At 44.8% G+C, this 72,089-nt stretch overlaps 1 protein-coding gene across 1 annotated transcript; it reads left to right on the top strand.

Annotated features, from left to right (window-relative positions):
• The first annotated feature begins 39,164 nt into the window (after positions 1-39,164).
• Positions 39,165-41,864, top strand: SOX3 (SRY-box transcription factor 3). The gene has a single exon (XM_005614947.4). It carries the CDS (start codon positions 39,165-39,167, stop codon positions 40,506-40,508), a length of 1,344 nt encoding a protein of 447 aa, XP_005615004.3. The 3' UTR covers positions 40,509-41,864.
• The last annotated feature ends 30,225 nt before the right edge of the window (positions 41,865-72,089 follow it).

The following is a 72,089-nucleotide window of genomic DNA, read 5'->3' as shown; positions in this document are numbered from 1 at the left end:
TCAACTAGGAACTCTTTGTACATCCATGCAGGAAGTATGCAGCTACTGCTCCGTACTCCCTTCCACACTCACCGGCCCCTTACACTAAGCTTGTGTGTATGTGTTTCATGGAGGCCGGGGGGGGGGGGGGGGGGAGGGGAGGTATGTATATTACCATTGAATCAGACCCCCACTTATTTGTAATAAACACTTGGCAGATCGAAAGAAAAATTATCAAAAGCTATTTATTAAGCTCCCAACCTCCTTGGGGTGCCGTGTTGGGCACTGTAATTACAGGAAACATTTTCGACTCTGCTTCTTTTCTGACTGCCTGGCTGGGAGGCCCAGTGAGTGGGCCACGGTAACCACTCTTCATTTTCCCGGGCCATCGTAACCCTAATGAGATCCATTCTGATTGCAATTAGAACAGTGCGCAGCAGGTGAAGCCATATGGAACGTGATCATCTTGAAGCAGGAGCTGAAAATGGGCTTTTGTCTACCCAGCTCTGCACACGCATTTTCTAAAATCAGGTCCCACCTGGTCCTGACACAGCTCCATAAAGAATGGGAGCTGTCTGAGGGCCGAAGCTTCAATCCACGCCCACGTTACAAATAGGAAAAAAACTGCTGAGTGCCTACTGTGTGCCAGGCACTGTGTTGGGCTTTTTATCACATCATCTCATCAACCTCTCAGTGAACCAACCATCACAAGCTACACTCTACTGAAAGGAAGGCCCAGAGAGGTCATCAGGCCTGCCTTAAGTTGCACATGAGAGCACCAGGATGACCATGACAGCACCAAATCTTCACTCTAACACTTCAGTGTCTTCTGATTTAAGAGGAAATTGTCATTGAAATCTTAAGCTTTCTGCATTTTTTTCATTGCTTGAGTTGGATAAACAGATTGTCATAAAAGATTCCTTTTCCCAGGGTCCCTAAGCGCTTGTTGCAGCATATTATGTGATAACACATGTTATTAGTAGGGGCTGCCAATGACGAGATGCAAGCCTCCACAGCCCACCTGCCCTTGGCATCTTCCATTCAGAGAAGCAGGGGAGGTAGGGGACAAGAGCAGATGGGTTGGAAATCAAAGTCTAGAATCATGCATACCACTGTGAGTCTTCAACTGCTCACCAGGACTACTGCCCGATATAGGCTGGATAAACTGAGCTATGAAAAACTTTTTCAAGTTGCACATAGTGATTTATTTACTGGAACCACAGTACCTCTTACTTTCTCTCCTCCTCCCTCTTTTCCCTGCTCCCCCCAACATCTCGCCCCAACATGGCTAATGGAGCCAATAAGATAGATAAAGGAAACTTAGAGTCTCCAGTTCAGGGTCACATTGGTCTATTAAAGCCTAACAAAGAGTAAAGCTTTATGCTGAAGAAAACAGGTTTACCTTGAATTTGTGAATTGAGAGGCTTTTCAAGGTGCTAGAGAAAACCTTTAATATTAAGCAAACCTAATATTCCATAGGCTGCAGTAAAACAGTAATTCTAGGTGGCCACGTGGCCTAGCATACTAACCCTCAGAAGAATGTGCACTATGCAAAGAAAGCAACTTAGGTTCTAATTAGAGAATTTAATTCTTGGGTATAAACACCAATAAATGATGAAATTGTGCATTTGTGTGCAAATATGTAAAGTGCTTGATGGGAAGATGAATTATTTTTTTTAAATAGAACAATTTACTCTTCTCAAGACCTATGTGAATTCCTATAATCAAGGGATTTAGGTCTCCCTATGCCTCCTGACAGCATGTAACCACTTGCCCAGTGTTCCACCTGAGCAGCCTCCTCTCCAGACCACTGTCTCCACATGCAGGCTCACCCCTGCTCGAAGCTCTGAACCAATGTCACAGCTCCTAGTCATGGTGGCCTTAAGGCACCCTATTTAATATTTGGGGAACTTAGGATCAGGTCAGCTTTTGCTGCCAGGCCTGCTGACCTTGTGCCCTTATGCCAGGAACTGGCCGTCCATCTTACTGTCAACGCTAGACCCCAGGTTTCTGCCGTACATCCCATATCTGGAGCTCTATTCAGAAACTCTGGCCCTTAGTCTCAATCTTGACCTACTCAGAACTTCAGTCTGGAAGCCAGGAGAACAAGGCAGGGCCCCAATGGTCTCCTCCTTCAGGGAGAGATACCTGTCCTCAAACCCAAGCCGAGAGCCTGGGCCCTGTATGTTGGCAGCCTGCCTTCCTGAAGCTGTCACCGTGCTTCTCTGATGCCATGCTCTGCATGGCTCACGGCAATCCCCTCACCTCCATTACACTCATTGCCTCATTCACAGCAGGTAGGCAGGCTTGGTTAAATGGCAGAAAACTCTTCTAAGCCTGGTCTGGACACTTGCCTCTCCTGAATCTCAACTTCCAATAGAATTACCCAGCAGGGCCGCTGCCATGCCCAGTCACATGGCTATGGGCACAGGGGGAGAACCTGCAGCTCCAGAGACTGAAATATTGGGGGAGAATACATTGTACTTTTCCCAGCATCAGTAGAACCACTGCAACAAAATGGTTTCTGAAGGCAAAATAATGCTTGGAGGGGGTGCAATATTCCACAGGCCAACTGTTTTAATTTAATAGCCCTTCCTCTCTGTGTTCATGAGCTGTTAAGACCAGGGAGACCAACTCGGACCAGAGGTCAAGGCAGCAATTGCCTAGCCATCATTACCATTGCTGCTGAGAAAAGAAAACAAAACCACTCAAACACGCTTGGCTTTTTTTTTCCCCCTAAAAACATGTTTTCCTCTATAAAAATAAGAATGATCATTATAATAACATGAAATTCCAAAGACCAGAAAGAAAAAAAATACCTATCGTCCTAACACCCAAAGCCAAGAATAGTCTATGTTTCTCTCCTTTTGCTGTCTTCAGCAGCTGAAACTTGTTTCAAAGTGAGAAAATTTGGAAGATCTTAATTCCCAGTGAACAACTGACTCATTTTCCTTGTCCAGGTATCTGTCAGGTATTGTGAGAGCACTGTCCTTCACAAGGGATCCAGCCAGCTGATTCAAGAGGGGTGAATTTAACAGCTGTCCCTGCCCTGTCCCTACTCTACCTCTGGACACCCCAACATCTGGGACAAAGAACAAGGGCATAGCCATGCCTTCAAAACACCATCATTTGCTATGTACTTACTGATCGAGAACTTTCAAGAAGCTTTTAGGTTAATTCAAGAAAGGTAGTGCACCCCCACCTTGATGACTGAACATTGCTGAACACTGATGAAGTAAAAACACCAGTGGACAGAGAACCAGGCTCAACTGAGAGCTGAGCTACACAGAGTTATACGACGTATAGCTCTGTCACTATAATTGTAGACAGAGCCTTTGAACCTTTACCTTCTGGGCTAGAGATTCCTCATTTTCAAGCTGGAGGATTTCCAACTTTCTCTAGAGAACAGTCCAGTTCCAGAACTTCTTTGAATTCCAAAGGTCTCACAAGAGTTGTGTTTACATTTGTGTTGGGGGTTGAGAGGAGAGGTCAGGAGTGACAACTGAAAATCAAGATCTGTGTTCTGAGGTGTAAACTTCCAGCCTCCGACTTTCTGCAGCATATCATGACCCAGTCTGAGGGACCAAAGCTTTCATTATCCCAACACAGGAAACCCAGTGGCCCAGTTTCTGCGTGAGGTCAGAAAATACAGGAAACCTGGGGAACAGATTGAATTCCATCCCTGAGAGACACTGACGCCTCTTTTCAAAAATGCCTGAGACCATGGACATATAATAATAGCTAATATTTGTTTGGCACTGACAATGTTCCAGGCACTGAGCTATGAAACGCGATCTCAAGGATCAACCAACAATTTAAAAGTTGAACAACCGGAAAACGGTGAAATAAGGGATGGGATATCACTAATCAATTTAAAATGCTTTCGAATAATAGCTAATGAAATAGGAACATTTTCCCATTACAATGTTAACTGAAGAAAGCAGGATTCAGAAATATACAAATGGTGCAATCCAAACTATTTTTAAAATCAACACATGGATAGAAGAAAGATCAGAAAGAGACATACCAACAATGTTAAGAGGAGGCAGGAGTAGCTACATAACTGGTAAGACCCAGTGCAAAATGAAGATGTGCGACCTCTTGTTCAAAACCTAAGAATGTCAAGACCGCAACAGCAGAGCATTAAACCAAGTGTGGGGTCTTCCTAAGCACTGAGCCCTGTGTGACTGTGTAGGTCGCATGTCCAGGAAGCTGCTCCTGGTGCCAGTTAGTTATTTCTGGGTGTTAATATTATCAGGGATTGTTTCCTTTATTGTATTTGCCTGTACTCTCCAAATTCTACTAAATGAACATACATTATTTTTAGAAAATATAATGACTGATTTTTAAAAGAACCAACAAAAGTTAACAGATAATTACCTACAATTATAAAGTAATAGAATTTGGAACACCAGCCAGACTATGCCACAGACAGGCAAGGATTGAATCTGGAATGCAGGGAGAAGTGGAAATCTGGGCAGAGGAGACAAAGTCAGAAGCTGCCCCAGATGATATGGAGAGGGGAGAGAAGCCCTGCACCTGGGACTGAAGAGATGAGGCCCTGGCTGGCTGCAAAAAAGGTCCCTGCCCCCATCCAGGCAGGGGTGAATGATCAACCTAGTATACAGGCAAAAAAGATGGTTCCACAGTAAGCGAGAGTCACAGTGGTGGCGGCAATGATACAGCCTTATAGAGTGGCAAGGCAATAGCCCGTGTAGGGTGGTTGCAGCAAGAGACTGCACCACAAAAAATTTAAAAGTTAAATCTGGTGGTCTGCTAAGGACCAAAAAGTACCCAAGCATGGAAGTGAACCCAAGAGTTTCACCAATCTAGGTGGTGGAGGCAAGGCCCAGAATGATTCTACATTCATCTTCAGTATCTCTTTGTACCCTCAGCCTGGTATAAGTGTACACATAGATTTCACTAATTTATTTAAACTAATTATTTATTGTCTGTCTCTGCCCAACTAGAGTGTAAGCTCTGCAAGGACTAGGATTTTTAACTGTTTTGTTCACTAATGTACCCTAGTCCCTATGAACACACCCAGCACATAGCAGACACTCAAAAAATATTTGTTGAATGAAGTAATTACAAGTTTGTTCCAATTCTTACCTCCTTGTATGTAAAGTAGAGAAAAGGGTTAGTAACAGATAGGATAGGCCAAGTCGTGAGAACAATCAGGATGGAAAAAATGTCCTGGTTTTTGAAATCCAAAGGGAACAAGTGGGATTCCTCCTTAATTATTCAGTACCTTAATTATTCATTGTTCATCCCAGAGGGGACAGGAAAAAATACAACAGGGTCGGGTGTGAACAACATACCTATCCAAATCTTATTAAGATAAATCAATTCTTGGGAATTCCCCAGAAGACAGACAGTCTTTCCTCTTAGTGTCACAAGGTGACCCCAGACACAACACAATTGCAGGATCACTCTGAAACCGTATTAAAAATTCCTGACACCACATCTTCTGTGAACAGGTGGAAGAGAAAAAAAGCAAAGCAATTACTGAGACACCACGAGCTGAGAAAGGGTTAAATATGGGCCCGGGAATGAAAACAGCCCACCTCCTTCTCCATCCTAGATCTGGCTCTCAGGCTGTGCCTGTGTACCATGGAGGAGAGGATGCTCCCCCGCTCACACAATGGCTCCCAACACCAAGAGGCCTCTTCTCTACATCTCTCACCTAATCCCAAGCACTTGAAGGAGGTAAATGTAGCCACAACATGCTTTTGTCCCCGCTTCTTTTTGGGCCATCCCTCTCAACAGCATAATAAACAGGAAATGTCTCCAATGTTCCAACACCATCAGCTGTGGGTGCTTTTCTGAATCTATCATTTCAGGTCTTTTCTGAATCAACAGAGAAATGCGTGCACATTCCCCACCCCCCCCCCCTTCCATTTTCTTTGCTGAAGCAGCATTAAAGAATGCAGTTATGCCCAGTCAAAAAATAGCAGCTTGGAAGAATGTTTTTAGCCCCTGTAGAGAAACTGACTGTCTTCTACAGTGGCCCCAAACCCAGGGTCTGACTGAGGGCTGAGCTGAGACTCCTACTTACCAAAGAGCAGGAGAAAGAGGAGAATGCCATTTTCTTTGACCATGGTTTGCAATTGTGAATTCTAGGCTGCAATGGGAGACATTCTAAAAGGCCCAGCTACTCACCATCCTGGTCTGGAATTAGGTCAGAAAGATGACATTTGCGAGAGTATCTTGGTTTAGGGCAGAATTGTGGGGTGCACGCATGAGAAAGGGCATGCATCAGCTATAAAGTCACAAGACCTGGCTCTGCCACAGAAATCTTGGGTGATATGTAACACCTGCAGGAGAAATGAAGTACATCTGAGCCCAGTGGGTAGCCAACCTAGAGAGTTTGTTTTTAAAGACAAAGTACAATTTTACCTAAGATAGCATTCCTGAACTAGTAGTAGGGCAAACTACCTGCCACCAATGAATATGAAAAGTTGAACCCAAAGGTGGAAAATAGCCAGGCTTTCCTACTGCAGATGGGTGAAAACCTAGGCTTAAATAATCTACATCAGCCAAAATAAAGTTGGTAGCTCCAGCTTCAATCACACCAAGAGAGTTTGTTCTATGAACGCTGCTAACAATATACCAGTAGTGTTTGTGCTTGTAAACATTCTACTAGCTGGATGACCCCAGCCAAGTTAATAAGCTCTCTGTGCCTTGGTTTTCTCACCTGCAAAATGGAGGTAATAATGCCTAACTAAAGAGATGATATAAAAACTAGCAATAATGTGTATAAAGCACTTAGGACATCATAGATATGATAGTAGTAATGCTATAGTTATTATGTGATAGAAGAAGTGATCTAGACAGGACTTTTCACTCACACTCCACCCTTGCCCTTAACTACTGCCAGTTTATGGAGTATTTGGAAGAAGGTAAAACATAAGAAGATTCAAATCATCACCATTCTATAATGATGAAACACTATGGAAACAGGTGTAAGCAAAAGTTATAAAAGAACTTCCAGAACCTATATTTGAAGTGCAGTTGACCTGAAGATTATGGTAAGCAAAGAGATAGAAAAAACAGTGAGAATGGATACAGGCTCATGAGCTGCCCATAATAATGGCAGCAAATTTTGAAAAGCATAGTGTAAAACTTGATCATGACTTAATATGGCTTCTCTGAAGATGTGGAAGAAATGAGGGGGGACAAAGATCACCGGTTCTCTAGCAACGAGGTTACTCAGTGATATGCAGACCCCTGTGCCTGCTTCTACCATTGAACAGGTGAATCCCACGAAAACTTCCCTCATGCTCTCCTTCCTCCTTAGAACCTACTGCACCTCCTGGCCTGTGCTTCTCAGAGTATTTCTGACACTACCTCCTGGTTCTTTTGTGAGGATACATTTGGTGGCCCACAATCGTAAGGTCTTAAGAGCAGGATTTGATCTTATATATCTTTATATTATATGATCAACACAGGAAAAGTCCCTGGTACTGCGGAGGATGCTCAGCAAATGTGTTAATGTAATGAACAGCAGAAGGGCCATGCCGTCCCGGTCTCTGATCATAACAGCATTAACCCCAACTTTCTGGCCTGTTCTTAAAATTATTTCCCCTTCTTCCTCCCATTGCGGTCCCCACCTTGCCAAGCAAGGGGCCCACCAACAAAGTAGGCCAAAAAATAGGTTGAATGAATGAAAGGCACACACCCAAGGTTCATGCCATCATGCTCTTTCATCACCATACGGAACCTAGTTCTTTAGCTTACTCATGAGAGGTGAGGTTCCCCATTGCAAACAATTCACAGGGGGTAAAAAATGTGCCCCTTTCTTTGTACATCAGGAGTAAAGATCAAGTCTCATGCCCTGAGAAACTTTGAAAATGGCATTATTACCAACTAATAGTGAGACAGTCTACAGTATTAGTACAGATTAACGAAGTTTATCATAAAAGCCACACTGGATTGCAATATGATGCAAGGAAAACCATCATCAGTAGGGCCTGTGAGGTCAGTAGTTCCCGACAAGATGGTATGCATGGCGTGGAAGGTAAAGTTCAATGAGGTGGGGAAGGGAAGATATTTGAAGATGGGGAAAATAAAGACCTTAGAGCTATTTTTAAAAAAAATAAGGCAGCTGAGGAAAGGAAGGAGTCAAAAACTTTTTAAAAAACTCAGTGTGTATGTGTGTATTTCTGACTAGACTGTCAGCTCTTTGAGGACAGGAACAAGGTCTGCTTCCTCTCAGCATCCCAGTCCCTGGTACATGCTGGGTGCCTAACAGATGTTCATGGAACGCTAAATAATATTACAAAGTATGGGTGAGGAAGAGAGAGTTTGGCAAAGATAAAAAGGAATTTTCATGGGAGCCCTGAAGAAGGCAGGAGAAAACTAACCCCCAGCAGGAGTGGGGGTTAATGTAGAGTTATACATGTCCTCTTTTCACTTAAATGCTTTAAGTTTTAGCCCAAATCCCCACTTTGAGAATAAGGTACTTCCTTTTGTACCTGTGAGCAGACGAAGTGGTTAAGGTACCAGCTGGTCCTCTCCCTGGGGGTCAGTCCCTTTTCCCAACAAAGCACTGTGGACCTGAGATCCTCCCTCATCTAAACATCAGTAACAAGATATTACGGCCAGATTTCTGCACGTTTCACTCTGGTTCAGCAAAGCACACAGCAGCCTTTCCCATTTGCAGAGCCATTAGGACATCTACAGCTACGTCTCTCTCTTTCACTGCTGGCTGAAATGCTGGCATTGTAGTCAGTTCCTATAGAATCAATGACCAAACTTCATTTAATCATAAAATAACCCTGTGAAGTAGATATTATTTTTTCCATTTATAAATGAGAAAACTGGGGCTCAGTAAAGAGTCCTGATCAAGATCATATAGCTCATAAGGAGCAGGTCTGGGACTAGGACTCAAGCCACCAGAATTCACTCAGCCATCTTTCTCAGGAATCCATAGACTGTTAGCTTCCATAGGGTGACCAAGCCATCCCAGTTTTCTCAGGACTGAGGGGTTTCCCAGGATGTAGGATTTCTGGTGCTAAAACCAGGACAGTGTTAGCCAAATAGGGATGAATAGTGACCCTAGCAGGGACTGTGTTGATCTTGTTCACTGTTGTATACCCATGGTACACTGTAGTGACCTAATAAATAGTTGCTTAGTGAATGAAATAAAGAATGAATGAATGATTTTATGCTGGCCCCAGGAGACTTTTAAGTGCTCCAATTCCTTTATGAAAGGCCATTCAAGGTGTCTTCTTAGTCCCCTTCCTGCCTCATCAAACAGAAAGGGAGGATCATAGAGTTACTGCGCATGAGACTTCCACTGTGAAAAATGAAGACTAGAGAGATGCCTTAACAAGCAACTGAAATTGAGTTCTGCTTGTCTTTGTTGCTTTAGAGGAGGAGAATAATGAATGGTAAAGTTGATTCTTATTTTCAAATAAATTAAACATTCAGAAATGTGTGTTTATTGCCTACTTTTAATAGCATGTTTCTTTCTTAAGCCAGACTCCAAGCCATCCTCCTGTCCAAGTTTTCTGTCATGCCTTATTGTCTAGTCTGTTCAGCTATTTTAAAAAATGTTGAATATCAACAATGGCTTTCAGGCAGGCATTGTCAACTTTTGTATGAAGCAATCTTGGTTGAATGAGAAGATCCCAGAGCTTATAGTCCCGTCTACTGTGCTGCCCCGGGCTGGGTTTGAATGTGTGTGACTGATAACAGGACACATTTCTACCTTCGTTATTACATTCCTGCTCCATAATTCATTGGCCACTCTCTTTTTAGGAAAGATCTTTATGGCAAAGCGGGCAGGACAGTAGGTAAGTGCTCTTAGGAGAAAAGCAAGTCCAGCTGCCCCCTGCGGCTGCCAGGCTGGGTGTGGGCTCCCCAGGGACTGGGACCTCTGGACCTTGTCATTCGAACCTGGCTCCCTGGCTTGCCCAGCCAGGTCCACAGGCCTCCAAAGCCTTGTGGTAGCCCTCACAGAGGGCATGCTTTTCAACAATATGCAGTGACAGCTCATCAACCTGCCTGCTGTGTTAAGGGTTAAGGCTCTGGGAGAACGGTTAGTCTACATGGGGTTGGGCCCACTTTGACTTGTGTTGCCTTTTGCCAGGCTAGAATGAAAAATGAATATGCTGGTTTGGAATTGCCTTTCTTTCCCAATCCTGGTTTTTGCTCCTCCTGAGGGGTTTTTAGGAGCTGCCAGCATATAATTTCCTGCATTTGCAGAGGGCTCCTAAACTCGGAAAGGGCCTTTTTTCTCTGCCCTCAGGTAAACAAGGGTCCCAGCAGGGGTCAGGCCACTGACTCCAGATAACTTTTATTTAGGATTTCTTCTACTTCAACTGAAAAAATGTATTGAGTTTGCTGAACTGCTCTGTATTCCATATCAAGATAAGTCACATGAGATTGCATATCTTAGCATTAAACACCCCAAAGGACAATTCCTGGGGAAAGTTTTCTATTGCTCTGGGGAATGTCATGGTTAATTCAGCTTCTGTGACCTGCCTGCCTCCCGGCTGGCTGGCTCAAAAAAGATAAGACAGAGTCCTCCCTGAATCCAAAGACAGCATAAAGGAGGAGCCACCGAGACTGAGTTTCTCTAGGCAAGTAAGCATGGCAATATGTAATTTGAGAGACAAGAAACTAGCTTCTCACCAGTTGGAAGAAGGGAAATGAGGTAGGGAATAAGAGAGAGCATACTTCTTACAAACTGCTTCTTTGTGAACGAAGCAACGTCCTGAAATCTAAGGGGAATATTGCTGGGAAGGGGGGAAAATGCCATAGTATGTTAAGTTGGCCACAGAGCCATCAGACTCCCAGAGTTTGTTCACTCATCTGCTGTGGTCCCTTTGTCCCAAACTCAGAACCCTTGGCAGGGTCTCCCTGTGCATGTGCTTCCCTGTGGACACAGTATAAAGTCCATCAAAGGGCTCTGCAATCAAATCCAACGTCAGAGGAGCGACCACTCAAGGTAACAACACACAGCACTTTGGTTGGCAAGTAAAGGAGGGGATCTCTGACCAACATGTGAAGTACATTAGACATCTGAACTCCTTCCCATTTCATAAAAGTGATTTCTATAATGAATTATCAAAGATTTACTTATTCTCTTTACAATTTAATACAGCTTGAGGAAAGGCAAATATGCAAATAAACGACCACACCTGCCACACTGCAGCACCTCATTATTTTATTCCTTAAAAGAAATTATTTTTGCTTTTGAAAATCAATCCATAACTACCATTTGTGCAGTCATTGACCAAAATGTGACAGCAGTTTATGACAATATCGAGTTGAGCTATAAGTAAAACCCAAAAAGTTGAACAAAAGATCTAAATTTGAATGTTTCCGTTTGAACAAAGCAATAAAAACAAAATACTCTCTCCTCAGCGCCCCCCCCCCCTTTTTTTTCTCAATGGTAGAAAGTAAAATAAAATTGCGTGAAAGAATTGGCCAATACGCTATTGATTGGAATCAAATCTAATTGCTTTGGAAGAAGGAAAAATTCACTACTTAAAATGAAGCATTTTCAAAACTGTGACCTATACCTCACAGATCCTATGCACCCAATGAGCAGGCTGAGAAACCGAGGGCTCTGCACAGCTCAGACTCCTCAGGCTTCTCCACCTTGACATGTGGCCTCACTGAGAAACAAGTAAAGGGGCTAAGAGAGGAAGATGGCAGAGGGGAGATTAAGTTGACTAGAGACAGATAGATGAGCAAACAAATGGATGGATGGCAGCCTGGCTGGCTTTTAAATTTCTTCCTTTCCTACGTTTAGGTTTACCATCCCTCTTTAGTGTGAGCGGGTTTGGAGGTTTCATGGCAGGAGGTTGTTGGATTTTGCATTTACGTGTGCTAGCATCACTATTCAAGAAGTCAAATATGCTAGGTTAAAGAGACTTCCCCTTTTTTGTTGTTTCAAAAAGGACAATATTTTAAGAATATATGTGTGAGGGATTAGCTGGAGAATTAGTAGAACTGCTGTGAAGAAAGCAAGCCACAAAAGTTAATGATGGCCAAAGTATGTGCTGAAAAATCAGAAAATGAAGATTACTACTGTTCCGTTTTACTAGTAAAATATAGTCATATGTACGGTAAGTTTAAAAGGATGCAGGCATTTACATTACTTTTCTAGTATGTCACTGATTTTTAAACTTGAAGTACTTTATATGAGGCAACGATTTGGCCAGACTAAAATCCTCACCAGATAAAAAGAACAATAGGTGAGGATTTTAGCCTTGCTCTGCCACCAACTGTGTGCTATATGACCTTGGGCAAAGTGCTTCTCTTTTCTGAGCTTCCGTTTCTGCCCTTATTTTGAGGCAGTCCTACCAGATAAGTTCCTTCCAGTGTTCACAGTCCATGATTCTGTTTCAACCAGTGTAGAAATGGGGGGCCATGGTCAGTGGGAAAGCTTCTTTAAGGGGTGCAGAACAGAATACATTGAGAGATGTTGGCAGTAAGGGGGGGTAGAGAGCCAGAAGGATAAGATTGTAGCAAAAATGACATTTAAGTTTTCTGGATCCATACCAGCCATTCAGGTTAAAATGACAGGACTTCTAGAGTAAAAAAAGGATGCAGCAAGACATACTGCACACTCTAGGCCAAACTAGGAGGGTGAGTGGTAGGATAATAATCAGAGAAGTTCATTCTCTAAGGAATAAGGGTTGCTGTCCTCTAGTCTAGCCAAGAATGCTACTTTATCTGAATTATGAAAGACTGCCGAGTACCAACTATTGTACTAAGTGATGATTGTCACATATATGTAATTAATATGTACTCATTATTAACAAGACATTATGTGAAACAAAAATGGAATAAGTCATATTCCTCATGCTTAGCATCACAATCCAATAGATTAGATTCAAAGAAGGAGGGAGCTGATCATATTCTGGATGGGGAAGACTACCCTGTTTCTAAAGCAGATTCCTGAGGCTTGGTGCTGAGCTATGCAGTGAGAGGTGTGTGCAAATGGCCTAGACCGCCATACCAAGGGATGAACAAAGGAAAATGAGGAGAGCTCCTGCTAGGGAAGTCAGACAAGGGCCAGGAAAAAGGAACAAAGAAGAAGCCAAAGCAGAAGTCTGGAGAGCCCATAGGAAGGACCCAGAGTCCACAGTAGATATGAGAACCCAAGGGGAAGGAAAAATATTCTCTGTGGAAGACACTTAACATGGAAGTGGGACTTGCAACTACAGAGGCAAGAGGAAAGGGAACAGCGGAGCCCAGATTAAGCAGTGTGAGCGGGCCTCAACAAGACACTCCTGGAGGCCAGGGACTAAGTCATATGCTTCTCTGTCTCCCCATCACTGCACCCCACTCCTGGCATGTAAAGCTGACAAACTGGTAGAGGTAGCAGACAGAAACCACTACATTTGGGAGGAAAAAAGATCCAGGATGTTTTTAAAGGTGAATTGCTAAAAGTTCACCTTCTATGAAAACTGAAAAGAAGTTACATTCCTTAGGCTACAAACAAATGGAAAGTAGTCATTAGTGCCTGACTTCTATAAGGAAAGAGCATGCTTACGGGGATGGAGCTGGTGTGAGACACATCCCCTGCTATTCCAAGTGTGGTCCAAGGACCAGCAGTAGGAGTATCACCTGGGAGCTTGTCAGACATTCAGAATCTCCAGCCCTGCCCCAGACCCACAGAATCTGAATCTGCATTTGAACAAGATCCCCAGGAGATTCACATGCACATTAAAGTTTGAGAAGCAGTGCACTAAATAGGGGTCAGCAAACTTTTTCTGTTAAGGGCCAGATACTAAACAGGCTTCCTGGGTCACACTCAGTTTCTGTAGCTGCTTCTGCTGCTTCCTCTTCTTCCTCTTCCTCTTCTCCTTCTCCTCCTCTTCCTTTTCTTCCTCCCCCTCATCTTCCTCTTCCTCCCCCTCCTCCACCCCATCCTCTTCCTCCTCCTTCTTAAAAATGTAAAATCCATTTTTGGTTCACAAGGACTGATGAGATTAAGCCCACAGGCCTTGGTTTCCCCCCCCAACACACAGGGCTGAGCTCGGCGAGGGTGGTATCATTGACAGAAAGCATAGCACGTAGAGTCAAAATCCCCGCAGCTAAGCGTGAGCTTGCACAAGTGTCTTAACCTCCCTATGCCACGCTTTCCTCATGTGTAAAATAGGGCTACCAGGCGGGACCTCTCAGAGCCATTGAGATATGATAATGTACGCTAAAGCACTGTAGAAGCTATAAGACTGTTACCTGATTATTTTTGTCTCATTCAAAGTGAAGGAAGAGCTGGCTGTCCTAGAGGGAGCGCAGTGAGTTGGACTAAAGCTGTGCTCCCCGACCCAAATCGCCACCCACAGAGGGAGGAGATGGCTTGGCAAGCTTGAGACTCAAAAAGCAAATGCAAAAACAAACAAACAACAAAAACAAACCTGAAGCTCATTTCAAATCATCAGCCTATGAAATCTCTAGCTACATTTTTGCCTTTGTATCATCTGTTTCTCTTCCGACACATTCTAAACTTCTTCTGAACTGGCATTCCACTTGGATGCACCTACATCCAACTAATTCAACTTGGGCCTCACATCCCCATGATCCTGTAGACCAGAGAATATTCCGTGTCTTTTTTTTTAGAGCTCACCATATACTTTTCACTTGTGCTAAATATAGTATTTTATAGATGAGGAAACAAATTCAAAGAAGTAACTAGCCCAAGGTCACACAGCTTTAGCAGAGCGGAGATTCAGGCCCTGCAGTCTGATTCCAAAGCCCACGTTCTTAACTGCAAAGACATACAACTAAAGAAGAAATGAACGTCAGGGCATAGAGATACTAAATAAATATGGGATTGCGGTTTAGGGCTGTCTTTGTCAATGCCATGATACCCTCTGTGTGACCGCGAGTGGTCAGAAAGGACGTCTAGCATTTCTGAAATACAACGTGCAGAGGTGACAAAAGGCAGGATGTATTTCTAAAAAGGAAAAGGTGCATGTATAAGGCAGCTCACCTTTCTGCATACGTGGCATAAACGTTTCAAGGCCTAGATGGCAGATTTGCTCTGTACTATATCCACCTCCCCTAGTCTAGGGCACCCATGTTTTGTTAGCGAGACACTGAGAGGTGGAAAGGGTACACATATCACGGGGTATTTGCGGCAGCACAGAGCACCATGAGGAATGGAGTCAATGCACACAAGACCCTGCGAGCCATATCACCCTCTCTCTGTGGTTGGTCAAGGTTACTATTTTGCCTTTTTGACATACTATCAATTACGCTGCCAACAGAGATACTGGACCTTTAGTTTTCTTATAAAATAAGAAACTGAGTTTAATTAAACCATCAGTAACTTGGACCTAATTATTTCAGACAGTATTTAATTAATGTTTCATGGGTACCTAATGTAATTAAGGTTCCTTTAATAAGACCTTCTGTGACATTAAAATATATGACCTTTATCTTCCTTATCTACCACATTCTGACAACTCAGATTTGTCATTTTCACTAAAAGGTATAGTTTGATTAAATAGAACAGACCATAAAATTAATCTGGCAAATTATACTTGTTTGTTTCCTTTTTCCTCCCCCCTTAAGACCTAATAAGTTAAGTCTTTTAATTAGCAGCACAGATATACGTGTTCATGCTACCATTTTACTTTTAATTTGCCAAAGTGTTTCTTTTGTACATGAATTTTTGCGACCAACGCAGATAACAACTATCCTTTATTAATCATGGTGAAGGGTTCAATCTTTAAGATATGAAAAATAATGAGCTGTTCTTTAACAATGACTAGTAATTGTTTTAAGATGTCCTGCCGTTAATAAAAGGGTTTAATTCCTGGTACTAATAAGCCATCCTAAATATGAAAATCGCTATGGGCAGTGCGAACAAACACAAACTGTATCCTAAAATCGAAGCTGACTCAAAAGGTGCTTATGACCTTCTCCCTCAAAGTCCAAAAGATCTTCATTATCCCAAGACCAAAATTCAAAAGGTCACCCGTGACCTTCTCCCCAAGAGCTGCAAACATGCGAAACCTGATTGGGAGAGGGGGAGTTAGCCTCATATTGGCTAAGGATATAATTTGCTAAGAAATTATCTTGTTCAACAAAAGTGGGGAAAGATAGGCCAAGAGAAACATAATTCGAGCGGGAATCCTTAATTCTTTTCCCACTTTCATGACCCGCAAAGACTGGACTCCCTTCTATTTTAGCAACAAAGAGAACAGACTATTGCTTCTTCTGAAAGACAAGATCTGCCTTCACCTTCAAGGAGAAAAGCCAGAGCTGGGAAAGGAAAAAGAAACAGCTTCTCCCTGAGGCAAGGCTAGTTGGTTGCAAAGGCGTGGGCAGCGGGAGGAAGCCAAGGCAAAGGGTGAGGACCCACAGAGGCTTGCAGAGAGTCTGGGGTACACTTCCCCTAAGTCTGCTGAGTAGAATTCTCAGCACATAGGATGGAGGCTGTCGCCGATCTAGACACTGCTGTCCCATAGAACTTTCTGCAATGATGGCAATGTTCTATACGTGCACTGTTCAATATGCTAACTATATGGCGATTGAGCACTTGAAATGTGGCTAGTGTAACTGAGGAACTGATTTGTCAATTTCATTTAATTTGAAGTAATCAAAATTTAAATTTAAATAGTCACATGTGACTAGTGGCTACCTTAATGGACAGGACAATTCAAGACAATCTTCCCCCGCAGTCCCACTTCACTCTCAGAAGAGGAGAATGCTCAGAGCAGATAGCCAGCCTAGTGGGAGCCTCCTTTGCTAGGCACTGCAATATCTGGAGACCAGCCCACGAATTCCCAGTTACTCCTCTGAGTGTGAAGCCAGACTTCACTGCCTCACGTGGACACTGCTTCCAGTTCATACTAATCACTTCCTTCCACAGCAGCTCTGCGATAACGTCCCTATGGAATAATTCGCCCACAGGCTGCCACTGCCATTTCTCACTGGCCCAACAACTGACAAAACTACTTTGCCATGTGACGTAGAAAGGTGAAAGCAGAGAAACAGGAACTCCTATAGGCCATTTTCCTGAAGAAAAAAATATATATACATATATAATATAAATATATATATAAATATATATATATATATATATGTGAGAAAGGATGGCATTTGGGAACACAGGGCCAAGATTCTGAAAGTCTTTTTGCTGTATTAACCAGCTTTGAGGTAAGACCAACCTAAAGCAGAATTCGAATACCTCCACTTCCTGGCTGTGTGATCCTGAGCAAGTCATTTCACTCGCTGAGCTTTCACACCCTCCTCTGTAAAAGAGAAGGACAGCACAGGTCTTGCAGAGTAGCTGTGAAGACCCAAGAAGGAATGTAGAAGGAAATGTTTTAGAAAACCCTAAAGCACTATGTCAATATTACGTGTGGTTATTCCATTGTTAATCAGTTTAACACTATGCCCAGTGCAACATGTGAAAATAGTTCCTTTTGCTTTTTTTCCCAGATCCTAGATGGAAACCTAGAACAGTGGGAGTGAGCACTGGAGAATATTGGCCCTGATACTATTGTTGGGCTCACAGGTACCTAAGGAGTGAGCCCTCTGGGCTTTGACTTCACAGTCTACACTCAGAGAGCAATAGGCTACATAGAAACTCTGCCTGCTTAAGAAAAGAGACTACAGAAAAGTCACAGTAAATCCCAAAGGAAAAAAAAATATATACATATATATACATATACTTTTATTAGCCAGCCCTGGTGGTCTAGTGGTTAAGATTCAGCACCATGGCCCAGGTTCATTTCCCGGTCAGGGAACCGCACCACCCGTCTGTTGGTTGTCACACTGTGGCAGCTGCGTGTTGCTGTGGTGCTGAAAGCTACGCCACTGGTATTTCAAATACCAGCAGGGTCACCCATGGTGGACAGGTTTCAGCAGAGATCCAGATTAAGACAGACTAGGAAAAGGAATCTGGGCACCTACTTCCGGAAAACGGGCCAAGAAAACCCTATGACTAGCAGCAGAGCATTGTCTGACAAAGCACCAGAAGGTGAGAGGATGGTGCAAAAAGACAAAGACGGGGCAGGGCTCCCCTCTGCTGTACACAGGGTCACTAAGAGTCAGAATTGACCCCATGGCACTAACAACAATAGTTTTATTAAATACTTATTGAGTGGATGTTGTCCAAACAGAGTCAGCTAAATGAGATCAAGACTTTTACAAATTAGGGGCTGGCCCTGTGGCCGAGTGGTTAAGTTTCCGCGCTCTGCTCCGGCAGCCCAGGGTTTTGCCGGTTCAGATCCTGGGCACGGACACGGCACCACTTATCAAGCCATGCTGAGGTAGCGTCCCACATGCCACAACTAGAAGGACCCACAACTAAAAATATACAACTACGTACCGGGGGCTTCGGGGAGAAAAAGGAAAAATAAAATCTTAAAAAAAAAAAGACTTTACAAATTAATACCTAGCTCAAACTTTAATTAGTGATAACAACCCAAAGAGTGGCTAGGAGAGCACATGGGAGTTTGCCGGGGTACTGGGGATGTCCCACATCCTGATCTGGGTGGTGGCTACATGGGTGTATACATATTCAAAAATCGATCCTTCTCTTCACTTAAGATCTAGGCATCTTACTGAATATAAATTATATCTTAATAACTTTTTTAAAATTTCAATTAGTAATTCTTAAAAAGGATGACCAACATATCTGTGGTGTAGCATGAAGGTCCATCCAAAGAAGGTGACTAGCCCAAGGCCACACAGCTAGCTATCAAAAGGTAAGAGACAGCATTAGGATTGCAGCGTCCAAACTCCCAATCCAGCATACATTCTACCTCTCCAGGATGCTCCAATCATTGCATGAGGAGGACGCTTTAGGTTAAGATAGCAAAGAGCAAACTTATGTTCTCAGTTTTAACAGAACTGACTTTTTCACAAATCAATATTGGGAGCAATTCTTAGCGGGAAGCACTCACTTAGCCAGAAGTGCGCTGGTGTCCCCAAACTGTAAACACCACTAGCCTCCTCTTGGGTTTCTCCCTCCTGAGTGTGTTCCTAAAGTTCCCTGATACCAACCATTTTGGCCCATATCTGCACCCTGCTTCTCAGGACCACATTAAAGCCAAGCAGCAAATCCCTGGGTGATACCTATGAGGGGAGAGAGTTGGGGTCTCCTAGGCATTAGCTCATTCAAACCCCTGAGGGTCATAGCAAGAGGGTGGAGATGTTAAAGATGTTAAAGAAGAAAAACCATAGCTTTAAGAAATGAATTGTAAAATTTCTTGCGACTTTGCTCCTGGCTCAAAAAATATCTGAAGCCAAGATGTTTTAAACTCTCTGTAGGTTATCCTCAGAAAGTGGAATTACATACATAAAACATAAAGTTTAGAAAAGGAATAAGAAATGTAAAAACAACAGAGAAATTCTGGTAATGACTAATGATTTTTTATTATCATTGAATTTCCATGAGAAGTTCTGTTGATAAGAATAATTAATTTAATTTAACAAAATAGTTGTAGGATGAAGCTTACATGTAATAAAGCAGTTCTAATAATCTGATATTAAATATAGAGAAAATATTTCCAACATAGAGAAAAACTATACTTGGACTTGTAAAGTGACCCTTTCCCCATTCATTCCTGATAATATGTTTGCCATTTCAGTGGATTACTTTGACAAACAAATATTTTCCTTATGTCTTCCTTTAAAAGCCTCTTCATTTTAAGAATGTGAGGGAAGGGCAATGATCGAAAGCCGGCCATCTTAAAATAAGATAGACAGGGATGTGAAAAAATAGACTTAGGTGTATGAATTTAAAAAAACCACTGCTAATAGCTGCAATGGAATATTTCATTACAAACACAAATCAGGCATAATTTTAATCAAATTGAATTTAGATTATAGACTTTCATATAAAACCTAATTTACTTTGAATTCCCCGGTCATGACTTGTGCGTACCTTACAGGACAAGGTTAAAGAGATTACATCTGGGTTCATGTCAGCAGCATCTGCTGGTTAGTCCTCCGCACGCTGATTTAATGAGAGGTTAGGCACAGTCTGTCGGAAGGACTTCTGTTCCAGGCAGGTGCTTGAGAGAAATCTTCATTTCCATTGCGACGACTAACGGGGTTTTCAGAATTAGGAAACTGATGCATCACTATTCTCTGATGTAAAAAATAGTCTGATATTTGTCATCACTTAGCTAAACTTACAAGCAGAAACTACAACCAGACTTTTTTTTTTTTTGCAGTTCAAAAGGGAAAAAATGCTGTTATTCTGAAATGTAGCTTTTTAGAAACCTGATTTATGCATATTTTCCCTAAAATGACAGTCATCCTAAGGAGGTGTGTTTCTATGTGACACAATGCTATACATAATCATATAAATAATATGCACATTATGGAAGGAAAACGCATTAAAGACTGCTTATGCTTAATGAACAGGGGAGGGGAACACAAAAATCATCCATCCTGAAAATTCTAATACAAATTTTTCAATAATTTATATTCATTAAAACATTTTCTATTTCAATTCACAAGTTCTTCGGAGAAGAGCTTAAAGATGTTCCTGTAATTATTCTAACAGGAAGGGGTTCGAGCCATTAAAATAATCTTTGGCAATTCAGTGTGATTCCCCTTATTTATGCAGCACTCTTTTCTGAGTGTGCCTAAGTCCCCTTTTGCCTTCTCTGAAATGGTCACTTCTAAGCAGTGTATCACAAAGAGGTTCAAATTCCAAAATCAATCAAGTCATTTTGCCAAAGAAGGATTTACAATCGAGTAATCTGTAATCATATAGATGCCTTATGATAATTATCTTCTTTTCGAGCATATATTTGTGACCAGAGGTGTTAAAAAAAAAGGGGTCAGGGAGTAGATGTGGCTCTTGGTATTTTATTAGGATGAGACTGAGAAATCCCAAGCATTTTATTTTTATATTAAACCCACTTTGGTGTATGCCCTACTCACATACCATTGTGCAAACCTAACAACTGGACACAGCTCTTGACAAATCACAGTTTAAATATTCATTTTGAGTATGCATAAAAATTGTAATAAGAAGATGGGCAATTTTCTCAACAGGCCTATCATAATCATGAGAAGAACTGATTATTCGTGGTAGGGGACACGGGATAAACAGGTGTTTGGGCTCAAGAGAATACATTAATTTCTCCAATTTTAACAACTGGAACCTTGACTAAAGATGACAGAAGTTTTTCCACTGCCTGTTTATCTGAGGGAAGCAGGTATGAACACACTGGGGTAAACTGGAGATGTTCTGAAGCAACTAAATATGTGGGCTTCCATCTGCTTGAGAATGTATTAAGCTAAGCTTATGTTTTATTTCATCTTTAGTGAGTTGTAAACCTCTAGTCAGTCTCCAAGCCTCCCTCACAGAGGATGATCACCAGACTGCAGCGCAGAAGTAAAGGCTCTAACCCTCGGCAGCTGACACCACCCCGCGACTGCTTGAGAGAAATCGGAAAGCAAATGGCCTCAGCCGCGAGGAATGTGAAGGATTAGGATGTTCAATGACTTAGAAGTTGAGCGATATTGACAATTCTCCCAGTGTTTAATCAAACATTTAAGACAAGTTGAAGAGTCAGACAGTAGTTTAATTTGAGGACAATAAAAGCAAACAAATTGTCTTGTCCAGACAAGTCAATTTCGGGTAAAGTGACAGCAAGTCTGAAACAAAGTTTCTCCTACCCCACAGCCACAGTAGTGAGGAGATTCAGTGGCCCATCTGACAAACAGCCATATGTTCAAAAGCACATCGGTCTGAGCTGGTCCCTTGCCCAATTTTGAAAATACAGGAAATAATAATGAATGACAAAAATGAAGAAATAATACTACCTTTTGGTCCTCATGTGCATGTGCATTAACTACTAAGGTAGGCTTATGATTATTTAGACTTCTAAATATAGCCTTTGTGATTTGCCTTGTACCTCTTTGGATGCTCACAGGATAAACATAGTTAATAAAACTCAATTGCAAAATATGTTAGGAAAACAAGGCTGAATGATTTTTCCTGCATTAAGCAAGCACTTCTTAGTTTGGCAGAAGCCTCGGCTCTAGTCACCCTACAGATCCATCACTTGTTCGAATTCTGTCCCTTAGGGAAACTGCAGGACACAAAAACTAGAAACGTTTTTTCAAAGAGGGTTTCCTTAGAGGTCTTAGTGGTGAGCGGGGCAGGTAAAATCTGGGGTAAGCAAACTGGAATTTGCATGTCAATTATATGGGTTTAACATAAATTAACACATCGGTGGGTAACGAACCATTGTTTACGTGTTAATGAAGACATTTTCCTGATGATGGGTATGCATTTTTGCATAACTCTCATGTCTAAAGTTTGCGGAAAATTTGTCTTTCCCCAGGCAGTGGGAGGAAATAAAACAGTGATTTCCTGGGTAAAGAATCGGAAGTTACCATCAAGGTGGCCAAAGCAGAATAATGCAGCACGTTAATATCTAAAATATCACTATCAATCAATTGGAATTAGAAAACAACCATTTTCTTCTCCTGTAGCATGAAATTCTGCCTGTCAAAGTTAAAGAGATTTGTCCTTCTCAGCACGAGGCTGTAGATTGAATAGAAAGGTGACTTCCCTGAAGATAGCATCACTTCCAGTGACCTGCCTTCCTGCCATTGCAGGCTCGGGGAGAGGAGAGATGGAGGAATGGTGAATAAACTCAGAAGCGCACATACCTTGGACAGAGCCTTGCGCTTGCTCTCCGGAAACACTAATTTCCTCAAGGCCACTTTCAACACTTTCCTAAGTATCGCCCTAAAACTTTTTGGATTAAGTGACAACTTCCTAGAATTTGAAACATTGTGACATCTCTTCAGCCTCTGGATTCAAGTCTCCACTTTACAGAGGAAACACTTTCAAAGACAAGCTATCCCTTCTCAGCTCAGGCTTAGAAATAGAGAAGGCTGAATTCCAGGAGGGGAGAAATGTTTTCCCCAAGAAGTCACCCAGAAGGCTTGGAAAGCAGAATCCCTGAGTGCCTTGGCCCATGCTCCCTGCGCCCTCACGATGTGCACTTCCATTCCCCTTACCTCTCAGCGCTTCAGGTCCACATTATCTCCTCAGCATTGGGCTAGGAAATGGGTGGCCCTTGTGGTAAAGATTTTCCTCTACATCCCCTGCTTGTAACCCCACCCCACCCCCCGCCATATGGCCATGTGTCTTCTCTTCCTTCTTCAAATCTTAATGAGCATCTGTTCTCTGCAGGTCCTACTCTGAGGACACAGAGAGGCCAATGCCCTCAAGAGGCTCACATTCTCCTGTGGGAGCGGGGGAGCTGACAAATATAAAATAGGGCAGTGGCATCACACTGTGGTCAGGGCTTTCACTGAGGTCAACACAGAATGCTCCACTGGCACAGAAAAGAGGGCCAGCAGTCCTGCCCGGGAAACAGAGGACTCAGCACAACTCCTCTCCAGGTAACTTAACGCTTTGAGGTAGCTAAAATGTTGTCTGCCCCAAAGTCTGAAGACCTCTGAACTGCATAGTGGCGAAAAGGGGAACGTTCACTCAGCAAGCTAGGCGGGGGCAAGTAGGAAAAAGTTCAAAACAGGTGGAAGGACACCCATCTAGCTGCCTCCAAACTCCCTGAAAGTGTAAACAGAATAGCTGGGGCTTAGCAAAGAAACCAAGTTTTGCCAAACAAGAGGACAGAGTGTCTGTCTGTTTTGTTAAGACTGTTTTTATAGTGCTTAACACGGTATGTCTTACTTTAAAACAGTATCCAAACAATTGTTTTTAGCAGCAGAATCCCTTTGCCTCCCACCCAAACAAAAGCTTCTACAGAAGCCCAAGAATAAAAGAGAGGAGCAGCGCTGCTCCTGTTGAGGACTTGGAGGAAAGGCGTCCCCAGAGGCCCCTGAGAAGGGGCTGCAGGCCCTACAGACTGCACGAAAGAATGTTTGTCCTCAGCAGTCTCCCCGCTAAACCGTGAGACCCACAAAACAGCAACCACATCTTCCTTATGTTCCTATTTCCAGAAACTACCACACTGCCTGCTAAATGGCATGAACCGAAGTGAACTGAATTGAAAAGGAATGCAGGGGAAGAGAAGTAAATGATGTGTGCCAGAGAGAGGCAGGATGTGTCAGTGCAGACAAGAAGGGTAAGTTACTCATAGTTAGATGTAGTGACTGAAGGAGCAAAACAGCTGGGGCAAAAAATGAATAATGCTTCTCTAGAGTCACTGGAAACATGGTGCAGAGAGACAAAAGCAAGCAAACAATTAGAAAGCTTTATAATTAAAGCAACATTATACACAATAACCACAGAGACAGGAACACAGAACCATGCCAGGGGACTAGGGATAGCTGCCTGGATGGAGGAGGCAAAGCTTGAGCTAAAACATAAAAGTCTGGTCACACAACTGGGAGGGAAGAAAGGGACAAGCACCCTTACATACCACCTGCAAGAGTCTGGCTTTATTCTACAGGAAGTGGAGAGCCACTGAATAATTCAAAACAGCTAAGTTACAGGGTTAAATCTGGATATTAGAGAGCTTAGAATACAAGAAACTATTTTAATAAAACAGTAAAGGGGTGATGAGGCAGTGGCTTTGGGTAGGGAAAAGAGACCATGGATTTAGGGCTATAAATTGAAAGAGCAGAACTGGGAGCATTTGATAGCCCACTGTCTGGTCATTTTTGGTTTCTCCAACAGAGTGCAAAGTGTCCTTTCTAGCCGGCTCTCCACCTCAGCATCAGCCAGACACTCAGTGAACTGCAGCACTGGAGGGAAGGAAGGGGGGGGGGAGAACTGGGCCCTTCCCCTGACTGAGCCCAGGGCAGCCTGGCCTGGCAGTGTGACAAGGACTTCTCACCTACCTTTCCTCTTGGTTCCCAATTCTACATTTTCCAAATCCCCTCATCCTCGTTTCCTCTTAGCTGATTAGTTAACTGCCACACAGTCTGGAGGCTGAGGCTTTCCTTTCTTAGTGCTTCCAACTTGGACACAATGCTATACTTGTTATTAACTTAGTAGCTATAACGGAAAAAAAGCTAAAAGCTTCATCCACTCTCACAATTTCCTTAATATTCTTCCTCTCTAACGGAGGGGCACATGACTTCACCTTACAAAACTGAGGATTTTAATACAGGGGGTCCTCAATTATATGACAAAGCTTAACCCCCAACCACATCAACCAGCCTATCCCAGCAGCTGGTAAGATAACTTCTTTAAAACAGCCACATCTTGAGGCCACTGGTGACTTCTGATAAAGCAATGGCACCAAAGGCAACAGAAGCAGAGACACTGCCAGACCTTGCTAAGCAGCTGACCCTGCCAATCTCAAAGACATCAGTAATCCCCATCAAAGCCATTTTCTAGGGCTGAGCCTGTGGCCGAGTGGTTAAGTTCACGCACTCTGCTGCAGGTGGCCCAGTGTTTCGTTAGTTCGAATCCTGGGCGCGGACATGGCACTGCTCATCAAACCACGCTGAGGCAGCGTGCCACATGCCACAAGTGGAAGGACCCACAACGAAGAATATACAGCTATGTACTGGGAGGCTTTGGGGAGAAAAAGGAAAAAGTAAAATCTTTTAAAAAAAAAAAGCCATTTTCCCCTCACTTTGCTTTGCAGAAAGAAGGGTGTCCTTAATCAGACTCACTGCTTACACTCCAGAGTGTCGCTCACTTGGGGACATATGTCTACATTACTGAGTTATTACAAGGATTAAATGAGATCCTACATAAATAAAGCTTAACACATAGTAGACACTCCATAATAATAGCTATCATTATTATCATCAGCGTTTATTCATTCGGCCAAGCAGGAATGAATGAATGAAGTTCCTTAAAGTCAGATGATCCTACAAAAAGATGCAGATAACTTTGTTAGCTTCAAATTTGTCTAAAAGTATAAATCTCTAACATTGCTTAGGGCTTTTCCATTTACAAAGACCTTTTAGGTAAGTTTTCTTTTTCATTTAAATTGTAAACTGCTCTCACACCCAGCACACCCAACCCCCTCCTCCCTTTCCCCCCGCCCTATTTTTTTGAAACATTTACCATCTTCTCATATACTATATATTTAGCTTTAGAATCGTTAACTGGTTCTTGCTTGTCCGTCCCCCTGCAACACACACACACACACGCACAATAGAATGTAGGCTCCACAAGAACAAGGATCTTGGTTTTGTTCCCTGATGTATTCCAAGTGCCTAGAAGAGTGCCTGGCACATAGTAATAACACTTTTGGAATGAATGAAGGAATGAATGAATTAATTAAGGCTCTGCAGCCCACTGTTTGGAGGGACCAAAGAATTAGGCTCAAAGGTTGCTTGATCCGGAGAAAAATTTTAAACTTGGGTTGATTAGAGGGGAGGACAAAATTTTTTAAATGCCTGTAAGGAGGAGTAAGGAGGCCTGAGGGCCTGGGGTGGGCAGTGAAAGTGGGAGGGAACTCCTCCCCTCACTGGCCCTAGGCTAAATAGGCTGAAATGCCTGTAGAAATCTTTCCTTTGGAATGCAGCTTCATTGCAACTTGGTTCTTAATAAAAAACTGTTATTCGCTTACAGATAATATTTTAGAGTTATGAAACGATTTTCTCTGTGCTATCACTTGATTAACATAACCATCTGAGAAGGCAATGATCATGCCCCTTTGACAGATGAGCACACGGGAGGCTCACAGAGGGGAAGTGACCTGCCTCAGGTGACACAGTGGGCTTACCACCAAACCAGGACTCAAACTCAGGTCTCCAGCTTTCTGGCGTAGGAACTCGCAGCTTCTCCACACTAATAATTACCAAGGCACTTTCTTTTTTGGATTGTTATCGCAGAAAAACTGAAGAAAGCCCAAATTTCTCCACTACAATGAATAACTGATTTTGAACCTCACTATAATGATTACTCTCCTGTTCAAAAATCATTGAGACACTGCAAATCCTACCTGAGGTGGGGGCAGGGGGACTGCTGGCACCTCACTGCACAGAGAATAAAGTCCAAGTTCTCAGCTCGGCCTTCACTGTCCTCAGCAATTTAACCCTAACTCCCAACTTGCACTGCGGCGCCTTCTAGTTCTTAGCCACACTGATCTCCTCACCATTTCCCAAACATGCCTTGCACTATCCTACCCACGGGCCTTTGTGCTAGCTGCTTCTCCATCAGGGATCTTTGCCATTTGTGTCTTTCAAGGCATAGCTCACAACTCAGACTTCACCTTCTACAAGAATCTTTTCTAAAATATCCCAGACAAAATGGCTCCCTCTCTCCCCTCTACTCCTACAACATTTGACACCTTTGCAAATGCCTTGAAGAGAAGCTGGCTTTTGTTTCAGTCACTCTTCTAACAGACTGAGTTCCTGGAGAGCAGCATCTGTCTCTTCCACACTGTCCAAGGCAGAGTAACTGATTTAAAAAATGAGCATTTAACAAGACGAGCACCAGCCTAGCTTCTTGACTTAATACAACTGCAAATTGCTGAGCAATCAATTACTTCCTTTCGACCAAAATGAAAGCTTATTGGTGTCAGATAATATGTCTAATCTCTACCTGAACCTTGACTATGCCCTCTTCTTCTTTTTTTTTTTTTAAAGATTTTATTATTTCATTTTACTCCCCAAAGCCCCCCGGTACATAGTTGTATATTCTTCGTTGTGGATTCTTCTAGTTGTGGTATGTGGGACGCTGCCTCAGCACCCATGTCCGCACCCAGGATTCCAACCAACGAAACACTGGGCCGCCTGCAGCAGAGCGCGTGAACTTAACCACTCGGCCACGGGGCCAGCCCCAACTATGCCTTCTTTTGTTAAATGCCCTGTGGGCCCTCAAAAATAAGGGGTAACTTACCAAAATGAGGACAAAAGGCAACCACAAAGCCTGGTAAAATGAAGTCTGCTTTCTCATTTACAGAGTTCTTCCTGGAGGCCACCCACTATAATGCCTGTTTTGGGAGAATACCACCATGTATTTTAAAATTTTAATTGAAATCCCAAAATCAAATGGAAATGATGCCAGGTAGAAGCTACTAAGCTCTATTGAAATAGACTGGAGGAGAACCCAGGTTATCTGGACTGAGGGTCACTGAGAGAAAGGGAAGAACCAAAGATTACAATGAATCAATGAACAAACTAACAAAACAGATAGATTACCTGCATTTTACAGTTGGAGGAACTGAGACCCAAGGGCAGGAAGTGATTCCTCTAAGGTCACACTTGAGGTGATAAGCAATTTAACAACCAAAACAATGAATATCCATTGAGTACCAACCACATGCCAGGGCTTTTCATATATATTATCTTATCTAATACTTACAAATCACCCTGGGAGATACACTCAACAGCCAGAATGAGCATTCCAATCTGGGAATCTGACCATGTCACCCTCCTGCTAAAAACTCTTCACAGAGATTTAGATTTAGAGGCATCTACTAAACTAGTCAAAATTAGCAAAGACAGTCATTCAAAGACTCCGGAGATTGAGCAAAGGCTTATAACAAATTGAGATTTGCATGCTGCTGGAGGTGCTGGAGCTGATGACTCTAACTAGGACATCTAGGAGAATGGCCATTTCTGAAGAAAATGAGGGACCACTTCAGTTTACTTACTATTAAACATGGCGACATATGGGAACTTTGGGAATCTGTAAAACCTTACAAGGGAAAGGGCCCTTAGAAAGCATCTAGCCCACTTTCCTCATTCCACACATGGGGGAAGTGAGACCCAGAGAGAAGAAGGGTCTTTGTCGAATATCACACAGTAAGGGAATCAGGCGCTCCTAGGACAGTGCTGTGAAGAGAATCCATCATTTGGAGACTGATCAAATCTCAAAGTTTTGTCACCATGTGTGTAACCTTAGTTTGTGAGGATTAAACACACATGATAACATCTGTAAAGGTCAAGGTCACATACAGTGTCAGTTTGTAGTACACTTTAGTAAATGGTCACCATCATCATAATTTCCTGAAACCTCTGGCAAACCCACCTTTGCATGAGTATGACATAAACCAAGAGATTAACTTGAACACTGGGAAAAGTCAGAAGTCACTGCTGGTGAATTGGATGCTGGGTCATCAGACTACTTTGCTATGACTATCAATGTGAGGCCCACCTGGGAGGGCTAATAAAATATGGGATTCTTTCAACTCCTAAGAATGAAAGGAGATATGCATCACCGTGAGAGATTAGTGTGCACTGTGTGAGAAGCGCACACTAGCATATTGGTCTACCTATTTAATCCTGAATCTGATTCAGTGTTAATTTTAATATTTCAAATTAGTACTTCTTGAGAACTGGTGAAGTCCCTGGCCAGTCCTCCTCTGGGGGAACAACCTAGGGGATGGAGGGTCCCTCCTCATTCCTCCTCTACCATTTGTCACTGTTGCTTAAGACATCTGGCCATCACTCAGTGGTTTACTGAAAAATAGGAAGAAATAATGACATGCTTCTTAATATGGTATAGTATCAATAACACTGTAGGCTATGCAACCTAAAATGAGAAACACACTCATTGCCACAGTGCAAGCAAACTATAGCTTGGTGGAAAGAAAACTGGACAAGGAGTCAGGAGGAGTCCCTTCCATGCCTGATTTTGCCAACAATAAGCTCCACCTCTTTGGACAAGTCACTTAATCCTTCTAAGCCTGTTTCCTTATCTGTTAAAATATAAATAAGTCTGCCCTCATCTGTGCTACATAGCTCACAAGGTCGCTGTGATGATGATGATGAAGATGATAACCTAACATTTGCTGAGTCCTATGACTATGTACTAGGCACTGAGTTCAGTATTTTATTTACACAACTTCATTTTCCACAATCACCTTAAGGGGTAAATATCATCAATTCCCACTTTATAGATGAAACTGAAGCTCAGAAAAGTCAGATAACTTCTATTAGGGACCAGGGGAAGGATTCAAACCCAGGTCTTGGGCTCTTAACTATTCCTTTGTGCTGCATTTTTATCCCTCAGAGCCTTAGCTAGTCTTTCAGCAGGAATTTTAACTAGGAGTCAATCCAAGTTTCATGCTAGATCTGTTTCTTCAAGTGCAATGGCATAGACTAACCACAAAATTACTCTTAATCTGAACTGAAGTCTCTGTAATTTATTTGTTTAAAAAATTGTTTTTGTAATTCTCTAAGTCTTTTTAGAAGCCACTGTGAAGAACGATAAGACTTTAATCTCTGCAGGTGATTAGGACTACTTTTTTAAATTTGGTTTGCTCAATTGTGCCTATTCTGAGACCCTGGAGAAAATATAAAAGCTATGAAATGTGAACAAGACTCCTCTCCTAATTCAACACAACTCCTGATGCAATCTATAGGAACAATAATATCTTCTACTGAGCTCTGAAGGAAAAAAATTAAATCTTACACTTTAAGCAAATATAAAGAATTTAAGATCCATATGACACTAATTGTATATTTTTAACAGCAGGCATGTCTCTATTATAAAAGATATTTTATGTTATCTCAGAATTAAACACAAGAGGCCCCTCTGTCACAAAGCAGAACCCCTGTCATCTCAGTGAGTGCTCTCTAGAGAGCCGTGGTAGAAACAATCTCAAGTGACTGTGCGAACGTGGGAGACCGCAGTGCAGAATTGGAACCACGGAGTAATTAGTTCATTTTTTTCTTTCATTCCAAAAGGACTTCCTCAAGGACTATGATTCATTCCACAAACATCTGTGCATAGCCATATAAGAGGTAAGAAAAGTGACATGGTCCCCTCTCCCCCACACTAGAGGAATTTTCAATCCTATTTCGAGGGAATAAGGCTAGCTGAAAAACAAGACAACTCTTAATTGAGCTTGCTCGGGGCTAAACAGAGTGCCAGGTGCTTTCGGCTGTAATATCTCATTGATTCTCCACCCCAAGCCAGTGAAGAAGGCCTGACTACCTACCTTTTTCAGGTGACAAAACTCAGGTTCAGGGAGATTAATAAACTTGCCCACTATAGTTAATAATACTGTATAGTGTATTTGAAAGTTGCTAAGAGAGTAGATCTTAAAAGGTCTCATCACAAGAAGAAAAAAACTGTAACTATGTGTGGCGACGGATGTTAACTAGACTTGTTGTGGTGATCATTTGGGGATATATATAAATACCGAATAAACCATTATGTTGTACACCCGAAACTAATATAATGTTATATGTCAATTATGCCTCAATAAAAACAAATGAATGAACTTGCCCAAAACAGAGAGTATAAACACCCAGGCTCTACTTCATGTAAACGTCCTGAGAAACATTTTTTTCTATCACTCTCATGAATATGTTGTCCCTTCCAGAGCTGTAGTTAAGGATTCAGGTCTCCCCCGGCAGTTTTGGTACTCCCCCAGATTTCATTTCACTTGCCCACAACATCACATACCTGATTTCTCCTTCCAAAATGAAAGCCAAGTTCTATGATACATAAAATCAGACCCACCAAATTCCTTAGGCATCTCTCAGTCAGTCTGGACAGCTTTTGGTAACTCTATTCTGACATCCATTTGAACAAAGCACCAAAGAAGTTAATGCTTAAAAGTAAAAAGCAAACATAATAACTTACTTGATATCAAACATATGGCAGGAAGCCATCAAATGGAAGCATCCTCAACAAGGAATGCATGCTGAAAGCAGGAACAAAAGAACCATTTTGGTAACAATTCTTTGTCATTGTTCTTTAGAAATACTTTGAATAGCATCCTACTGTCTCTACTCTTGTCCATTCCTTTCTTCTAAGCTGGCAGACTATCTCTAAGTTGTTTAAAGGATCAAGACAATGATACCTGTCAGGTACAAGTCCATGGTTATTGTGTTATTTTATTTAAATGATTTTATAGTTATGTAAAAATATTTCTTTATTTTATAGTGAATAACTCAATTATATTTAATTGTATTTTTGAAACCCCACAATTCTAAGTGCTTTTATTAGCACAATCCCAGAGTAAGGTCCCAGACCAACCCTATTGCTTTGCACGACTGTTTAGTTCTTCAGGACATTTACATAGTGATTTATAAAGATTAGATAAATAAGTATTCTAATTTCAAAGGAAGCAAAGCCTTTCCAGCCTATACCTCAATTTTGAAGTTTCTAGAATGTGCATCTTAAGGCTTACTAAGACTCTTTGGTATTATTGCCAAATATTTTTTCTCATATTATTACTTTAGGTATGTTGAAGGTTTTATCTTGTAGTACACTCTACAAACAGATTTTTTTTTCTCCTTGCAGGCTAGATAATTTCACCAAAATAGTGAAGACTTAGTAAATTTTTAAAAATGAAATTATATCTAATGACACCAAACCAATGGGGTTAGCAAATTTCAAAATCTATATTTTTAAAATACAAAGATGTATTAACCAAATTATGGTCTAAAGGGCACAGAAAAATCATCTGGAGATGGATTTAGCTCTGTGAACAATTAGAAACAATACTGAAAGCTGCTCATTTATGTCCCTCCCCTGTCATCACCTCGTCTGGGTTTTTCAATAATGGACTAAGAAATATAGGAAAGAAAAAAACAAAGCAGGGTCTTCAATATGGTTTTTCTTTGGGAAACAATAAAAACATTAAACTTTATACATTTAAGTGTCTGTGCACCGAATGGTAGCCCTTTCATGGGAGTCCAGCTTGGGTTTTGTCTGGGTGGGGAAGGGGGGGAGGGAATCCGTGAATACCCTCAGAGTCATTTAAAATATATAGTATTAGCTAATTGATGAGAGGACTAAAAACAATAGTAAGTAGGCAGTCTGGCTGCGTGCCAGGAGCGAGGCTTTATGGTGAAAGGAGTTTACATTAGAGGCCTGTTTTTCCCCTTTCCTTATATGAAATGAACAGCTGTAATTGAAAAGCAAGGAGCTCTATGGTTTATAGAAATAGGTGTTGTGAAGAGCCTTGGCCGTCTAATTTTCTTCCTATTGCAGGGCAGGCTTCCATTGTCTGTTTTTTTAGAGCTAATTTCTTTTCTGATCAAAAGGCCCACGTCGTTGAAAAGGTAGTAATGACTATTCATTTGGCTGAAGCCTCCATTCTCCAGACTGCAAGCTTTATTTAGAAATGGCTATTTCTTTCTAAAAGGAAAAGCTCATTTATGTCCTCTTATAATGTCAATTAAAGTAGAATATATTTTAATTATTTATCCTGAGGAGAAACCTTTTAGGAACTTAATTTAGTATGCCTATGCTATGCAGACACTACAATATGTGACTGTGGAATGATATCTAGGCACATGGGTTTTATTTTATTTTACCACTAATGAATAGTTTATTTGCAACTAATTAACAAGTTAAATCGGCACAATTAGTGTCGGATTTCTTTAATAATATAACTCATAAAGGAATAGCCATTGGAACTAGAAAATAAGGTTGGTTGTTGGCTTTGTAAAGAAACCATTCCACAAAAGGGGCAGTTTTTTCCCATTAGAAAGGGTGATTGGGACGTTCTCCTTGCCTTTTCAAACGAAGGCTAGGCCGGGCTCGGGGAGGAAATATGTTCAGAAACAAGGGGAGACAGTGTTAATTACACAAACATCACTATAGCAAAGCCTCGAGGTCGTAACCCGGCGACGCTTTCGGAGAAGTGGAATTGGGGTGACGGCGGCCTAGACGCCAAAACACCAGCGCGGCCAGGCCTCGCGACAGACCTCGCTTTGTCGCCCCGTCCGGCCTCGGCCCGCGGGGAAACGGGCCGGCCTGAGGATGGGCATCCTCCATACCTGGCAGGCAGCCGAACGCTGGCTGTTCCCGGGACGCGTCCTCCTCCGGGCTCTCCGTCGAGAGCGGCGGCCCACAGCCTCTCCTGTCCGCCACGCAGACGGCGGCGCCTGGACGCCCGGCAGGGGGGCTCCAGGCCCGCGGGAGCGTCGGCGGGCCCGCTCGGCCGGCGCAGCTCGGCGCGGCCGGGGGTAAGCGCGCGCGCACGGGGAACGAGCGGGGCCCCGAGCCGTGGAGCACCTCAGTCCTCAGCCCCCTGGAGGTCTCCCAGGTCGCCGCCCCCTTCTGCTGCTGAATGGGAAAGGGCGGGGTCTCCTCCCGTGCCTGGCGCACAACACCGCACATAGTAGGGTGTACCACAAAGGTTTGGTGAAATGACGACCAAAAAGAGAGGCGAAGAGAACATAGAAATTCCGCGCATCGAATTCCATGGCTCTCCAGTCTCTTAAAAGAAAAAGAGAGAAGTAGCAAAAAAGAAAAGAGAGGCATAAAGAACACCTGGATGTTGCCTTGAGTTTTAAAATTTTCTCCAGGATCCTCTCCCCAGCCCCAAGCCTGCCATCCTGCGCCCCCTGCAGTTGGGGCCGATGGTTTTGCCCGGTTACTCTGGAGGTGCAGAGGAGCTCTAGTGATTATACAGGCACTCTTCCCTGGGGAGCACTGACAGGCCTGGTGGGTCCGTGTCCCCTGCTGTCTGAATAAGCGTGTGGACTTGTGGGGACGTGGAGTAACTCAAACATCATTAGGTACTGATAACGATTTTTAGATTGTTTTCCGGGCCCGGGCTTCTGGCAGGCCACCTTGCGGCTGTAGACGGCCGTGCCTTTGCAGCCATAGAAGGAAGTGGAAAAGGCGACAGGCCTAGTGGGAGGGCAGGCCTGGCTGTAGGGTGCGGGGTTCCGGGATGCTGCTCTGCAGGGGTACAGGTTTGGCACCTGGAAGAGTTGAGAGCATGCGGAGAGTCGTGGGCAGGAGGGGAGGGAGAGAGAGAAAGAGGTCGGTGGCCGTGACCTGGAAGACCCTCCGGAAATGGGACCCAGTTCCCGGGCAGAGCCTTCCTTCCTCCGGGGAGATGGCAGCAGCGTTGGGCTGTGTTAGGCAGTGTTCAGGTTATGAGGTCAGCGAGAGGACGCTGAAGGCTTAGGTTGTCAAATTCCTGGTAGTTGCTCCGTACCTAGGGAAAAGAGAGCTGGTCATCAATATCTTAATACCTCGCGTGTGAAAGTAATCTTTGCTACCGAGCGTCAAGGTGTGGGCCAAGGGGATTCCCAGCATATCTACCAAGTACAGCTCAGCTAACCAAGTGAATCGAATTTGGAAACTCGCTTTTAAAAGCACACCCTCCCTCCAGAAAAGAGCTACGCCAAAGTGCAACAAAATACAGTTGTACCGCCCACAGGAGACTTTTTGGTACCTCGAGGACCATGTCACCACACACTTCCGTAGCCACTAGGGACATTTCTTTAGAGAGCATCAGTTCGGTTATTGTTTGCAACCTGTATTCACCAGCCTAGGATCTTCAGCTCCTTCCCAGACCTGTATGAACTAGTGTTTCATTGGAAGCTGCGGGGGGCGGGGCGGCGCGGTGCGGTGCCGCGGACTGCGGGAGGGAGATCAAACTGAATGCTCCGAGAACTAGAAGGTGCTGTCTTTTCCACCCGGTTGGCCTGCTGGTGACCTTTCCGACCTTTTACAAGAGATGGTTCCACAACAGACCCAAGCCTTTGATTTCTTGATCAAGGACCTAAATCTGTGGCCTAAATATACAATCTTGGCTTGCAGCCACAGCAAATAGTCAAGAGATGTCCTCAGGAAGAAATAGGAATTACTGCCTCTAGGTAAGCAAACTTTTTTTCTGCTGGAAAGTAAAGCGTTTCTGAGGGTCGTCAGGGTAAGTTTTTCGCACTTCCTCAAAGCGAGACCGCTTGCTGGGCTCCGCTGCACTTGAAAAAGGCGAACATTCGACCCTATTGTCAGGCCTCAGCCCCCCCAGGGAGCGGCACCGACGCGCACCCACCTGATCCCACCCAGCACGCAAACAGCACGTCTTCTAAGAGACTGGATCCTGATCCAGCCGGAAACCCCGAAAAAGGCTCCCCATGAGCAGTTGCTGAGGAGGCTCACACGGGCACCCCCGCTAGAGCGATGGGATAGCCCCTCTCCTGATCTGCTCTCTCTCCCAGGCGCTCGAGGGCACAACTGCTAAAAGCGTACTTTGCAGATATGAGGCCCTTGGGACACCTGATTTCCTCCACGGCTCGAATCTGGAGGAAGGCGGAGTGGGAGCGCCCTAGTCACCCGGAGCCAGCCGGGCCAACCAGGCTAAAGCCTGGGGTCCCCGAGTTTTGCCATAACCGGCCCTCTAAGGATGAGCGCCGCTTCGGCCCCGCGGCGAAGCCGGCTGCCTCTCCTTGGAGGGTTGGGGAGACCTCGAAGCCCCGGAGGGCGGGAAGGGGCGCTTCTGGGTGAAGTTTCCAACCGAAGCCAACAAACGGCGCTGTTGCCCCGCCCTGGGTCCTAGGAGCCCCAGGCCAGCCCCAGTCGGAGGGAGCTGGAGCTTTCTTGCGAGGGCGGGGGGAGAATGGGGAGGGAGTGCTTGGCTGGGTTCCCAGCCCGCCATCCGGGACTCTGCATGCCGCCCACGGGCTCCCGGAGGCCCCAAAGGGCGAGAGAGCTACCGAACACGCTCTCTTCTCCGGGAGAGGTTGGAGAGGACTGGTCCTAGATCCCGCTGTGTCCCTCCGCTTTCCTCACCCGGTGCAGGGTGGGTGTCAGAGACACCGATTCTGCTTCCGCCGGCTGTCTTACCTCCCCGCAGCCCCCGCCTGACCCGAGGCCCCTGGGGTCGCAGTCCCTGCCGCTACACTTCTTCCGACCCCCAGCGAAGGTCGCGCCGCTCGGCTGGTACCTGCGCCTTCACTGCTAGCGAGCCAAGAGGAACAGGTTTCCTTCCAGCCTGTCTCCCACCTCCCCACGCCCGCAGCGGTAACCTTGTTTGTTTATTGAAATAGTAGTTTGGGTTGAGGACGTTTCCTCGGAAATGTTTCGAGGGAAATTCGGCGTGACTCTTACTTGGGGCTGTGCAGACCACCCCAGAGCCACCAGGCAGCGAGACCGGTTTAATCACGGCCTCCGAAGGAAGCCAGGAGTAGGGGAGAGGGTGTCTGATCCTAGTAAAAGACTCCCGTAAATCTGTCAGAAGGATGTAATGTGAAAATAAGCTCGCCTAAACCGCGGGCTAGGTGTGATCAAATGACAAACAGCTGGGGGCAGTGACTAGCTCTCCAGATAATCTGCTGCGGGGAGGAGGACAGGCCCAGCACCGCATCCCTTGCCTTGGGAAACATGCAGCCCAGGCGCTGTCACCACAACGGCTTACTTGGGTCCTAAAACTTGGAAAGAATCCTGACATCTGTCAGGCTACTGGACGCCAGGCTGCGCGTCGGTTGGGTAGTTTCCTAAAACGCGCTTCACTTAGCAACAGCCCTGGAGGCCCAGAGAACCCGAGAGGGCGTCCGGAGAAGGCGGCAGGAGGGCTACTGCACATGGACTTCTTTGGGAGAAGGTGGGTTTGCCTAGGGAAATTTGACTTTGTCAGCCAGTTTGCCAAGAAAACAGGTGCAGGTGGGGATTGCCGAACCATTGCGTTTTCTGAGCCATGCATTCCAGTCTGCGGCAACTTAAGTGTGCACACCCGTATGCGCACGAGCGTACACACACACACACACACATAAGACCCATACACAGAACCGCTCCAGATGGTTTACTTTAAAACCCTAAATCCGCACAGCCATTCAAATGATCGCAGCCCTTGGCTGTGGACGTTTGCTTCCTTCTGTCCTGATGAGCAAGAGAACGTAGACCAGGTGGAACCCAAACTTAAGGGACGAGTTTTGAGACCCCAAACTTCCAGGAGATGATGCCAGCTGGCAGTCGGGATTCTGGTGCCAACGGTCCGCCCCAGAGGGGGCTGGCCTACTCTATGCCCCCCAAGCCACAACGGCATAGTTCTGGCTTCGTTCAGGAAAGGGGGAAGTTCCTGGTTTGTAGGCGCCCCTGGATCGCCTGGTCTTGCATTAGCGCTAAGAAGCTAAAATCCTAGGGTTTTGTAAATTTTTTTTCACACTTGGGATTTACGCCTTTCTTTTGGTTCTCCACCTTTCCACGAGGCTGGGGGGCGAGGGCGCAAACCGCGTGGACACCTTATTTCAATCTCTGCCACTTCTGCCCGGCTGGCTTCTCCTTCCCACCCATCACCTCGGGAGGCTCCGGGAGTTTCAGACGCTACGCCACCCGTTTGGGCTGGCTGAGGCGATTGTCGGAGTTCCCTCTCCCCGCAGCCCGGGTTCCCGCGCCGCTAGTCTTTGGCAGACAACCCAACATGCGGGTGAGTGTCCCGCTCCGAGTCTCGAGGATCCGCTCAGGAAGGCTGTAAAACAAAAAAGGACACGGACGGAATCCGTTAGCAGAGCCTGCTCCCCGGGGAGGCGGCGCGGCGAGAGCAGCGCTCAGTGGTCCTGGCAGGTGCGCGGCCAGTGGAGGGGGCCGGGCGGTCCGCCCCGATGACGGCCTCGGCTCTTCTCCGGCCACCGTCCCCCCCTCCAAGAAACTTTTCTTTCACTTGGAGAGGCTCCGTGTTGCCATGAAAACGGATTTTCCAAGGGGCCCGACCCTCCCCCTCAGGGGCATCGGACTGGAAAAACCGAAATGGCCAGAGAGCAGAGACAAAAAGGGGCCGCTAAGCGGGGGCCTGGAGGGAGAGAGCCAAAGCCGGTTCACCCCCTCCACCCCACACACAGTGCCCGCACCACCGCGTAGGAGCGCCTCCACCCGGACCCGGCGGCGGGCGGCTCAGTGCTGGCCCTCACACAAACCGGCGGAGAGCCACACCCCCGAGCGCTACGCGGTCCCCAAGCCTGTGTCCCGTATCCAGGTCCCTGACCACCGTTCAGTCCTGGGAGCGCTGGCCCGCGGCTTCCCGGCGGAGGGTCCGGCTGGACAAGGGCCGATTCCAGGGAGGGCTTCTCGGAGCCACAACCCGGGGCACCTCCGTTGCGCCCTGAGTCCCCAAGCCCGCCTGAGTAGCTGGCGATGCCCAGTGTCCCTAGCGCTGGCAGCAGAAGCGGTCGGAGGACTCCTGCACAGACAGCAGGAGGCTTTGCACGGTGGCCCCGGGACCGGGCGCCGCTTGGCCCTGACAGGGCTGCAAAGTTGTTTTCTGAACCCCTTGGGCGCCTCTCTGCCCCCCTCCTCCCCAATCCTGCTCGCTCGCCCCCTCCCCCCTCCATCACCTCCTTGAGTTTCGTTCTTTCAAACTTTTTGAGACCCTAATTGGTGGACTCGGAGCGGCTCTCCCGGACTCTTGCCTCCTGAATAACTCTCATCACGTCACCAGGCCCAAGAGGGGCGTGGGGGTGAACCAAAGGGCTCCCCGAAGTTTTTTTTTCCAGCGAGGCCGAACGGGGGCTCGGTGATGATTGGCCAGGGCGCATCACTGCGAGCCTGTCAATCACGGGGCCTCCGGGTGGCGAGGGGCGGACCGAGCCCCAACCCCGGGGGATCCGAGCAGGTATATAAGGGGCCCGGCAAGCGCCCGGCCAGACAGCGAATGCGACCAGCCCGAGACAACGCATCAGGTGCGAGTAGCCCGCGGGTTCCTGCTGACTTGGCGCGGAGCACTTCGACAAGCCTGCCTTTCCCGCCAGACCCACTGGCCCACCGGCCCCCAAGCGCCCCTCCGACGGAGTCCCCAGGCCTTTTCACGGTGGCTGCTCCAGCCCCGGGAGCGCCTTCTCCTCCCGCCACTCTGGCGCACCTTCTTCCCGCCCCAGCCATGTACAGCCTGCTGGAGACTGAGCTCAAGAATCCCGTCGGGCCACCCACCCCAGCGGCAGGCGCGGGAGGGCCCGCAGCCCCGGGCGGTGCAGGCAAGAGTAGCGCGAACACAGGCGGCGGAGCGAACGCAGGCGGCGGCAGCGGCGGGGGCGCGAGCGGCGGGGGCGGGGGCAGCGACCAGGATCGCGTGAAGCGGCCCATGAACGCCTTCATGGTGTGGTCCCGCGGCCAGCGGCGCAAGATGGCCCTGGAGAACCCCAAGATGCACAACTCTGAGATCAGCAAGCGCTTGGGCGCCGACTGGAAACTGCTGACCGATGCCGAGAAGCGGCCGTTCATAGACGAGGCCAAGCGACTGCGCGCTGTGCACATGAAAGAGTACCCGGACTACAAGTACCGGCCGCGCCGCAAGACCAAGACGCTGCTCAAGAAGGACAAGTACTCCCTGCCCGGCGGCCTGCTGCCCCCCGGCGCTGCCGCCGCCGCTGCTGCCGCCGCCGCCGCTGCCGCCGCCGCCGCCAGCAGCCCGGTGGGCGTGGGCCAGCGCCTGGACACGTACACACACGTGAACGGCTGGGCCAACGGCGCGTACTCGCTGGTGCAGGAGCAGCTAGGCTACGCGCAGCCCGCGACCATGAGCAGCGCGCCGCCGCCGCCCGCGCTGCCGCAGATGCACCGCTACGACATGGCCGGCCTGCAGTATAGCCCCATGATGCCGCCCGGCGCTCAGAGCTACATGAACGCCGCTGCCGCCGCCGCCGCCGCCTCGGGTTACGGGGGCATGGCGCCCTCGGCCGCTGCCGCCGCCGCCGCCGCCTACGGGCAGCAGCCCGCCACCGCCGCCGCCGCCGCAGCCGCCGCCGCCGCCATGAGCCTGGGCCCCATGGGCACGGTGGTGAAGACCGAGCCCAGCTCGCCGCCGCCCGCCATCACATCGCACTCGCAGCGCGCGTGCCTTGGCGACCTGCGCGACATGATCAGCATGTACCTGCCGCCCGGCGGGGACGCGGCTGACGCCGCCTCGCCGCTGCCAGGCGGCCGCCTGCACAGCGTACACCAGCACTACCAGGGCGCCGGGACTGCCGTCAACGGAACGGTGCCACTGACCCACATCTGAGCGCCGGCCTGAGCTCGCCGCCCCTCCTCCCCCACCCCGCCCCGCACCCACACGTTGGGATGCCTTGTTGTTTAGCTTTGCTTGCCTGGGACTGTTGCCTTGTACCGATGGTGGGGAGGACAAAGTTTTGCTGTAGCTATCGGGTTTTGTACAAAAGCAAAAAGAAGTCTGGAGCAGCGGAAATGGGACTTTCTAGAACTCGCTGCTGCCCCACCCTCCCCTTTTGTAGGCTGGGAATCGCTGCGATGTTTGCAAAGAAAAAGCAGCCCCCCTCCTCCTCCTGGGTTCCTGGGTTTTTCTGTTGCATTTGAAAATGTTGTCTCCTTAGTTTGCTGTTAGCCGAGGAGTGAGTGAATGGGAGAAACGTACTCTCGGGGGAGGCTGGCCTGAGAACTGCACCATCCCCTCCCCCGGTCGTGTTGCATCTGTTTTCCTCGTGGGTTTTTGCGGGGCCGACCGCGCGGAGGGGCGCGGCAGCTAAGGCCAATGTTAATTTATAGCCAGGTGTTGCGTGTGTCTCCCGCCTCGCCGCCCCTAGCCGCGGGACAGCTTCTGTCCAGTCCGCGTTTAGGCTGTTGAGTTGGTGACTTCTGCCGTGATCTGTTTGATAAATATTTCGTCGCGCTAATGTATTCGGATTTCGTTTGGGTAGTGGGGAAGGGCTATTTTGTTTCAGGGTTTTCAAGGTTTTACTCTTAATTCCTAAATGAGAGATCAATAAATTTTATAACCAACATAATGGAGTCCTGATAATTTTGCGGGCCTGAAACTTTAGGCGCAGGTTGGGGAGGGGACCATCACTTGGTATTATAACCAAGGTCCTGTCCCGGGTGCGGGGAGAGACCTGGGGGAAGGCGGGCATGATCTGAAATGGTTTCTTTTTGACTCCTGGTAATCCAAAACACAGCGGCTCCCAATGTGTTCAACTGAAACTCCGAGGAGAAAGCGGTTTGTCTTCCTGGGAGCGTCTCCTGGGAGCCGGCACGCTCTGGCCGAGGCCAACACCCCGCGGCCACGCACTTGTTGAGAGCGGGCAGCAGCCGCTGAAGGCGTGTCTGCTGCGGCCGCCACGCGGGCCGGGGAGGGGCCACCCGCGGCCGCGGAAACCGGCCCCCAAAGGGCACCTTTACCTTTGTGCACTGGGGCGGGAAGACACTTGAGCCGAGCTGAAATATTTACAAAACGAAAACCCTTCGGAAATCTCAATGATCCTATTAAAAATAAATGGTTACAGGAATTCCTAGCAGGAAATAAGTACATTTCAACCGTGGCGGCTGAAGCGGCGGAGCCAGCATTCAACACTAGAAGGTTTGGTTTTATGAAGTACGCCTTAGATTTTAAAAGATGTCTAAAACTCCTGCGATGGCTTTTTCTACTTGACTTGTCAACCTAGTCCACGTATTTGTCTTCTAGAAGAGACTCATCTCAAGCCTCGAGGCCGCATTCTACTCCCCCCCCCAATTTTCCCCCAATCCCTGACCCTCGGGCATTCCACTGTGCCCCCCAAGGGCCCTGCGTTTCCCGCCTGGCCACAAGGCCCCAGTGTATCTGTTTGGGGCCGAGGAAGAAAACAAATAGAACGAGTGTTTTTTTACCCCCTCCTCGGCTGTTTGAGGTGATTTCCTTAATCCCTTTAATCCTGTTACCTCGCTATCCCAGAATAACTAAACTCAGTCTTTCCAGTAAGCTTGGCTTGGTGCTCTGTTTTTATCCTCATACACTCCTGACCACAGGTTTCTTTGCTTGAGGTCTGCTGGGACTCTGGGCGACAGAATCTCCCGTAAATTGGTCCGAATTCCACATTTCCAACCGGCTTCCTTTGTGCGGGCCAGCCATTCACCTGCGGGCCGGGGCAGGCCTCGGGGGGGAGGGGCGGGGGCTTTCCGCGGCTTCGGGGGTCGTGCCCGCTTTTTACACATCACTGCGGATCCCGGAGACTAAGCTCACCACGCCTCCCCAAGAAAGGTCGGGTCTCCCAGGGAAGGCAGCGCCACCCCTCCCCCGCAGACGCTGGAACTGCCTCCTCCACCCACCGCACCCCACCCCACCCCGTACTGTTCAGCTTGGGCTGGGAATGCTCCCGACGGTGATTTACAGACCCCGGCGCATTGCCCTCAACCCGGTGCTCATCCCGGACCTGCTGCGTCCGGGCTTGGGCGAGGCCTCTGTGCCACTCCCTCCTGTCCCCGTCCCAGGACCACAGACCTCGGGGGTTGGTGCTGCAACCCTTGCTGCTGTGATCGGAGCAAATCCACAGGTCGCTGCGTCGGTGAGCCTCCCCCTACTCCTCCCACCCCGTGCTCCATGTCCCAGGGGCGGGAGGAAACTCTTGTCATATCCACCCCGCTATTCATATCTTTCACAGTGTTTGGGCCTCAATAAAATACCTGTCCGTAGGTTACTCTGGGTTCAAATTGCTAGCAATTGGGGACACAAGTTTGGTCTGAAATGACTCCAGGAAAGGGAGGGTGACAACAAGCAATTCCACCCCACTGAGGGGGCGGTGCCAACGGGGGAATAAACTGACAGTGCTCCTTTGGAAGAGTCCATTGTGCTGCTGCCTTCTTAGAAGTGCCAGGGTCACCCTTTCAGCGGGTCTCACTTACCGCTCACTCCCTCTCTAAACATCCATGGCTTTGTGCTGCGCTTTGTCGGATTCCCAAATCGCCTTTAAGAGAAAAGATTTCATCAATTACATTTGGAAGATTTAAATATAGATGAAAGATAATTTTCTTTTTAACTCCAGCAATAGCGAAAAGAACTGAACTCAACTGGAGTGCAGCTTCCATCCTCCAGGCCGGAGGTTTCAAACTAGAGCACCCGGGCTCCTCCCCTACATACTTCTACCGGGACAAGTGCCCCTTCACCCGTTTATAGATTGGGGTTCTGGTGAGATTTAATTTGAAATAAGAGTTCTGCTACTTAAATGGCAACAATAACAAATTCTGGTCAAACCCCACTCCTGCCTCCTCCGGCTTGTTTTACATATGAGGAAACTGGCCCCTAAAGGGGAAATGACAGTGCTCAAGGTTGCTTAGCTGGTTCGACAGCCCCACTGCGGAACCAGCCTGGGGGGCTCTCCCTCTGCCACAAGAGGGGAGAAACCGATGAAATCCCAGCCCCAGCTGCCTCTCAAGCCCTTAATCCATCAGGGCCTCTAGAGAAAAGAGGTAATTCCTGCCACACAGACACCTAGAAGCCCCTGCTTGGTGAATGGTTAAGTGACGTGGGAGCATGGGGTTCTTAACAGGAGAGAAGACCAGCTCACCTTTTAGTTTCCCCTGACAGGAGCAGAGCTACCTTTTGGTGGGAATTATCCTACATAGAGATTTTCTTTCCTGTCCTGTCTGTATAACTCCCCTCATTAATCTCCCTTCCCGAAATCTACAGGGTGAGAGGGCATCCAAAATGTAGCAAAGATTTATAAACAAAGATGCGTACACACCTCCTTGTAATGGTACAACTTACACACAAGCCAAATGTGCAACAAATAGGAAAGGTTATGTAAAATATGTTTTCAAAAAAGACTACTTTGCAGATACTAAAAATTGTGTGTGAAAAGATTTTAATGACACAGGGAAATGCTTAAAACACAAAGTGAAAAGAGCAAGATGCACAAAAGTCTACTGAGTATATATGACCTATTTAAAGATAAGTATATATGACTGGACAAATACCCAAAAAGGCAGGGTAGGATTATGAATAATGATTAGGCGTCCTTATATTTTCTCGTACTTTCCAATTTTCTCTGACAGGATTGTATGCCTGTTATCACGGCAAAAAGCAGGTTGAAAATATATTCTCTCCCTATCTCACATACAGAAGTGTGTCTCCTTGCGAAAGAAGAAAGTTCAAGCTTTCTCGTCATTTGTTGTCGGGGAGGACAGGGCAGGGAGCCCCGAGCAGTAATCCTCTAGCTCTCCTCTGGGTTGGGGCCTGCAGTGAACACAAGCGGGAGGAGCACACCAGAGCCACCCCCACCAAGCAGCCTCCTCAGCAAGCAGGAGCAGGATCAGATTAGTGACGGCTCCGTCATTCTTCAGACCCACTCACTGGACAAAAAGACCTCCTTGGGAGCCAAGCTGAACAGCCTGGGCTGTGGGGAGCAGGGGCCACTGAGGAACGAGAAGGCACATAAACCCAGGGGCCTGAGCAAGCCACACTGCCCTCTTGGGAGGGGTGCAGAGAGCAAGCCCAGGGGTTGAGTCGCAGGCCAGGCAGAGAAGGTACTTGGTGAGCACCCACCAACTAAATGGACACAATATGCTGTGTCTCTCCTCCCATTGCCCCCATCCTCTTCCACACCACTGTTATTTCTTGCTGGACCACTGCCATGGCCTCCTACCTCTTCTCCCTGCTTCTACTCTGCTCCCTACCAATCCACTCTCCCTAGAATGCTCCCTCCACTTGTCAAAATAAATCCTATCATTGTCACTTCTCTTCTTAATAACCTACTCGTGGCTTCCTATGGGTCAGTCTTGGGAAAATATCCCAACTCCTCCAAAGCTTTGCTGGCTCCAGCTCCTGCTGCCCTCTGTGGGCTCAATTCCTTGCACTTCTACTCCTCTCTCCCTCAACCACGGCCAAGATTCCTTTGAGACATGTTTGTTGAATAATTAAATCATGGTTGCTGATGGCTGCATATCTAAATAAATTCTAAAGTCCACTAATCATCTCAGATAAAGATTATTATGCACAGTATGTATTTTATTTTGCATCTATGGGATTTCCCCAAATCCGCACATCAAGTGCAGATTTCCTGACAATTAATAAAATCTACTAGCAAAAACACATCTTTTCTTTCCTGCCTCAGGGCTTTTGAACTTGCTGTTCCTTTTCCTGGAATGTTCTTTGCCAAGCTCTCCCCTCAAATAGTCCAGAGTCCTCCGGAAGATCTCAGTTCAAGCATCACTTCTGGGAAGTCTTCCATTTTGCCCTCCTCCAGAATAGGATCTCCTTGTTAAAAGCTCTCATAGCACTGGGTACCTCTTCACAGCACTGATCCCAGGGGGCATTTTACATTCGTTCGTGTGATTCTGCCTATTGTCAATCTCTCTCCTAGTCTGTGAGTTCCATGAGGGCAAAGACTGTGTCTGATTTGTTCACCAATACCTAGCATGATGCCTATTCCATATTAGCCTGTCAAAAATATATGTGGAGTGTCTACTGCATGTTTAAGGAATGGGTGCCCTGGGGACTTTAAACTAGTGGGGTCAGTGCAAGCCCATGAAAATCAAGACTGAATTTGCCACCTTGGCACCATTCCTTGCCAGCTGTAGGCTCTTGAGGACATCACTTACTCTGGGTCTCAATTTCTTCAGGTGTCAAGTGGAAACAACAATGTCGTTGGTCTGTTGTGAGGATTCAAAGAAACAAACAAACAAAAAGTGATGCTTTCAGAGCTGAGCACAATGTCTGGCACACAGCCACCGTGCAGTGCATGTTAGTTACGGTTATTACCTTTCTTAGCAGCGTTTGTTGACTTCGGGGAGGAGCTAGTGCTCTCTGGTCAGATTCTGTTCTTCCCACCATCACAAGCGATGTTTCTCATTGCTGAGGCCAGTTCTTGCTATAGAAAGAAGGCAAACTGAGACATCGTCATTGAGAATGAACAAACTATATGACACCAAAAGCATAAACACTAAATAAAAAAAATAGAAAATTGAACTTTGTCAAAATCAAACTTTTTTGCTTCAAAGGACACCATCAAGAAAGTGAAGACAATCCACAGAATAGGAGAAAATATGTATAAATCATATATCTGATAAGGGGCTTGTATCTAGACTATACAAAGACTTAAAATTCAGTGATAAAAAACAAATTACCCAATTAAAAATGGGCAAAGGCCTTGAAGAGGCATTTTTCCAAAGAGAGTATACAAATGACCAACAAGCACATGCAAAGATGCTCAACATCATTAGTCATCAGAGAAATGCAAATCAAAACCCTGATGAGATAGCATTTCACTCCATCTAGGATGGCTATAATAATAATTTAAAAATAGGCAATAACAAGTGTTGCTGAGGATGTGAAGAAATCGGAGTCCTTATACAGTGCTGGTGGAAATGAAAAATGGTGAAGTAGCTTTGGGAAACAATCTGGCAGTTCCTCAAAAGGTTAAACATTGAGTTATCATATGACCTAGAAGTTCTACTCCTAGGAATAATCAAGAGAAGTGAAAACATACATCCACAGGGCCGGCCTGGTGGTGCAGCAGTTAAGTGCGCACGTTTTGCTTCAGCGGCCCAGGTTTCGCTGGTTCAGATCCGGGTGCAGCAGACATGGCACCACTTGACAAGCCATGCTGTGGTAGGCGTCCCACATATAAAGTGGAGGAAGATGGGCATGGATGTTAGTTCAGGGCCAGTCTTCCTCAGCAAAAAGAGGATTGGCAGCAGATGTTAGCTCAGGGCTAATCTTCCTCAAAAAACAAAAAAACAAAACAAAACAAAGAAAAAAAGTATGTACACAGAAAAATTTGTACACTAATGTTCACAGCAGCATTATTCATAATAGCCAAAAAGTGGAAATAATCTAATTGTCTGATTAATGGATAAATAATTGTATGGTATATCCATACAATGGAATATTATTCTGCAATAAAAAGAGATTGAGTACTTGTTATATATACAGGTTAGGATACAAACATATATTACTAGCTCTGTCAACTGATGAGAATGTCTAGAAGCAATGACATTGCAGTAGCAACAAGCACACCCAGCATCTAGATCTTAGCTTCTAATCTCATTTTTCAATAAAAGGAACCAGGGCTCTTTGGGGAAATGGCTGATTCTAGGACTGGGGCCAGAAATACACAAAATGAGTCTGGACCATCTTGTAGTGCTGAAAAGTAAGGAAAGGTAAGAAAGAAGGCAAGGAAGGAGGGAAGGAAGGGCCACAATGATGCGAATGTGTGAAAAGGACACAGGAGCCAACTAAAAGAGCTCCCAATGACCAAATCTGGAACAATTCCAGCAACAAAAGGAATAAAGTAGTATTAGATTATAACCCAAAGTATAGGGCAAATAGCCAAGCATCCACACCAATATAGATAAATAACTAAGTAAATGCATAAATGAGGGGAGGGGGAGAAATAAATCTCCTGTGCAGAAGTCTGAATAATCCATGGAAATACTCTGGCTTCAGCATGACTCCCAATCCCTTAAGTGTGGGCTACTCACAGTGACTCCCTTCCAAAGAGAATAGTGTGGAAACAGGGAAAAGAGTGACTATGCAGTGGAGAAATCTGAGCAACACCACCTCAGCCAGAGGATCAAGGGCAACATCAACAGTGATGTCATGGTGGTAGCAGGCACCCTTGATATCATGTGATGAAAATGGCGCTTTTCCGCTGTGGTCTTCCCCCGAAAAACCCATAATCAGTCTAAATCATGAGAAAAACGTCAGAGAAATCCTAATTGAGGTACATTCTACCAAATCTCTGGCCAGCAATCCTCAAAACTGTCAAGGTCATCAAAAACAAGGAAAGTCTGAGAAATTGTCACAGCCAAGAGTAGCCTGAGGAGATGTGACTACTAAATGTAATGTACGTGTAATGTGGTACCCTGGATAGGATCCTGGAATAGTCAAAGGACGTCAGGGAAAACTAAGGAAGTCTGAATAAAGTATGGAGTTTATTTAGTACTAATATATCAATATTGGTTCATTCATGTAACAAATGTAGCATACTTACGTAAGATGTTAATAATAAGGGAAAACTGGATGTGGCAGTATATGGGAACTCTCTGTACTACCTTCCCAACTTTTCTGTAAATCGAAAACTGTTCTAAAAAGTAAAGTTTATTTAAAAAAAAAGAAAGGAAGTACTGATACATACTACAACATGGATGAACCTTGAAAACATTATGCTGAGTGAAAAAAGCCAGTCACAAAAGACTACATATTGTATGATTCCATTTATGTGAATGTCCAGAATAGAGAGAGAAGGTAGTTTAGTGGTTGCCTAGGGCTGCAGGAGTTGAGAGGAAGTGGGCAGTGACTGCTAATGGGCACAGGGTTTCTTTTTGGGGTGATGAAAGTGTTCTAAAATCAATTGTGATAATGGTTGTACAATTCTTTGAATATACTAAAAACTATTGAAATGTACATTTTCATGGATGAATTTTCTGATATCGAATTATATCTCAATAAAGCAGCTATTTAAAAAAACAAAAGCAAAACACCCTGGTGGATGGTGGTAGGAAAGGTGTTTGGGAGGCAACTCGTCCAGTACTAGGGGCGGCTGTGCACACCAGGCGCTTCCTCAAACCCGAATGCATTCTCCTAACCTAGACTGTTAGAGCAGGGAGAGTCCCCACAAATCAGCCAGTCTAGCACCCTCCTCTTACATAGAGGGAAACTGAGGCCCAGAGGAACATGAACATGCCAAGGTCGCACAGCTTGTTAACGCCAGAATCAATGAATTAGAACTTGAATATCCTGGCTCTGTTTAATGATTTTTGAGACTATCTCCCAAGCTGCCTTTAATAAGTTTTATTATGTTTCTGTCAATCTCCACCATGAACCTCTTCTCAGTTGGAGGGTAGATAGAAAAGGGCAAACCATTACCAAAAGGATAACAAAATAATCTTTTCATTTACTATAAACCTAGATTAAATCTCCAACAGGGTTCTTGTGGTAGCAACTCTGCTTGAAACACCTTTTAAAAGTGAGTACTTTGTATGTTAAAGGAAATCTTCACTGAGAAAAAAAGTTTCTGTTAAAAAAAGTAATTAAGATCTCATTTATTTTTAAAATGTTATTCTCTATGGAAATATCAATAAAATTTAATGGAAGTTTCAATTACCATTTACATTTTACTCTTAGATTTTATTAATATGCTTTTATATATGGATCTTGGAAATCCTTGATGAGCAAAAATAAAGCATGTATAATACTTACTATACATTATTCAAAACATTTACCGAACTTTAATTTTTACTTAACTATGAAACCATAAAGGACTTTTGAAATATATTTGAAATGTTTTGCCAAAGCCCATGATTTATTTATTCCATAAATGTTTCTTAAGGCATTTTATGTGTCAGGAAGTGTGCAAGGATCTGGGGACAACAGGAAGTTGTGGGGCTCACAACGTAGGGTTGGAGAGAGAAGGTCAATGGGGACTCTGTCTTGAGACAGAATGAAATGGAAGGCATTCCTCTGTAGATCCAGGGTCTGTGAGAGGGCTGAAGAAGGGGCTTCCTGGAGAAGAGACCATTTAAGCTGAACCTTAGATAGTATGTAGCACTTTTATAGGAAGAGATGGAGTGGTGGACATTTCAGGCTGATAGAATAGCATGAAAAAGATGCAGTCATATATCTTGGAGTCAGGGAACTTCACGTGGTTAAATAACGTGGCTGTAAAGAAAGGGGGCACAGAGATGTGGTGGGAAATGAGGCCAGAGACGTAGAAAAGGTCCTGCTCGTGGGCCTCGAGTGCCATGCTAAGGTGTTGCACCTTTACTCAGCGGGAACTAAGAAAGGATTTTGGTCAGCGCTTTATAAAGATCAACCTGACTGCAGTGTGAAGGACAAATTAGAGAGAAGAGACTGGAGGCAGGGAGATTAGCCAAGACGCTGTTTCTTTTGATTCAGGCAAGACAGAAGGATCTGATGGGGTGTAGAGGCAGTGAGAATGAGAAATGGTAGCATCAAGAGATAGGAATCTCTGTTCCACCTTGGGTGGGGGTGACTAGAGAGAGAGGTGGCGTTAACACAGGTAGTGCAAGAAAAGGAGTCTAAGTTGTTAAACTTTTAAAGTGAAGGGAATGAATTTTTATATGTGACTTTAGCTTGGTACTATACAATTCTGTACAGTTCCCAAGCATTCATATACACATCACTTTTGTTCAAATGAACTATTGCTCCATCAAATTTAATGTGGTTTTTATGGTAATAAACGCCAATTCCATCTACTGATATTGCTCAATTGAAAATAATTCTATTTGTTGCTTTATTAACTGCTCAACTGAAATACCATTGATTATTTGCAAGCACATAGTTTGAAACATTCAAAATTAGCCTGTGCACTCTATTCTAAAAAGACCGCTAAGGTACTTTCTAACTTTAAGATTCTTCTACGAGTCTCTATGTGCAGAAATAGGATATCTGTGATGTCAAAAGCCCCAAGCAGTTCAGCGAAATTGGAATGGTAACAAGCTTCTGTGCTCACACCCTGGGTAGGATAGTGGTGTCAACACCTCCAGCAGAACTGATAGAGCTGTCTTTCAGTCTGTCTGCGGGCTCTGTTTACATTCTGCAGGTTAGCTAGAAACGCCCTCACCACCACCAAACCCTGAAAAAGATCTCTGAGTCAACCTGACATCTTCTAGACTCTCCATGTACCGTATTTCTTCCTGTAACAAGCTCTCCTGCCATGTTACTTTACATGATTTCTTTGCAAAGAATAAATCAGGCTGGGTGTGTAAACAACATATAAACTCTAGAAATGTTGCCAATAATTACAAGCAGTGGAAAACAAAGCAAATTTGCTTAGCATTCTTTCAACTGGAACTTATTCCATTTGGCGAGGGCTCAGGTAAACCTGAAAGGCGGAGAAATTCGCTAACGTTTGGAATCTTTAATGAGGTAAAACTGGGACCCCAATATGGCTGCAAAGTAAAGGAAAAGTATTTTAGAATGCTAGGTAACTGCTTGGGAGAAGATATACATAGATAAAACACACATTCACACACACACACACACACACACACACACACACAAAGACCAACACTTTGATGATAAAGAACAGTCTCTTAACTGTTGAATATCTCCAGAGTTCTGGAACCTCGGTCTCTGTACTTCCTGAGCCACCTCGACGTCGATATTCCCAAAAGTCAGTCCATATGGTTTTGCTGAGCCTCAGACCTTTGGATCCAACTGCCTCTTGAATATATTTACTGGTGTGTCCCATGGGCCCTCAAACTTCGACTGGATCAAACCAATTCATCATTTTCCTTCCCTAAGCAACAGCTTCTACTCTACTTTCCATCTCAATTAAACAGCATCCATGTCTGCCTAGACATTTCTTTCCCTCTCACACTCCAACCCAACTGTCTACCATTTCCAGAATCCATCTGCTCTTCATTTCCATTGCCTTAGTTGGGGCTTGTATTACTTATCCATTGCTGTGTAGTCACCCCAAATGTTAGCAGTGTAAAACAACAGATACTTATTACCTCACCATTTCTGTGGGTTAGGGATCCAGGCATAGCTTAGCTGGCTCAAGGTCTCTCATAAGGCTGCGGCCAAGGTGTCGGCTGGAAGTTCAGTTCTCTGAAGGCTCCATGGGGATAGGATCTACTTCCAAGGTCACTGATGTGGCGGTTGGCCTACCTCAGAAGATCCACTTCCCAGCTCACTCAAGTGGCTGTGGACAGGCCTCTGGTTCCAGCTGGCTTTTGACCAGAGACATCAGTTATTTGCCATCTGGGCCTCTCCACAGGGCAACTCACGACATGGCAGCTGGCTTTGAAAGTCAGTCTTTCTGTAACCTAATATCGGAAGTGAAATCCCATCACCTTTGCCGTAGTCTGTTCTTAGAAGTGAGACAGTAGGTCCAGCCTGCACTCAAGGGGCGGGGATTACACAAAGGCATGAATATAAGGAGGTGAAGATCCTTGTCCACCAGAGGGCCCTTGTTCTTTTTCTGGAATACAATCCATGCACTAGCATCCTAACTGGCCTCTAAGTCTCCAGAGTCTCCCTACTCCAGATCACCGTCCACACTGAGACCTGAGTGATAGTCCTGCAAAAACAATCTGATCATGCAATTCCACTTCTAAAACATCCCTGTTGGCAACCTGTGCTGCCCACAAGACCAAGTCTAAATTCCTTAACAAGCCATTCAAGGCCCTCCACGATTCGTTCTTGGCTTCTTAGCTCTCCAGCCTCATTTCCTACTGCCACATGCCTCCCTACAGCAATACCAAACTTCTCATGGTTCCCAGGTTCCTGGAAACAAGCTGGGTTCTTTTTAGCCCTTCTACGGTTTCAGGTGATTCAGAGGAGTGTGTGCTCCTCTCACTGTCTGGCCTTGTTTTCTGCCTACCATCCTGCAGGGCACAGCTTCAGAGGCTCCTCCTCGGAGGTGCCTGCCCCGATTCTCCCTGCCCTTCTGGTCCCTGAGCTCTTTGCATGTAGTTCTATTTAAGGAACTTGCACAGCGCCAGGCACATACTATGAGACACCTGATGAAGGTTTCTCATTTTCTTAAATAAAAACAAATAATGCTAAAGATATTCGAAATTTTTAAAAGAGAAAAGAAGAAAGGACATAGATCACTGAAGTTCAAATAAGGAAGGGCCTGAGACAAAAAACGATAGGGCTTGTCCAAGGTCATACTGCTATTCCATGGCAGAGATGGAACGACTAACTAACTAATACCAACTCAAGGGCTCTTCCTACTACTAGCAAAGTACCTGCAATGCTTCCAGGTTTCCTGTTGCCCCCTAAAACCTATGATTCTCTGGAGGTGGGAGAAACAGAAGTCTAAAAATAACTCTGCAGGTGGTGCTTCTCCCTCCCTCTTGGGTCCACGTACGTCCTAGTGCTGTCTCCAGCTTGTGTGAACATGAACTTCCTTTGTGGTAAGGTCATGAGAATCACACTAATCTTGGGTCAAGAAATCTGAAGAAATTGCATCCACGCTTTGGTTTCTGTCGTAGGGCTAAATTTGTTTGCAGGAGTGTACAGTTCCCTACGGACCACTTCCCGTGGCCCCCCCCCCCCCCCCCCCCCGCCCCGGTAGCTGCCTCCCTCACTTTCTGTCGGTCCACCAAGCACTTTTCTTTCTGGGTATGTGGATTTCCATTTCCAGGGCTACAAACTCCAGGACATTCATGAGGAGAAAAGTATGGGCAGCAGAAGGTTCTCTTTTCCTTCTTCTTCCTTTTCTACTGAATAAATCCTTAACATACCAAAAAGAGCTGTCCAGAGATAACAAGAACTTGCAGCATGTGCTGCCTGAGGAGCTACAGCAGCAATGGCCATTCCAGTGACAGTCCAGTCCCTGAAATCAGCAAGAACGAGGAATCTGACAGGAGGTGCTGAGGAGGAATATGCTGCAACAGCTCAAGAGGTGCTGATGGGGGGAGGGCTGTGGCAGGGCGGCTGGTTGTGCTTTAAAATCCTAAAGATACGGCCAGGACCTTGCTAGATATTGTGTACTTCCAGGAGGCAGAGAAGAGGATTAGGGCTCAAAGTATAAAGCCAGCGAGTAAGTCTCTGAAAAGAGCTTGGGCATTGTAATCAGACACACTTCAAATCTCAGCTCCTCCCAAGGTCTATACAGTAGTTGGCTTTCCTTGAACATGTTTTGTTAACCTCTCTGAGACTCAAGTAGCTCTTCTGTAAAATGGGGATAAAAGTAGTATTTACGTTATAGCATTGCTCTATGTTTAAATAGGATGATGCGTGTAAAGGGCTTAGTGCTCAATACATGGAAAATATTACCTTTATTATTACAGACCTGGGAGAATCCAAAATGCCCACATTCCAGATGAACATAAGACCATGACTTCTAACACATCAATCCACAGAGCTTTCCAAGGCAGCTACTCAGTTTACTAGCTGTGTGACTTTGGGCAGGTTTCCTAGCCTCCCTGAGCTGCCAATTTTGTTATCTGCAAAGTGGGGATAATAATGGTATTGACTTTATAGAATTGTAATAAAGATTAAAGCAAAAGCTTAACACAGTGTCTGGTATATATTATTATTATTATTATTATTATTATTATTATTATTCTCTACACAGCCTTGCTACAGCTTCATGCAACCCTGTTTACTTTCCTGCTGCAGTGGAAAGAGCACAGGCTTTGCAATCAGACAGATCTCAGTCTGAGATGTTTAGAGTGTAGATTCCAGAGTCCCAGTGCTCGGGTTTCAACCCCAGCTCCATCACTTACTACCACGTGACCTTGGGTAAGAACTTTAGCTAGAAGTCAAAGATTTATCTTAGATCCTTTGCTTACATTTCAACAGCACACACTAGCCATAGAATATTCTTAGGTCTGAATTGAAATCTTAGCAGCATATTTATTTTCAGAAGTGATTTCTGTAATTTTACAACCCTCTTCGCAGCCCCTGTGCATTACTGTCACCTCTCTAGTCCTCAGTTTCCTCATCAGTAAAATGCTGACTATAACAGCACATACCTCAGAGTTGTGTGGTGGCCATCCATCCAAAGTTTGGCTCCAATGTTAAGACTGATGATGCCAAGTACATACCAAGAGGGTATGAAAAGGTTTATTGATTACATAATGGGGTTTTTATGGGGCAAGCAGGGCAGGCTTTCCAAGCTGGTCCAAAAATGGCTTGAGAGAACAACGCAAGGAGACTGGCCAGGGGTTTTTATTGTGGTTAGCGGGTGGGCAGAGGTGAAGGCTCCCACATGTGGGCAGGGGCTTGTGTGGTCTCAATTTCCTGCTGGCACTAAAGGAGGGGGCACCCAAGCTTTCTTATCAGCTTGCCAAGATGTGGGGAACGATGGGAAGGGAAAGGTGAGGCTTCAAAGCTGTCAGTAGTCAAACATCAAAAAATGGAGTCAGACCTTCCGTTATTATTCAGACCACAAATCTGGATAGAGTCATTGGCTTTCTCTGTTGCAAATCTATGATTTCCTTATATTGGGGGTTTCCCGGTGTAATGGAAAGCGTACTTAATGGGGCGTTGGGGAAGCTGAGGTCTGCCCCTCATTAGCCCTTGTGAACTTAGCTTAATCACTTCGGGGCCTCTGGTGTAAAATGAGGGGGTGGGACTGGACGTTCTCTAAGGCTCCCTGTGGGTGTAACAGTGTCTGAGAGGCATGGTGGTTCGCTCACTCTTTAAGTAGTACTGCCACAGAATGAAGAACCACTTGTTTTCTTTTTCAGCCCACTTTCTACCATGTTCCAGATGTTGTTACACCCCTTGCTATTCATGTCTTTAAGATAGATTTAAACCGGCAGAGTAAAAAAGTAAACCAAAATTAGAGACTAAAAAGACTAACTCCAGCTTAAGTATCAATAGATCAACTATTGTTCCACAATTTTCCTGCAGTCTGAAAAAATGCTACATATCACCCGTGTCTGAAAGAATCCTAATTTCACCATTCTTGCAAAGCACTATTTTTGTCTTTATCGTAAAGACGTGTCCACTGAAAAATATTCATTTGGGATGAAAAAGGATGAGAGAGATGGGGAAGAAAAGTCCTAGAGATATAGAACATGTTTAAAAGTCTTCCCCCAAAATTAGAAGATCATACGTCACCTGCATAAATGACTGTTTCCATCCAAAGACGGTTTCCACTGGTGAGCAAGCTAGTACCACCGTGTCTGGAGGGCACTCGGGTTTGCAGGACAAGACACAGAGCTACAGCGAGTCTTTGATGGACATTTCTCAGGGACAAATGAGATTGAAAGACGATTTCCCAGGGGATTGGAACTTGTTTACTCAGAACAATTCCTGATGTCTAAACTCTCAGATGTCCCTCAACTCAGCCACGCATAAGAACATTCTTGTTGACAGTGAGTTTCAATTTACTTTTGATCACTTTCTTCAAGCTTGTCAGCACTTCAATTGCAGTTCATTTGGGGAGGATGGAAGGGCCTAGACTATGAAAGAGCACAGTGGACTGGGAGGTAAGCCACCCCAAGAGGGCATTGCACAGGATTGTGCCTGCTAAAAAAATGATGACCATGTCTACCTTAGTCAGGACCACTCTACCTTCTTTGGATCTGGGAATGTCACAGGATGTCTCTGTGCCCTTTCTGGTAGAATACGGCACCACACAAGTTTTCCATCTTTTATACTGAATCTCACGTTTGAGATATATGCCTACACATCTATGTATCTATAGAACTATGTATGAATGCCCTAGAGGAGGTACTCTACTATTTCCACATGGTGAGGAGTGTCATTCACGTGCCGTGGATCTCAGGGTCACATCCATGTAACATTTGAGTCTCCTCTTCAGCGTCCCAGCCAAGTGGATGGCCAGCTTGAGTACCCCCAGGGACAAACAAATCACTACCATGTGGGGCAACTTGTTCCCTATTCAGAAAGCTCTTACTATTCTGCATTGCACCTCCCACCCACTCCTCCTAATTGGGACTCACAGAGTTGCCACCACATTTGTTCTGGGGAAGCCCTGTGCTCTATGCTTGTTAATCTCCAGGCCATCACTCTCACTTCTCTCAACTTTTTCTCATTTGAATGGTTCTAGATGCCCTTTAGCATATGTCTCTCTTCAGAAAAATTTGCAATGTACGCCTCCGTATATCAGCCCGTGTAGCATCCAGAACTGGAGACTCTTGTACCTCTCCAGGGGTGGGGTTGACTATTGCAGAGCAGTGCAAAACTCACTTCCCCACTCTACAGAGCAAGTTTCAACAACCCAGAAGTCCATGGACAGGCACACTGCACTGCTGACTCACCTTAAATTTCATATTATTGAATTTAGCTACTCAGTCCAGCTTTCATTGTTAGGTCCTGATTCTGTCATCCAACATAGCTTTCCCAGATGTTATTCTGTGGAGGTAGCTTGGCCCAACTTTTTAAATATATATATTTATAGATACACACACACACTATATATGGGATATATGTTTGTCATATATATGGGATGGATATGTGTGTGTGTGTGTGTATCACACTGAGATTGCCACTTAGAATTAAAGAATTAAAGAAAGCTAAGTCTGGTCACTGGGGAGGTACCTACTTATAATTTTATTTCCCACATTTGGACAATGGGAGTAAAGGAGACGCTGATTTCTAGTCAGGTTCACCTTCTTTTTTTTTTTTTTTTAAAGATTTAATTTTTTTTTCCTTTTTCTCCCCAAAGCCCCCTGGTACATAGTTGTATATTCTTCGTTGTGGGTCCTTCTAGTTGTGGCATGTGGGACGCTGCCTCAGCGTGGTTTGATGAGCAGTGCCATGTCCGCGCCCAGGACTCGAACCAACGAAACACTGGACCGCCTGCAGTGGAGCGCGCGAACTTAACCACTTGGCCAGGGGGCCAGCCCCTCAGGTTCACCTTCTAATCCTGTGCATTTATATTTCTGTAAACTACCTCTGGCCTTATACTCATGTGATTCCTGGCATGTCATCAGGCCCCTAGTCTCATATCCACATGAAACGTTCCACCTACACTGAAGTCACCACCACACTGGACTCTTAGGCCCCTTGCCCCAGGACCCAGGGTTTCACTTGAATGCTAACCCAAAGGAATCATATCAGATGTAAAGAGAAGTAACTTGGACAGTAAGGGCCGCACGCTACTGGGGTAGGCTCCTGAGAGAGGCTGGGGTCTCTCTCCAAGAGGGTCTCTGGGGACACTCCTGGAAGGTTTTGTCAGGGAAGGAATCCAAAATGAAAGAGTCAAAAATCTTACATAGTTGGACCTAGATCCTAGAGAGCTGCTACAAAATATCCAGCAACAATAAGAACTCCATCAGTGGCATTGCCTCCAAGCCACAACCCCCACAGCCACTAGTTCAGAGTCACTTGCCATTCTAATAACTCAGGGCCAGACTGAAATCAAGACAGGCGTGGTTGCATGTCATAGATGACGATTTTAAAATGTAGAAAGCCCCAGAAATCTCAGAATCTGACCTCCATAGGGGCTGTTAAATTGAACAATCTACAATATTTTTGGTCCCAAATATTAGCAACACCCTCCAAGTGTCAGCAAATATGGAAACTACTTGCTAAAACTGTTGCTTCTAAACAGCGACATCCTTTGAATCTACCACTGGCTGCCGAATTCCAAGAGACTCTCCTCTTGTGATTCACTGACCATGTAATTGACCATGGAATTTATTCAGTCTTTTCTTTTACTTGTATCTAAACATATAGCAAAGAGAGTTTCTTGTTTCTTTAGTTGTGGAGAGATTAAATGTAACAGCTTGCGTTATACGCTCTGAGTGATAAAGCATTTTTATTTCCTGAAGCAGATAAATAAAAAGACACATGCACGCACGCACACACCCACACACATACATGCACACACATTCATAGAATTCTATAGAGGGGCCAAAGACGTCGTATTCCAAACCCCTCCTCTTACAGATGGGAAATTTAGGCCTAGCTAAGGAAAGGGATTTCATCAAGGTCACACCAGGAGTTGCTGCTGGAAGCTGGACTAGGACTTAGGGCTTTTGACTGCCAGCTCAGAGTCCTTGCCTCCGTACAGTGCTAAAAATCGATTTAAAAAATAATGCCAAAATGAATATATCACATATCCTCTTTGATGACTGAAGGGACCTCTGCTAGGGAATACTGATATTTCATCTAGCGTGAGAAGCACCACTTTCTTTTTCCTTCCTTTCCTTTGGAAAAAACTAAACATTCTTCAGAATTCGTTTGGCGATATATTCATTCACTCATGAAAATGAATATCTAGAACAATTTAAAAATGTATTTAAAAACTCAAATATGTATGCATCGTTGGCGCTCAAGAAACACTACTCTGCACACATGTAGAAATATAATATCATACGTGACTCCGGTCCTGAGTTCAAAGGCTCACTATGCTCATAAGTACATCTGCATTTGGCAGACGATGAATTCTAATCTTTGCTTCAAAACTATGATCACCAGTTACCTAACTTTATATTGCGATTAATGTAATCCATATAACAATAAATAACATGACAGTGTTACCCAGTGTAAATTAAAAGAATTGAAACACTGCCCAGATTTTAGTCTAAGCAGAACTGAGAGCAGGTGTTAAATTCTCCAGTTTTCTTTTCAACTGCTTTCTCAGCATGTTTTTTCTCAGTTAGGGATGTTTACTGACCCCAAGATACCCCTGGACATCTCATCCATATGTTGGCAGAAAGAAATGCAAGTGACCAGGGAAAGCTTAGCAGACGGCCCGATGTCCTTCTCATCAGAGACCTTAGGAAACGTTTGGCTAAGAGAGTACTTTCCCTCACAGGGCTTAGTTTCACACCAGCAGCTGCTGAGAATACTTTAACCGACTCTATAACTACCCATTTCCTAAGGGGATTTTTGTTGTATTATTACTGTTATTCTTTTACTGTTGAGTTTTGAGAGTTCTTTATATATTCTAGATAGTAGTCCTTTGTCACATATGTGGTTTGTAAATATTTTCTCCCAGTCTGTAGCTTGTTTTTTCATCTTTTTAACAGGGTCTTTCCCAGAGCAGAACCTTTTAGTTTTGATGAGGACCAATTTATCAGTTTTTCCTTTTACAGATTGTGCTTTGACTATCAAGTCTAAAACCTCTTCATCAAGCCCTAGACAAAGATTTTCTACCGTGCTCCTTTTCTAAAAGTTTTGTAGTTTTACATTTTACAACCAAGTTCATGATTCATTTGAGTTAATGTCTACATAAGTTGTGAGGTTTGGGTAGATGATATTTTTTGTCTATGGATGTCCAATTACTCCACCATCACTTGTTGAAAATGATACTGAACTGCTTTTTTTTACCTTTGTCAAAAATCACTTGGGCATCGGGGCCAGCCTGGTGGCGTAGGGGTTAAGTTTGTGCGCTCCTCTTCAGCGACCCAGTGTTCGTGGGTTCGGATCCCAGGTGCAGACCTACCACCACTCATTAACCCATGCTGTGGCAGTGTGCCACATACAAAATAGAGGAAGACTGGAATGCATGTCAGCTCAGTGACAATCCTCCTCAAGCAAAAAGAGGAAGATTGGCAACAGATGTTAGCTCAGGGTCAATCTTCCAGACCAAAAAAGAAAAAGATCACTTGGGCTTACTTGTATGAGTCCATCTCTGAATGCCTTATTCTGCTCCATTGATCAATGTGTCTATCTGCCAATACCCCACTGTTGTGATCACTGTGACTTTATAGTGAACCTTAGTATCAGGTACTGTGACTCTTCCTCTGTTATTCCTCCTTTTCCAGGACGTTTTAGCTATTCTAGGGCCTGTGCCTTTCCAGCTAAATTTGAGAATGTTTATCCATGTTTACAAATGAAAACAAGACCGGCTTTCACTCAGTTTCATTCTGGTATTAAAATTCTCTGTACATAAGGTTCCCTATTATTGTCCACACTTGGGGCGGACCGCTCTCACTGCCTTGCCCTTGGTAGGCCACTGCTCCACTCAAGATTAAAAAGAAAGTGCCCTTATTAGTGTTGGGTTTGCGACCTCGAAATACCATTATTTTAGTGTGTGGGGGTGCTGTCGGTGACTTTCTGTAGGGTGAGATTTTGGTCCTTCTGAAGGCCTTCAGTTGCTTACAGCATGGGGTGGGGTATAACATATACCACCATGACATAGGTGAGCTGGAGGTGATGTTATTGTCTGTCTTTTTGGGAGGCATGTCATTGTCACATTGCCAGCTCATACACATCACATCTCAACCTAGCTGCGTTCTCCCCACAACACACGCAGAAATACCACGTCCTTTTTCCCGTTTGTCCATGGGATGAAGTGTGGAGGAAATTTGGGTTCCACGCCCAGTCCTCACCTTGTCCTCATCTTCTGGCTAACATCTGGCTAACTGTGGACCTGCTGATCTGGACCCCTGCCCTGCAGGACCCCATATCCTTCCTTTCTCAAACACTGCCTCTTCCCATTCTTCCCTGCCTCCCCACATCAGAGAACTCACAGAGAGACACATACACATCTCTTTTTCACAACTTGTTGATTTTATTTTAATCATCACTATTGGTGTACCCTGTAGGGGTAAGATCTGTTCTCTACAAGGCTGACTATTTCTCCACAGCTCTTCTGGAGACTGGAGTAATAGATAGTTCTAGGTCTCTGGGCCTCACTATGCACAGGGAATTACTTGGATCAGTAGAGTTCTCCAGGATCTCTTGCTTCTGATTCTGTTTCTTATTCAACATGTGGCAACAGACAAATCTTGTTGGCCTTGTCTCTCTCTTACGCTTTCTTGAATGGGTGATAGGTTTTTCCGAGGATGTTTCAGCTACGCATGCTTGCAGCGGCATCTCTACTTGCTTGGCTGTCTTCTGCACCTGCAAGAGCAATATGGTGAGCACAGAAGGGCATTAATTTGTGGGAAGAGGATAGAGACTGGATGGGAATGGGGCTTCATAAGAAGCCGTGCAGGCTGAGGAGGGGGTTTGTGCCAGGCAAGGACAGGGTATGGGTCTTAGGTGGGGCATCGATGGGGAAGAAGAGGAGTATGGGTAGGATCATCTAACTTTGGCACTGTCTCTGCACTTGTATGAACAGGGGGTCATCCTCTCCTTCCTTTCCTGAGCACTCTGGATGGTTGGTCCATTTCTGTGCTGTTGAAGCCTCCCAGCAGTCTACTGCAGGCCTCCTACCCTCCCTATATATACCCTCTTGAGGGCAATAAGGAGCCACAATTTTCAGCTTTGTTTGGTCATCAAGGCACTGCTCTAGCCAATGGTAGCCTGGGGTAGCTTAGACACCACAAAGCCCCACTCTTGACACCTCTAGTAGAGTGGAGGGGTGGGGAGAGGAAGAGGAGGATTCTGGAGAGGCCAAGATGCTGTGGTTGGAGAAAGGAGATTTCTTTAACAACTCATAAAGAGCCTTCCCAGACTGACCTGCCACCCTCCTCCTCTTCCCGTGTTCCATTCTGTTGATGCACATGGCCGAAAGAACATGTTTCCTTCAGGTCGTTCCCTATGGTCACCCTATCAGTGGTTCCTTCTGTTCTCTCTCACCCTTCTCATCACCTAGTATTTTGGATGTCTTATGTAAAATTCTTCCAAGATCATGTGGCTATATTTACATCTCTGTGGAGATGTGAATCATCCCATTTGCCTTCAACAAATTTCTCTTATATGCTTATTTTTATATCGTCTTCAACCTATCCATGGTTTTTACATTTTTAAACGGTCGAAAAAACAAAAAGAAAAATATTTCATGACACATGAAACTTATATGAAATTCAGATTTCAGTGTCCATAAATGCAGGCTGTGGTTTTTCTGTTTGTTTGTTTTGCTGAGGAAGATTCACCCTGAGCTAACGTCCATTGCCAATCTTCCTCTATTTTGTGGGTGAGCTGCCACCACAGCATGGCCACTGATAGAAGAATGGCATAGGTCCGTGCCTAGGAACCAAACCCAGGCCACCGAAACAGAGCATGCCAAACTTAACCACTGGGCCCCTGGCGCTGGTCCCATAAATAAAGTTTTATTGGAACATATACACACTTCATTCTTTTAAATATTGTCTATGGCTGCTTTTTCACTAAAACAACAGAGTTGAGTAGTTGGAATAGAATCTGTAAACCCTAAAATATTTACTATCTGGTCCTTTAAGAGGAAGCTTGCCAACTCCTTCTCTATCCTGTTCTATTGACATATTTGGCTATTCTGCTCAGTTTAAGCTTATTCTTTTTTTCCTAGCTTCTCAAGGTAGAAATTGAAGCCATTGATTTGAGATCTTTCTTCTTTTCTGATATAGGCATTAGTACTATAAATCCCCCATTCCCCATAACTACTTCTTTAGCATCTTCCCAGGAATTTTGATATGTTGTGTTTTCATTTGCATTCAATTAAAATTACTTTCTGATTTTACATTTGAGTCTTCTTTAACTCATGGTTCATTTGAAAATACGTTAGTGTCTAAATATTTAGGTATTTTCAGGATATCTTTCCATCATTGATTTTCAATTTAATTCCCTGTAGTCAGAGAACAGATTTTGTATGACTTGAATCCTTCTAAACATATTGAAACTTATTTTATGGTCCAGAGTATGGTCTATCCTGGTTTATGTTTCATGTGTACATGAAAAAATGTGTATTCTATTGTTTTTGGGAGGAGTGCGCTGAAAAGATCAATAAGTCAAGCTCACTAATAGAAATGTTCAAATGAAGTTTTTCTGTCTACTTATTCTATCGATTGAAATTCTACCAATTCTGAAATACGAGGCAAAAAGATCATACATTTGAGAACTGTCAAAACTAAAGTTCAAATCATGGTTCTACCACTCACTGTTTGTGTGCCCTTATATTAGTCACTTCACCTGTCTGGGCTTCAGTTTCCTCATCTACAAAATGGGCATACTCATCGTACTTACCCCACAAGTTCACTGCGGGAGGTGTGAAAATATATCAGACAGCTAGAGACTTCTCATGTGGAGTTTCAGGGAATAAGAATTACTCCGCACAAATTTTCTTATTATTTGAAAAGTTAGTAGGGTTGTAAAGGCCCCTTTCAGTTTTCAATTTACTCTGTCCATCTTTATTTAAGATTGTTATTTATCTGGCCATGTAGTCACCAGCAATTTAACCAAAAGGGGTGTAGATTGGGTGTTAAATGTCTGTAGAGCAATAGTTGAATATAATATAAATAGATTTCAAATAAAGAATAGTTGCTTGTTAATAGCCCTCCCCTTGTGTAGCCCCACCCAAAGGAAGATTCAGAAATAATGGGTTTAATAAAAAGAAATGCAGGCATCACAAAGAACTAGATGAATGTGGTATTTTGCTATTGTTTACTTTTCAGTCTGGCTATTACAGAGATATCCTGGCAACAAGTTATCCACTGCAACTTAGGTCAGAGTGCATTTGAATGAAAAAAACCAACAAACAATCAGAGATGTTCAAGTGGGCTTTCAAAAGCCAGACTAATGAGAAATTGCAGATAAAAGATAGTCACACTCTCTCTCTGCTGAAAAATAGCCTCTCAAATAGATCATCATTTTCTGGCACCCATGGAAGGTCTGTTCCTGGCAGCATAGTGGGAGTGCCTTGAGCATGAACTTTAAAATCAGAAAAAAATGGGGCTGAGTTTTCATACTTTGCAGTTCACCATCCATGTGACCTGACTTAGGCAGATCTCATATGCAAGAAATGGGGCTGGTGATACCCAGCTCCCTGTGTTCTGGTGGCGAGTGCACGAGATGATATTGTTTAGAGCCCAGCACTCTGCCTGACCTAGAGGGAGCCAATGCTGGTCTCATCTTTAGAAAGGAGTTCCTTTATCTTTCTAACCCTTCTCTTTATTAAAGTCTGTGACTAATGTGAAGGTCTCGCTTTGGTTTTTAGGTCTTGTGGTCCTATGCAATATACATCCTTTCAACTTTTTTGTTGTTTGTATAATTAGTCTCTTCCAGAGAAAAAAACTATGTGGACTCACGGATTGCAAAATCATTTGGGCACACAATCCTAGTCTGAAACTCTCTTATCTTTGGTCAACTCCCTATTCCATCCAACTGTTCAAAACCTCACCACTCAAATACAAGCCCCTGAATTAACTGCCGTGTCCCACACTCTCAAGAGATGACCTTGCCTCCTCTCTTACAGGGAAAATCCCTTGGATTCCTCAGCAGCCCTTTGCTCACTTGTTTCCACACTCATCTTTTTCTTATCATTTTCCTCTCAGAAGAACTGGCTCTCCTTTCTCTAACCTGGGCTTTGGATCTCAAATGTCCTGACTCCTTAGGGGCTTCTTTCCGTCAGTTCCCTTCATCCCTTCTGTATTTTAATCTCATGTTCTCTATTGGAGCTTTCCAATAATCTTGGAATCATGATCAAATTTCTCTTATCACCATGTCACCAAAACCAGCTCCTTCTCTTATAGCTACTTCCCTAGCTGCCTCTCCTTTTACAGATGTCCTTCTTGAAAGAGACGTCTACACTTACTGTCTCTGCTTCCTCACTTCTTCCCCGTTCCTCAATCCACTATCATATAAGTTATTCTCTCACCAGTCCACTGAATCTGTTCTCATTCAAGAAACTAATGAGTTTGTTATTGCACACAGTATCAGTTAGGATGTAAATCCGTTTCTATAACAGAAATCTAAGATAAAAGTAGCTAAACAAGATGGAAGTTGATTTCTCTTTCATGTAACCGTCTGGAGGTAGGTAGCCCAGGGCTGGTATAGCAACAGTGCTCAATGAATTATCCAGGAACCTAGGTTCTTTCTACCATGATACTCTGCCATCCCTAGGATATTGCCCTACCTGTACCGTCAAAGATGCCTCACCATGATGTCTGGCCAGTGGGGAGGTGAAAAAAGGAAGGGTAAGGAATGGCTTTTCCATTTAAGGCAAGAACCCAGATACTACACATCACTTCTGCTCACATTCCAATGGCCAAACTTCAGTCTTATGGCCAAAACTGACTCTGCAATAGATGCTTGAAATACAGTCTTCATGCTGAGTGGCCATGTGCCTGGCTTAATATTCTGTTATTATGAATTAATTATATGAAGAAATATTGGGTAAAAACTAGCAGTCTCTGCCATACTAACCAGATCATCTTAAAAATCATGCTAGCACATGCGAAGTCAGAGGCTGGTTTCTAGAAGTGCCGTTCTGGTCTACTCACCCTCGAATCCACTGTACCAGGTATCAGAGCTGACTTACACTCCAAGACTTCTGCTATGGATGCTGGGTTCTTTCTTACGCTTGCATAGGGATACAGCAACACAGGGTAGGTAGCAGAGAACAGGGAAAGCTCCACAAAAACAGGGTTCTTGCCTAGCTTGCTCATTGCTATATCTCTAGAACCTAGTAAAATGTCTAACACATAGTAAATGCTCCATAAATATTTGGCAACGAATGGATGTGTACATATGCATTTAGTCAGGGGAAGATGGCAACAGGTTTTACCATCTTGAAGACCTTGAGAAGACCCAGGAAGAAGCTTGAGTTTGTAGCAGTAGAAGTGAGAGTGGTTTGATGAATCTGATGATGTCACTCCCCTCCTTAGGATCTGTTAGTTTCTCCATTACTCTGCAGCAGAACTCAATCTTATCCTAGCCTACTCTATAAAACATAGTTTTGCCTAGATGATCAGCTGGATAAATGGGTGAGTTGGTAGATAGGTGGGTGCAGGACTGAGGTGGTCTCATGCCTGTATGTTTCCCTGGTGAATGGACCCTTCTAGAAGAAACTTTCCTTGTATTACATAACGTGTTTCCAGTTTTCTTGAATGATCTCTAGGTCAGCAGTTTCCAAGTCTGACAACACATGAGAATAACCAGAGACACTTCTTTAAATTACAGATTCTTAGGCTCTTACCAGGAGAGTCTGTTGCTTGGGACCCCCTGCTCTAATAGTGACTGGGAGCCTACAGGCAGTCGTGAGATTGGATAATTCATGTAAAGAAGGAGTAACACTGGTTGATGTAAATAGGACTGGTCACTTAGGAAGTCCAAACTGATAGTTCCACCTGGATGGAGGTGGGTGTCTGGATGGGCTTGTCCTTTACAGAACTCCATAGGTTTTTAGGTAGTTAATTTCTCAGGGCAAAAACGGCCTCAACCAACTCCCTGTACTCTGAATTTTGATACAAGGGCAGCCTGAAGAATCTCTATATGTCCTTAACATGAAGGGGTGGGAGTTGGCGATTAAAGGAGTCTAGGACTTCAGATAGCTTGTCTGAGTCATCCACATTCTGGTTCGCCTGGCACTGGGTTTGCTCTTGGGAGCCCAGGCCAAGAATAAGTGGGTATATTTTATTAAGTTATTCAGAGAGGTCAAAAAACATTGTCAATTTCAGGCTGCAACCACATCTGAACAGTCATTGTTCAGGTTATCCCCTCATGGACCCAGCCAAGGATCTTTGCTCTGGAGAGATCCAGATTCATGAATACCTGGTCCCCTCTGAATTGACAAAAGAGGTAAAGGAAGGGTGGGGAGAAGTAGCTGTCTCCTACCATCTTGGTGCTGAGTGCCGAGACCAAGGGAATCTTGGCAGAGCCTGAACCCTCAGCTCTTCTTCCTTTTTTAAATAGATTTTGGATCCCATTTGTTTTCATATTTGTAATTCAGAAGAGTAGCACTTGCAGGTTGAATAAGGAATCCACTCTTCTTCCTGGGGTCTGGATGGAGACTGCGAGCCCAGTAGATCCTCCTTTGTTCATGGATAGTGGCATTTCCTGGCAGTAGGTTCTGTGTCTCCCACACAGGGCGTACATACAAGTGCCAAGTGAGACTGGCGAAAAGTCGAAGTGGAGCAGCAGGTGCAGTTCTATGAGTTCAACCAGTTCAAATCTGATCCTTCCTGAGTGGACTTCTTAGAACTGTGTCCTTACAGCAGGGGCTTTCTAACACCGCCCTAGGCCAACAGCTACAATTTGGAGGCTGATGGACAGATCTTTCTTTGGGTGAAAGCGGCAATATCCTGCTTTGACAAGGGTGTTACACATTCCATGCAACCAGGAATCCTGAATTATTCTTTTAGCAAACATTGTCAGGCCTGCCTGAAAAATTTACCAATGTTTCAGAGTTGCCAAAAAAAATCTCTTGGAAAGAATTATAGTCGTACCACAGGGGCAGAGGTGCCTGAAAGGTTAGTTCATGCCAATCCTCTGAGAAAAATCCTACTGTAAGCAGATCATTTTGGCTGGATACCAAAACACTCATTCCTAGTCATTGTGTGCGCTCATTATAGAAGCTAGAAAAACTAAATACTAATTCTTCCAGGCTTCCTTGAAGTTAGGGTGGCCATATAACAGAATTCTAGACAATAAGTTATAAGCTTCAATCTGCTGGGGGCTCCTGGGGAAATTTTTTGTTTTCCTGAGAACAGGCAATCTCTTTTCCCCTTTTAACTTTCTTGAACATGGATATGATGCCTGGAGCCATGCTGGCCATCTCGTGACTATGAGGCAATAAGCTTGAGGATGAAAGACAACACAGTCAGGATGATGATGAATATAAACATAGAGTCTGGGCTCCAAAAGTATTGTTGAGTTTCTAAACCAAAGCCAGCAACTGCCTGCCTTTAGATTTCTCATTATATTTAAGGAAAAATATCGTACTAGTGGATTTTCCGCTACTTACAGCCAATTTATTCTTATCCAATAATCCTCACATGGTGCCCTGTGCCCTCAGAATAAGGTCCACACTCCTTAACATGATAAATAAGACCTCACATGATCTAGCCCCTGCCCATGTCCCACACCTTATCTCTTCCACATTTGCCCTTGCATCAGAGGATCTGGTAATTCAGAGCTACCACTGGTGCCCTAAGTATGCCATGCTGCCTCATGCTCCTAGCTTTGTCTATGTTGACAGGATACAGGCAAGAACTGTCTTCCTTATCTGTGGATCCCTAAAATGCAGCATAGTGACATATGATAAAGAACAGCACCAAATGCTATTACCTGACTCTCTTCTGATAACAAAATAATTACTTAATGGCACTTGTACATTTTATGCATCATTTATTTAATATTTCAACGTCTCTTCACGTATGTAGGGAGTGTGCTAGGCTGATGTACTGACATCGAAGGATCTCTATGGCATAACGTCAAGTTAATAAAATGAACCTCAGAAAAATGCACCTAGTATGATACATCAATGTAAAAAGCAAAACCCAATAAAACCATGTTCATCCGTGTGTGTATTATATATACATATATAATATATATGTAATAGATACATACATTACAGATATATAGAGATAGTACAAGCAGAGAATGTGCCTTGGAAATATAGATACCAAAATGTTAACAGTGTTACTTCTCAGGAGGGGCAAGGTCAGGGGAATTATGTCTTCTACTCCATAAAAATCTTTATGGTTTGAATTTTTACAGCATGAATGCATTCACATGTAAGTTGTGAAGTTAAAAACACAAAACTTAAAAGGCAGGACGAGGCGGAAGAAAGGATACAGGAGATGGAATCTAATAGATTTAGACTCAAGTCCTTGCTCTGCCACCAACTAGCTGTGTGGCCTTGAGTCGTACACTTTACCTCTCCAAGCCTCAGTTTCTCATCTGTGAGATGGTGATTCATTCATTTGTTCTTTCATTCGCTCATCAAACATTTGCTGAGGATCTATTTAAGTGTCAAGCCTGTTCTAGGCACTAGGGATCCAAGAACGAGCATAAACTCCTGTTACAGTTGTTATGGTTTAGTGGGGCAGGTAGATAGCAATCAAATAGTCAGACAAATTGGAGTAAAATTACACGTATGAAAGTTCTAGAAAGGGGAAATCTGTGGGGTCATGAGAGCCTGTAACAGGAGAATTTGACCTAATCAAGGTCAGAGGAGACCGGGCTCTGAATGAGACAGACTGGCTTGAGACAGGTGAAGGACATTCCAGGAAGGGGAACAGCATGTACAAAGGCTTTATCGTGGCAAGAACATGATTTGTTTAGATTCTAAAATAAAGCTAGTGTGGCTGGTGTGTGTGTGTGTGTGTGTGTGTGCGCACGTGTTTGGCAGGGAGGCGACACTGATTTAAAATGGAGCTGGAGAAGGAGGTTGATGTCAGACTACATATAGGTCATGAGTTTCATCTTTACCCTACCAGTAAGAGCTGTGTGATGCCATGGTAAGCTTTAAGCAAGGTGACAGCATCATCAGATTCGAGTTTGGAAAAGGTAACTCTGGCTGTTGTGAGGAGAACAAATTAAATGGGGACCGGAGCGGATGCAGGGAAACCAGTTAGACGGCCATTGCACTGGTCCAGGTGAGAGATGGAGAGGGCTTGGATCACAGTGGTGATGATGGAGATGGGGAAAGCACATAGCCTCAAGAGAAGTAGTTAGGAGGTAGAATTGACAGAATTTGGTATCGGATTGGATACGGTGACAAGAGCATGGGGAAGGGAGAAAGAGTGTGGAGTCAGAGATGACGCCTATGTTTCTGGCTTGACTAACTCAATAGACAGATGGTGGGGTCATTTCTTGAGATTGAGATCACTGGTAAATATTGGGTTTTGAGGGGAAAATCATGGGTTGGGTTTAGATCTGCCAATTTGGAGGTGTTTCAGAGGCCTCCCTCACCTTCCTCACCTCCCTTATTCAAAGACTGCATCCTTGGTGAGGCCTTCTCTCTGCACCTTACCTAAAATTCAACACTCGTCCAACATTTCATATGCTCTTCTCTGATTTATTTTTTACCTTAGCTCTTCTTACTATGCAGATATTTTCCTATTTTTTCCTGCTTATTGCGTTTACTGCAGAATACAAACTCCATGGTAAGGGGATTTTTGTCTATTTTATGCATTGTTATAATCCTCAGCATCTACAACTGTGCGTGGTATATAGTATGTGCTCAATAAATATTTGCAAAATGAATGCACGAATAAATTCAGGTAAGAAGTCAAGTAGGCAATTGAAACACTGGTCTTGCATGCTCACAAAAGCCTGGGCTATGTCAAGATATTTGTCATCCATCGGAAGATAGGTGCTAAGAGTAGCTGTGGGTGTGGACGAGATCCTGTCAAGAGAGGGAATGAAGTGAGAAAAGGGAGCAAAACAGTACCTGCCTCAGAGGATTCTTGTGAGGATTAAATGAAATAACAGAAGTCAAGGATTTAGCGTAGTGCCTGGCACCCAGTAGGTGCTTAAGGCGTGTTTGCTCTTATTAGTGTTGTTATTACAGCCCCATGGGACCTGCAGAACGGCAGACTGAGTGTATGGCAGGCTGTGGCCTCTAAGACTCTCAGCAGAGAGCTCTCCACCATTATTAGGTGAGAGTCAAAGGAGCACTGACTGGACAGAATCCACCTTCTGCTACTCGCTCTGCTGTGTGACTCCATCAAGTTACCAAAGCTTCGTGAGCCTCAGATTCCACATGTGTAGATCAGGGTTGGCAACACTTTCCTCACAGGACTGAGAGAATGTGCTTGGCACCAAGCCAACTAGCAGTCCCCAGGGCCTGTCCCAGTGTCACTGGCACACAGTAAGGACTCAACAGTTCCTTCATTGATGGAGAGTGCACTGGGCTTGGAGTCAGAGATACGTACAAGCTCTTTGATTTTTCCTTAACCACATATTCTCCAAAGATCATCACATCTAAGTCACAGGATTGTTTTGAGCATCAAATGAGATTGTGTATTTTTTTTTTTTTTGAGGAAGCTTAGCCCTGAGCTAACATCTGCTGCCAATCCTCCTCTTTTTCCTGAGGAAGACTGGCCCTGAGCTAGCATCCGTGCCCATCTTCCTCTACTTTATATGTGGGCCGCCTGCCACAGTATGGCTTGCCAAGTGGTACCATGTCCGCACTCGGGATCTGAACCAGCGAACCCCGGGCCACCAAAGGAGAATGTGTGCACTTAACTGCTGTGCCACTGGGCCGGCCCCGAGATTGTGTATTTTTTAAAAGATCGTTTATTGCAAAGCAAACACTGCTTATACCTTGCATCATTCCAAAAAAGATTTGTGGTGGCTCACAGAGATATATCAACTTCAACAGGAGAAAAAAATACTTGAGAAAGCCAAGGCAGAGATAAAACAAGGGTGAGGAAGTAAGAAGGAATCAGGGCTAAGAACAATATGTAGGGGCCGGGCCTATGGCCGAGTGGTTAAGTTTGTGCACTCTGCTTTGGCGGCCTGGAGTTCACCAGTTCAGATCCTGGGTGCAGACCTAGATACTGCTCATCAAGCCATGCTGTGGCGGCATCCCACGTAGAAGGACTAGAATGACTTACAACTAGGATATACAAATATGTACTGGGGCTTTCGTGAAAAAAAAAAAGAGGAAGATTGGCAACAGATGTTAGCTCAGGGCCAATCTTCCTCACCAAACACACAACAAAAAGAACAGTACGTAAAGGCTATTCCAGGGGAGTCCCAAGCCTAATACAATCATATGACTAGCCATGACGCATGGGAGTGGCTGTCCCTCTCCTGTTTGCCTGCCCCCACTCAATATAGGCCCACCAAGAGACTCAGGTGGTGCTGAATATAACCCCAGCA

Source organism: Equus caballus, chromosome X (assembly GCF_041296265.1).
Source record: "Equus caballus isolate H_3958 breed thoroughbred chromosome X, TB-T2T, whole genome shotgun sequence".
Classification (NCBI taxonomy): Eukaryota; Metazoa; Chordata; class Mammalia; order Perissodactyla; family Equidae; genus Equus; species Equus caballus.
The sequence above is the reverse complement of the archived record's forward strand: the minus strand, read 5'-3'. Positions and strand labels throughout refer to the sequence as shown.

What these genes read in the sequence shown, in the direction of transcription:
- SOX3 (XM_005614947.4), top strand. Translation starts at nt 39,165, where the DNA reads ATGCGACCAGCCCGAGACAACGCATCAGGTGCGAGTAGCCCGCGGGTT.